This window comes from Lampris incognitus, chromosome 2, assembly GCF_029633865.1.
Source record: "Lampris incognitus isolate fLamInc1 chromosome 2, fLamInc1.hap2, whole genome shotgun sequence".
Taxonomy (NCBI): domain Eukaryota; kingdom Metazoa; phylum Chordata; class Actinopteri; order Lampriformes; family Lampridae; genus Lampris; species Lampris incognitus.
The window spans coordinates 128,233,577-128,305,665 of NC_079212.1; the positions used below are offsets into that span (position 1 = coordinate 128,233,577).

The 72,089-nt window shown below is 44.0% G+C and overlaps 1 protein-coding gene, 1 long non-coding RNA gene and 2 other non-coding genes across 4 annotated transcripts; 2 read left to right on the top strand and 2 right to left on the bottom strand.

The window, feature by feature from the left end:
* Positions 1 to 18,671: 18,671 nt before the first annotated feature.
* LOC130107325 (inter-alpha-trypsin inhibitor heavy chain H3-like) lies at positions 18,672 to 46,240 on the bottom strand. The gene is made up of 19 exons (XM_056273861.1): positions 46,146 to 46,240; positions 45,603 to 45,707; positions 45,355 to 45,517; positions 44,958 to 45,068; positions 44,608 to 44,736; positions 44,159 to 44,275; positions 43,896 to 44,064; positions 39,184 to 39,309; positions 36,045 to 36,226; positions 35,675 to 35,860; positions 34,267 to 34,406; positions 33,684 to 33,875; positions 20,869 to 20,892; positions 20,521 to 20,546; positions 20,335 to 20,448; positions 20,021 to 20,222; positions 19,397 to 19,578; positions 19,041 to 19,152; positions 18,672 to 18,957 (listed from the first exon to the last, which is right to left on the bottom strand). The coding sequence occupies exons 1-19, from the start codon at positions 46,238 to 46,240 to the stop codon at positions 18,819 to 18,821; spliced, it is 2,514 nt and encodes an 837-aa protein (XP_056129836.1). The 3' UTR covers positions 18,672 to 18,818.
* On the top strand, positions 33,055 to 33,127 carry trnar-acg (transfer RNA arginine (anticodon ACG)). The gene has a single exon. It is a non-coding gene; the product is annotated as a tRNA-Arg (tRNA).
* A 7,518-nt stretch (positions 46,241 to 53,758) lies between the features above and the next one.
* LOC130107042 (uncharacterized) lies at positions 53,759 to 54,852 on the top strand. Its single transcript, XR_008809794.1, has 3 exons — positions 53,759 to 53,801; positions 54,281 to 54,374; positions 54,821 to 54,852. It is a non-coding gene; the product is annotated as an uncharacterized LOC130107042 (long non-coding RNA).
* Positions 54,853 to 69,411: 14,559 nt separating this feature from the next.
* Positions 69,412 to 69,483, bottom strand: trnae-cuc (transfer RNA glutamic acid (anticodon CUC)). Its single transcript has one exon. It is a non-coding gene; the product is annotated as a tRNA-Glu (tRNA).
* Between the last annotated feature and the right edge of the window lie 2,606 nt (positions 69,484 to 72,089).

Here is a 72,089-nt window from a genome sequence, read left to right on the forward strand (position 1 = left end):
AGTTCCTCTGTGGTAAAAGAGCACTCTGGAAGTTGACCTGATGGCGCTGCTGCAGAAATATTAACATCCTGCATGTGTGAAGGGTCTGCTTAGCTGTTTTCTGTGACTACAGCCTAATGGAGTACAGTGGGTTCTCTGAAAACGTTGCAGACAATCTAAGCCTCTCACATCTGGTGTTAATCAGCAAAGGTTATACGCGCGCGCGCGCGCACACACACATACACACATACACACACATACATACACACACACACACACTAAAAAAGATCCCCTCAAATAAGTCTCTCTCAACTCCTGAACTTCCGACATGACTGGGGTCAACGCACTTGCCCTGGATCTATTAGTGCACACACCAATACCACGGAATAAGTACTATGGGCCATTACAGTACAACCAGTTCTCTCTCTCTCTCTCTCTCTCTCTCTCTCTCTCTCTCTCTCTCTCTCTCTCTCTCTCTCTCTCTCTCTCTCTCTCTCTCTCTCTCTCTCTCTCTCTCTCTCTCTCTCTCTCTCTCTCTCTCTCTCTCTCTCTCTCTCTCTCTCTCTCTCTCTCTCTCTCTCTCTCTCTCTCTCTCTCTCTCTCTCTCTCTCTCACACACACACACACACACACACACACATGCAAACCATGGTTTGAGGTCATTGCATTGGGACAAGTAAACAAACAAAATCACTCACATGTAAAAAAAGAAGCCATGCTCATATATATTTTGGCAAATAGCACAGAGCAGGACAGATAAATAAAATTTGTTTTATGGATGGTACTTTTATGGGAAACATCCATCGTTAAATGACAAGAAATACCATGTCAGTCTTTCTCCCACAAACAAAGTGACTGGAGCACAACCTTCGTGTTCTAGTAGTTCAATGGGTAAACCCACGAACATTTCCAAGAGTAGGGGTTAGAGGTTTAATTTCCATTGGCTATACATGCTAAAACTGTATGTAGTCACGGTATGGCCTAGCACTTTGGATAAAAGCGTTCAACAGATGGTATATGTTAAATGGGGTATGCATCAGCAGAAGGTGTCAAAAGTGTGGCTTTCAGACGATGGTGCGGAAAAATTCTGTGGTACATTTCCAACAATTCTGTCTGGTAATCATCTAGATACTTATGCTTTTAGTTATGCCTTTAAAGATGTGACATCAATCTGGTTAAGCCAAATGGCATTGGCCTATTTTAATGCATGGGGTGTCTGGGAGTGTGTCCACATAGTCTTCCACAGTATTAAGAAACACCCAAAGGCAAGTGAGGTTCATACAATAAGCATTTTTACAAAATAAGATGGGCCATGTTAATTCCACATCTGCTATTAAGAACATAATATTATGCTGTTTTCTTTAAAGTTACAATCCTGAAGATTTACATGTAAACAAATACCCTATTTTATACTTTCTGTAGCTAATCCACATAAAATATAGACAAGTCATGAGCGCTTTTTGAAAATTATAATTTTAATGGTTATTGTTAGGTAGGCTTTTCCCATGAAAATGATTTGGCACATAGCATTTTACATCTTTACCATAGTAACAAAAAGCAAACGAGGAAGGCAGCTCCAAACCAGAATGAAATTCCTATAAAAGACCTCTACCAACAGATACTACAATATCAATGGCTGAAATCCAGGTTCAATATTGGGATTTTTTTGCCCAAGGGAAGGTGCACAGTAAAAGCAAAGCTGACTCATCTGCACAGCACTTTGAGAAGGGATGGAAAACCTAACGTAAGATTCCATGCTCTGGAGTGGTTTCATACATCCCAGCCCACCCATCCTGCATCTCCTGCTGGTTTTCCTGATGCCTCAGCTGCCCCTCCAGTGCCAAGCCCCACCACTGCAGCCCCTGTTGTCCCTGCTCCTGCGTCGACTGTTCCTGCATCTGCTGCTCCAGCTGCGTCTACAGCCAGCCCATATACAACCAGATCCCAGCATCCCCAGTCCAGCAGATCCTACAGCTCCCACAATCCACCTGATTCATCTCAGTCAGACCCAACCTCCCATCAACCATTGTCCATGGGAGCTCCATTATAGGGGATATTAGCATAAGCGAGGGCCACACCTATTGTTTTCCTGAAGCCTGCGTGTCAGACATCATGGAAAGCTTCCCACAGCACTACAACACCACCCAGAGTGCACCAGGATCATTGTGCACGTTGGGTCAAATGACACCAGGAAACAGCAGTCTGAGAGGTTAAAGGAGGGTTTTAGACATCTCCTGGCTATATCGCTGTTCACAGGTAAAAGGATCCTGATTTCTGGTCCAATTCCAACTCTTGGACTTGGCTATGCTGTTTCACCAGGCTTCTCGCCCTCCACAACTGACTCAAGACAGAGTGCACAACCCTTGGTATCCACTTCACTGACAATTTCAACCTCTTCTGGAATCATAGTGAATACTATAGACAAGATAGGCTCCATCCCAACCACACTGGTATACATTTTCTCTCTGCTAACATGGACTTTGCCATCCTACACACTGTCATAGCTGACTGAGAAAGTCCATATCCTGACAAGGTATTCACATCAAACTTGCCAATAGAACAAAGTCAATTAAATCAGTTACCTTGTGTGCTTACTACAGTCTGTTATGATCACTACAAGAGGCCTGGACTACTTAACAAATATTCCTTAAACTCTGCCAGTCGGGCTGTTTGTTTTCAGTCTAATTTCATCCCAGTTAACATTTGCAACAGGGAACATGTGAGATCCACTAACCATCAGTTAAACTGTACTAATCGTGGTATAACTGTAAGTAATCTTATTCCCATCCCATTAAATGTTCCACGTCCTGCACTAAGAAAGACTGGATGGGAAAAAATGGATACGGTACTTCTTAATGTTTGATCACTAAGCAACAAGACTTTTGATATTAACGAACTCATATCTGAACATAAACTTGACTGCATGTTTATGACAAAAACCTGGTTAAATACCGATGGACCGGCTGTTCTTATTGAGACGTCCCCTCCATGCTATAGTTTAGAGCATTCTACAAGGCATGGTTAAAAAGGCAGTGGGACTGCCTCTATATTTGCTGACGCTCTAAACTGTAGAAATATCCTTATTGGTGATTTTTGCTCCTTTTAACATCATGCTATACTGTTAAAAACCCAACCCCCTGTGCTTGTTATAGCAATATATAGACCTCCCCCAAACAGTGTCCTATCTTTTTAGAGGACTTCACTGAAATGTTACTTATTGTCAGTACCAAGCATGACAACGTTATGGTCATAGGTGATGTTAACCTACATGTGGATAATGCAGCCGACTCTCAAGCTGCTGAGCTCTTAAATGTGTTGAGCTATATGGATATTATTCAACACATTAATGGGCCAACTCACAACCATGGTCACCCATTGGGTCTAATTATCACTCATGGTCAAAGGATTGATGTATGCTCTGTAAATGACTTGGCAATCTCAGACCACTACTGTTTTTGTTTTTTGTCCCTGTCCATTTTTATCATCATCTAGCTTTGTTACTGAGCGGTTTGTTAGGAAATGGTATTTTACCTCTGAAGTGGCATACATTTTCATAAATCATATTAATAACATAACCCCACGGATTCTTCCTTCCTCTTATGATGATGATTTATTTCAAACATGTAAATAAGCAGGATATAACATAGATAAGTGATTGCCAGTGATCTGAAATGATCAACAAATCCAAACATCAAACTACGCGAACAAATCTCCGTATGCATCAGATTATTTGTTACATGTTCGAAAAGGAGGCGGAGGAAGTATACACTTATTTTTTCCTACCCCTTCTCACCTACTCTTAAGTTAATTCAGCTACTATACATTTCAAACTCAGTTCCCACTGTACTGTATAGTTCAAATTCAATACAAGTTGTGCTGCACAATACAAATGCAACTACTCTGAACAATAAGAGATAAGGGAACAAAAAAATATCAAAAACACGATTTAGTCAACAATTTTAATAATAAGCTGAAGACTACCCTTGAAGCTATAGCACCAGCCAAACTCAAGAAGATTAAATCTAAACAGAAACCGCCATGGAGAACTGGGGATACTATTAACTTGAAGAAAAGCTGTAGAAAAATTGAGCGTCAATGGAGGAAAACTGAGCTGCAATTCCATTATGACATCTTTCAGGAACACCTCACTATCTTCAACAAAGCAATTAGAAATGCAATACAAGCTCATTTCTCAAAGCGGATTTCTAAAAAGCATAACAATCCCAGAATGCTTTTCTCAAATATTGACAGCCTCATAAATCCAGCTCCAAAAAGCCACTCTTTCATCATCACAACATCAAAATGCTAAGAATTTGCAGCATTTCTCAGAGACAAGATAATAACAATCAGGTTGAATCTAAACCCCGTTATACACAATGTGCATGAGCTCCTGTCTTTGGACACTTTCTCTCTACCTAAGACTGCTATGAATGATTTTGCTGCTGTTGAAGAAATGTTCAGGATCAAAGTAATGCAACTAAAACCTTCCACCTGCTCACTTGACCCTATCCCCACTACCTTTTTTAAGACTACGTTTAATTGTCTAGACTCTAGAAGTGCTAGTGATTATAAATCACTCCATGCTGACTGGTATTTTCCCCCTGGGACTGAAAACTGCTACTGTGAAACCTCACTTAAAGAAAAGTAACCTGGATCCTTTAGTGCTAAACAATTTCAGGCCAATTTCAAACAAAAAATTTTTTGTTGAGAAATTAGTATTTAAACAGCTAAATGATTACCTAAATTTCAGCTGCATATTTGAGACGTTTCAATGTGGCTTTCGTCCTTACCACAGCACTGAGAGTGCTAGTTAAGGTTGTAAATGACCTGAGAATGGATGACAAGAAACTCTCAATATTAGTACTTTTAGAATTAAGCACTGCTTTTGTTACAGTCGATCATGACATCCTTATTAACAGACTACAGAAGTGTGCTGGATTCTCTGGTTCAGTTTTAGATTAGTGTAGGGCTTATCCGTCTAGCAGCAGAGACTATTTTGTCTCCCTTGGCGATCACACTAACACTGGCATAACATGTGGGGTTCCTCAATGCTCAATTTTGGGGCCTGTGTTGTTCATTCTCTATATGCTGCCACTGGGAAATATCAGAGAACACAGGATTCATTTTCATAGCTATTCCGATGATACACAACTGTACATCTCTTTATCAGCCACTGACATCAGCCCTGTTGATAAACTGGCTCAATGTATTGATCGTATCAACTTGTGGATGTCACATAATTTCTTGCAGTTGAACAAAGATATGACTGAGGTTTTATTTACCAGGGAAAAGGTCCAGAGAGAGATACTGTGCACTTACTTAAAATCCCTGGCAGAAGATGCCAAGCCCCTAGCAAAGAAATCTTGGTGTGCTTCTAAACCCTGATTTGTATTTTGAATGTCACATCCGTAATCTCACTAAAACTGCCTTTTATCACCTTAGAAATATAGCTTAAGTGCAACCATTTCTATCCCAGGCAGATACTGAGAGACTTATGCATGCTTTTATCACTAGCAGGCTTGATTACTGCAATGCTCTCCTTTCTGGTCTACCTAAGAGAGCTATAAATAAGCTACAGATCATTCAGAATGCAGCAGCACATGTGCTGACCAAGACCAAAAAGGACAGCATACATCGCACCTATCCTAAAGTCCCTTCATTGGTTGCCTGTCAGTTTTACAATAGATTTTAAGATCCTTTTATCGATCTTCAAATCGCTCAATGGACTAGCACCTAAATACTTGTCAGACATGCTTTTAATTTATGTTCCGTCCAAATCACTGTCCTTTAAGTAAATCCCAGAAAGTTGAATAAGTTCATCTGGACACAAAGTTAAGCAGGAAAAACGTTTCATCACATGTCTACGTGACTTTGTCAGTCTCAGCTGATGGTAGGTATGCCCAAAATTATAGACAGCCGAGTTGGATAGTGACCAAATTCGGCACAGTTGCGTCACAACCAAATCCAGCGATTGGTTTCATATGCAAATTGCCATGACCATTAAGTAGAGTTAAAATGGCCACGTGAACTATTCATAGAGGATTGGGGAACAGTTGCAATCACAGCATTGTAAGATGGTGACAGATGTACTCTTAGCCCCCCCCCCCCCCCAGTTCAGGGATGGTCCTCTCTGTAACACCCATCCCATGTAGCTATAGAAAAATCTGCTATGTTTAGTAGTACTGTGGCCTGGGTACGGTTTCAAACTAAACGACGCTATTACCTGTATGCTTTTAAACTAGTTTAATGCTACTTTATTTTACACTAAAATAACTGGCGGTGCCTCCAAATAAATTTTGGATATATAATAAAGATATGTCACTTAGATGTTGGTTTTGTCTCTTGTCCTCATTTTTATCTATCCATTTAACAGTTATTAAACATGAATTACCTATGAGCTATTTCACAACAAGGTTTCTTTAAATGTAATACAAAATTATGGTGAGCTATTTATTTATATAAAACAGAATTTCTCAAAATCACATCATGAATAAAGACGAATAGGACTAAATCCAAATATCAAATAACATCAGTCATAGCCCCCCCCCCCCCCACACACACACACACACTGCAACCTACGGTAAACCCATTTGTAAACCAAACCCCCGTTGCAGGCCTGGGAGCATAGAGGCCTAGAAACTGTAGTGGCCGCTTCACTTGGTCACACAAGCAAAATTAAAAAAAACACGTGCTTAGTACTCACAGATCCCGGGAAAATTTAGAGGGGGAAAGACGAGGGGAAACTAGGTGATGGGCGCAGAAGAAACTGCAGCGAAGAAACTGCAGCGACAGTCAAATAACATTCCAACAGAAAACAGTTCTCCAAAGTGGTCCAACAGAGCTGTCCTCTCTTACAGTCACAAATCATCCGTCTCCTGAATCAAATAAATCAGCTAAGCAACAAGTCCATACACTATTTTGTGGTGAGAAGGCAAAAGCTTGTCTTAACCAATTCTTCATAGCTGAGCTAACTCCTATTATGCTAAAGCTAACGACTACTCGCAATTAGCAACACGATCCAAGCTAACGGCTATTATGCTAATGTTAACGGCTACTCGCCATTAGCAACACAATTCGTTTTTGCACTGTAACATGTAGTCACAGTATGACAAGCAATACACAATCTCATATTTACCTCTTGCAGATGACAAAAATCCGAACCCTTTGGATAACTGTTCGTCAACCACTAAGTTAAGAACACATTTCGCTCTCGAACAATCTGCACTGCTCACTCGACGGTGACCATTCGCTTCCTGCCGTTCTCCAACGCACAAGACCTAACAGCTTACAGCCAAGCCCCACCCCTCTACCTGAGGATGGAATTTGGGTTGGCTATCGTTTTAGAACAGTGGTACTCACTAATTTTCTCAGGAGAGCCACTTATGAGTAAGACTGTTCCTCAAAGAGCCACAGAGATTGCAGATATAACTCGGGTGTTTTTTTAAAAAATTTTTTATTGTTATCATCACTCTCAAGATATTTACCATCTTTTGTGTATTGTAGCGAATTTGGGGGGGGGGGGCAACCACAAGAACTACCGCGCCCGGGAAACGAACCCGTATCGCCCGCACCGCAGGAGACATCGCTAACCTCTCGACTAAAGGGTCAGACCCGTCAACCAGCGGGTCTACTTATCCATGCACGTTACACTATTCAAACATTATGAACTTCATTTTTAAAACTATTTATATTGTAGCGAATTCAGGGGGGTAGCCCGGGAACCGTCGCCGCCGGGACGCCAACCCGTGCCTTGCACACCGCAAGCGACAACGTTAACTAGTCGACTAAAGGGTCCGACCTATTAGCCAAGGCCCAACGTGTAATGTCCGTAGACGCCTCGTCTTACTGACATAAGAATAATTCAAGAATGAGCCGACTTCGTAGGTTCTTAACTGTGTAGCTTTTACTGGCGTTCATCCAACATACAACCTTCATAACATGAGTGTCTCACTTCCTGTATACGTCACACGCACTGCACGTACACCCGTGAGTAGGTCAAGTTAAACATGTGACAGGACCTTCAAAATAATAACGTCTTTCATTCATTACATCTCCCCCTCTAAGATGATTTTGTATATCACCCCCCTTTTCACAAAAAAAATAAAAAATCCCCCACAGTACACAAATCCATACGCCTCACAAATCCAGCCGAATTGCTGGCTTGCTCACCTTGCCAGAGCGAGTAACATATGGTGTGGAAGTTGGCATTTCTGCTGCTCGGGACTCATCCGTGTTTCCATTCTCCCCTGGAGTGACATGGTCAGGATCCCTGCTGACAAAGGTGAGTGTTTTGGGTGTGGCCAACAGGTGGCGCCTGTTCCTTCTGTAATGTTCACCTTGAGCTGTCTCTACTATGTAGGATCTGGGAGTGGAGCTCTGACTATGAACAACTGCTGGCATTGTCCATGTTTTCTGTTTGAACTTGCATTTCGCTTGGTTCAGTTTGAGACCTGCTGTTTCAATGACCCCCAGCACCTCTGCTAGGCGCTGGTCATGGATTTCCTCAGTCTCTCCATGTATAAGGATGTCATCCATGTACACCTCTGTGCCCTCGAGCCCGGTCAGAGTTTCCGCCATCTTTCTCTGGAAAATCTCTGGAGCACTCGTTATACCAAATGGAAGGCGGCAGAAAGCATACCTCCCAAATGGGGTGATGAAAGTGGTGAGCCCCCTGCTGTCTTCATGCAAGGGGATCTGGTAAAACCCACTTGCTGCATCCAACGTTGTGAAGAACTTTGACCCTGCGAGCCTTGGCATTATTTCCTCCATAGTGGGCAGCACGTATTTCTCACGTTTCACCGCTCGATTCAGCCTCCTGAGGTCAGCGCAGCAGCGAACCTCTTTCTTGTTCGGTTTCAGCACCGGCACCATAGCGGCGCACCATTCTGTGGGCTGAGTCACTTTTTCAATAATGCCCTCATTTTCCATGCGCTGCAGTTCTTTCTTAACCAGTGGTACAAGTGGCAGCGGTATCCGTCTGGCTGTATGCACTGCGTATGGCTGGGCACCCTCCACCAGAGCTATTTTCACTGGGTCTGTTTTCAGCAGTCCACTTGAACCGAAAACTCCACTGACCTCATTCATCCGCTTCACTAGACCCATCTCCACTGCCTCTGGACGACTCAGCAGACAGCTGCCTCTCCCCTTGATCACATACACTGGAAAGGAGTATTGTTTCTCCTTGTAGTTGGTTGTGCCTTGAAACTGTCCTATGCAGCTGATGTTTCCACCTGGGCTTATGAAGCATGTGTCAGGAGGTCCCAGTTTTATGTTTGGCTTCAGCTTTTTAAATGTCCCTTGGTTGATAACAGTAGCGTCAGCCCCCGTGTCAATTTTAAAGGTTATTGGTACATCACTTATTGTTAAACTAACAGTCCAATCTTCCTCACTGCTCTCTTTGCCAACTTCTCCCAGAAAGTACAGCTGTTTAACCTCTTCAGTGACTTCTCTCACCGCTTTAGAGTGACATACACGCTCCCAATGTCCCTTTTTATGACACTTGTTGCACTTACTGTTCATTGCAGGACACTTCCGCTCATCGGTGTGCTGCGTCTTGCCGCACCTCCCGCATTCATCTACTTTGTTGGTTGCAGGACTGCTGCCACCATGACGCTGTCCGCCCTTTTTCTTTTGGCGTCCGTCCCGCCGTCGGACAACATGACGTTAGCCAGCTGGGCCTCTGGTTGGTTAGCTTGGAGGCTGAGCTGCTTTGTTATTGCCTCCGCCTGGCGCACTTGTTCAATGACTTTCACCAGAGTAAGGTCCGCTGTGAGCTGGAACTGACGGGAGAGCACTTTGTCTTGTATGCCCACTACCAGACTGTAATATATTCGCTATATTATCTGGATGTATCCTATACTGCTAATATATCCATAACAGTGATTTGAGCCGAAGACCAATTCCCAACGTATTGTCCTCTTTATTGTAGCTCTCCGACTGTTGCAGCAGTCAACATCCGGGGTATATGAGAGCCTAGCTTAACCACCACTAGGTAGCGCTGTTGGTCTACTACACTCCTCCCCCTTAAACTATGAAGTTCCCCTAATAAAATATTATCACTCTAAAACATGCTGATATGGCAAATTACTTTCAGCATCTTTTACTTGGTCATTACTGGTTACACAACCCACTTCGACCCACATTTGCCCATTTACATATCAGTCTCAGGAACTCTTTTTCACATTTTTTTCTGAACAGGAGTTGAACAATTTAGTCTCTCAGGAACTCTTTTATTCAGGAACTCGACTGATCTTACAAAGACAGTCGTTTTGGAGGTGCCCTCTCTCTCTCTGAGGGTATCGGCGCTCAACCACCTCAGGGGAAGTGGATGCTCGGTGAGGAGGCGACACGGCCTTGCCCACCGAACCTCGTAAGGGTGTTGCAAGCTTCTCCGGAGCCTGCATCCTTGGAACGGGTGTATCTTCAGGTGAGTACGGGCTAGCACCTATGGCTCCAGGTGTGCCTTTCCCCCCCAAATCCGCAACTGCAGGGTAGGTGTTGCTGATACCCATCTGGTCATCCTGAAACTGAAATGCCTCAGGAGGACTGGAGGGTCGGTCGAACAGCAGATGGTCAATGTGGACTGAACGTCGGTTCACTCCATTCCACACCAGGTAGGTGACTGGTCTGAGTCTCTTTTCCACTGTCCCTTTCGTCCACCTCTCCTTTCCTCCACGGAAGTTTCGGATCAGTACTGAGTCCCCCTCTGACAGATGTCTCAGCTTCGAGGCGGGTTGGTCATGATAGTCCTTCTGCTTTTGTTGTTTGTCCCCCACCACTCGAGCGAGGTCTGGCTTCAGCAGGCTGAACCTGGTCCTAGGCTGACGTTTGAGGAACAGTTCTGCTGGTGTGCAACCTGTAACGCTGTGTGGTGTGGTCCTGTATGACAACAGGAAGTTGGCGAGCCTGTGTTTTACTGTAATAGTGACGTTTTGTTTCTTCCTATCGAGCAGCTGTTTCAGAAGTGAAGCTTTCACCGTCTGGACTGCTCTCTCTGCGGCACCATTAGAAGCAGGATGGTAAGCTGGCACCAAGGTCTGCTTAATGCCGTTGCTTTTCAGGAATGTTTTGTACTCCAGCGAGGTGAATTGTGGACCGTTGTCCGAGACGATCTCCTCAGGAAGACCGTAGGATGAAAAAAATCGTTTTGGCGACGGTAGTTGTTGCCATGGGGATCACCTCAAGCCATTTTGAATGACTGTCTACTAACACTAGGAAGTGTTGCTGATCCTTCTCTGCAAAGTCAATATGTAGCCTCTGCCACACTCTCGTAGGCCACTGCCAGCAGTGTAGTGGTGCTACTGCTGGTAGTTTCCTCACACTCTGACAAGCATCACATTGCTGCACTGCACGTTCGATATCACTGTCTAACTGAGGCCACCATAAATAGCCCCTCGCCAAACTTTTCATCCTGCACCCTCCGGGGTGCCCTTGGTGTAGGTCGTACAGTAGTCGTTCTCTGTGTGCTGGTGGGATGATAATTCGAATTCCCCACAGAATGCATCCTTGTTCCACAGACAGTTCATTCCTTCGGTTGAAGTACGGTTTCAGTGTGTCATCGTTGATGTAACTCGGCCATCCAGACCGGGTCAGTTCCAGTACCTTGCATAGGACTGGGTCCTTGAGAGTGCTCTGTGCAATCTCTGTAGCCTGCACGGGTAGCTCATCTACTAATGAGAAATAAAAAATGCTTTTCTCCTCCGCTGTTTTGTCCTTTTCTTTCCCCGGCAGTCTAGATAACGCATCCGCATTTGCATTGTCCGCTGACGTTCTGTACTCTATACTGTAATCATAAGCCATAAGCCTCAGTGCCCATCTCTGCATACGCAAAGCGGCTAGTGTAGGGATTTCTGACTTGGGTCCTAAGATGGCAAGGAGGGGTTTGTGGTCAGTTATTAAACTGAATTTGCGGCCATAGAGATATTTATGAAATTTGGTCACGCCAAATATTATGGCCAACGCCTCCTTCTCTATCTGACTATATTTACTCTCTGCCTCTGTCAACGTACGTGACGCAAAGGCGATTGGTTTCTCGTCCCCATTTTCCATTATGTGTGACATTACCGCACCTATCCCATAAGGGGATGCGTCACAAGCTAATCTCAGTGGTTTCTGCGTGTCGTAGTGTACTACTACTGAGCTTTTCACTAACTGTTCTTTGGCAGCCTTGAATGCTGCTGCACTCTCTGGTGTCCATTTCCATTCGACTTCCTTCTTCAGGAGTTGGTGTAGTGGCTGCAATATGGTCGACAGATCTTTCATGAAACGGCCATAATAGTTTAACAGTCCTAGGAATGACCGTAGCTCTGTGACGTTTGTGGGCTGGGGTGCATTTACGATGGCGGCAACCTTTGTCTCAGTGGGGTGAAGTCCCTCTTTATCTATCAGATGCCCCAGGTACTCTACTTTCTCCTGCATGAAGTCACATTTTGCTCTTTTCACTCTTACCCCGTAGCTCTCCAGTCGGCTCAAAACCTCATCTAGGTTCCTCAGGTGCTCCTCTCTTGTTCTGCCTGTGACTAGTATGTCATCGAGGAAGCAGGTCACATGCTCTAAGCCTTGTAGTATCTGGTCCATCACATTCTGGAACATAGAAGGTGCACTCGACACTCCATATGAAAGTCTGTGATAAACATACAGTCCTTTGTGGGTATTTATTGTTAAATACTTCTCTGAGTCCTTCTCTAACTCAAGCTGTTGGTAGGCATATGAGAGATCTAATTTGCTAAAGAGAGTGCCCCCGGCCAGTGTGGCGAAGAGATCCTCGGCATTCGGTAGTGGATAGGTCTCCTCTTCCACACTCTGATTAACCGTGACTTTATAGTCTCCACAGATACGAATTGACTTGTCTGATTTGGGTACAACTACTATCGGGGCAGCCCACTGACTATGGTCTATCTTTGAGATAATACCAGCTTTTTCCAGCCTATCTAGCTCTTTTTCAACTGTGTCTTTTAGTGCGTATGGCACTGGTCTTGCCTTTCTGAAGACATGTTTTGTATCTGGCTTCACTTTGATATTTGCCTTAAATTCACGAATAGTGCCAGGCTCCTCAGCAAATACTGCTTTGTGTCTCTGTAACACTGCCTCTACATCTGTGTTATCACTGCCCCCTGCTGGTGTAACTGAGAATATGCTTGCCCAGTCTAGTTTAAAATTGGCCAGCCAGTTACGGCCAAAGAGGGCTGGTCTGTCACCTTTCACAATCACAAGAGGTAAATCTCCACTCTGGTTGTCATATTTCGCATTGACAGTCACTTGGCCCATCAAGGGAATGTTCTCACCGGAAAAGGTTGACAGACGCACTTTACTTTCTTTCAGTGGCAGGTGTGAGAGATGTTCCTTGTACACTATCTCAGATACCAGGGTTACGGCAGCTGCTGTGTCAAGCTGCATATCTACAGGGTTTCCTTCTAACTTAATACTGACCTTAATGTCCTTTTTTCCATTACCAACTGTATTCGTGGAGTACACTGTATTCATCGGATACGCACCAAACAGTTCATCCTCATTTCCATCTCCTCTCTCACTTGGACTGTGGTCTTCAGCCACATACTGTGTATGTCCCTGTCTATTTTTAGTTTTACACATTCTTGCTATGTGCCCTACCTTGGAACACTTGTGGCATGTCTCGGTTTTATACCTACATACTTGAGCTGCATGGTTGTTACCTCCACATCGGTAACAGGGTTGGTGCGTTTCTGTTCTCTGTGGTCTAGAGTTGTCATTGGTAGGTTGCTTGCTTTTCCACTCGCTGGTGGACGACTTGCTTCTCCACACACCCTTGCTTGTTCTCTTCTTGTCTATCTTATTCACAGTTGCAGCTCCGCTTGGTTTGCTGGCAAATTCCAGCGTATTCTTTGACGCCATTTCCATAGATAAGGCCAGCTCACATGCTTTTGCAAAAGTCAGATTGTGTTCTGCGAGCAACTTTCTCTGAATAGCCTCCACCTTTAAACCACTAACAAATCGGTCTCTCAGTGCTTCATTTAAATGCTGACCGAATTCACAATGTGTGGACAAGTGCTTTAAAGCAACCACATAATCACACACTGACTCATTTTCTAGTTGGTTTCTTTTCTGAAATCTAAAACGTTCAGCTATGATTAGTGGCTTGGGTTTATAATGGGATGCTAGTTTCCCGCTCAGTACTGCATACGTGAGGCTACTCGGTTTTTCTGGTATGCAGAGGTTCTTTAGTAGGCCATAGGCTTCTGCGCCTATCACAGACAGGAAAACATTGGCTTTCTTACCGTCCTCCACTTCATTAACGATCATCCATTGCTCCAATCTTTCAAGGTACGACTCGAAGTCCTCTTTACCTTCCTTGTATTCAGCAATATTGCCGATGAAATGCGCCATGCTTGTGCTTGGCTTGGCTAGCTAGTCTTTTCTTGCTAGCTGGCTGGAAGCTAGCTTGTGGCGTCACGTTGCTTCGTCCGCTTTTATTAACTACCGGGATTACCTTCTCACATTAAAGGTATCCCATCCGTCGTCGCCACTGTAATATATTCGCTATATTATCTGGATGTATCCTATACTGCTAATATATCCATAACAGTGATTTGAGCCGAAGACCAATTCCCAACGTCTTGTCCTCTTTATTGTAGCTCTCCGACTGTCGCAGCAGTCAACATCCGGGGTATATGAGAGCCTAGCTTAACCACCACTAGATAGCGCTGTTGGTCTACTACACAGACGATCTCTGATATGTTCATCCCTCTTGTCCCCAAACTCACAGTGTTCAGACAGCTCATACAATGTCCGGATGTACATCTCCGCTGTCTCTCCTGGCTGCTGGCTACGTTGATAGAAGCACGCCCTCTCATGTATGATGTTACGGGGGGAATAAAGTAGTCGTCGAACTTTTTCAGTACGATATCATAGTCCACTTTATCATCCTCCGCCGCGAAGTCAAACGAGCTGAATATCTTTTCAACCTCGCCTCCCATTGCATAAATCAGCGAACTCACTTGAATCTCCCCGTCGTCTTTATCCAGCTGTGTCGCGAGCCTGAAGCGCGAAAACCGTTGTTTCCACTCCGGCCATTCAACGGGGCAGTCAAACTTGAATTCACTCGGCGGATTAAACTTCGGCATGACCGCTCGTGTTCAGATACACAGACTATTCTGACACCATGTAATGTCCGTAGACGCCTTGTCTTACTGACATAAGAATAATTCAAGAATGAGCCGACTTCGTAGGTTCTTAACTGTGTAGCTTTTACTAGCGTTCATCCAACATACAACCTTCATAACATGAGTGTCTAACTTCCTGTATACGTCACACGCACTGCACATACACCCGTGAGTAGGTCAAGTTAAACACGTGACACAACGTGTCTACTTATTCATGTACATTACACTACCCCCCTCCTTCGGGAAGCGCATCCACGCGCTTAAGCATATCAGCTCCTTCACGCCTCTGGGTGCATACGCTTCCGATGGCCTTACGGTCTCACCATCCCACTTCTGACACCGATGTAGCGAATTCAGGGGGGCAGCCCGGGAACCGTCGCCGCCGGGACGCGAACCCGTGTCTCTCACACCGCAAGCGACAACGTTAACCAGTCGACTAAAGAATCTAACCCATTAGCCAAGGGCCAACGTGTCTACTTATTCGTGTACGTTACAATATCCTAAATGAATTTCAACTAAATGTCTATGAATGTTAGGTGTGTAACTGAATTTTAGCCAGGGCTACAACTCTTTACATAGATGGCTTCTTTGACTCCCCGTTCAAACCAGCGTTCCTTCCTATCAAGGATGTGTACATCCTCATCCTTGAACGAATGGCAGCTGGCCTGTCGATGGGTGTAGACCACAGACTCCTGTCCTGACGAGGTAGCTCTTGAAAGGTTGCCCTATGAAACTGGTTGCTGGTTTCGGTTGTGGCGCAGCTGTGCCAGTGTCGGTAGTTATGCAACTGTGCTATCCATAAGGTTGAGGATACCTGCAGTCAGCTGAAACTGAGGACGTCTCTTAGATGAGTGATTAACGTTTCTCCCACTAAACTTTGTGTCCAGATGGTCTTTTAGTTGTTCTCTGGGTGAGGGCAAAAAAAACTATGGGGAGGCAGCATTTAGTGTTTATAGTCCTCGTCTCTGGAACAGCCTGCCAGAGGAGCTGAGGACATCACAATCTGTAAACACCTTTAAAAGAAATCTTAAGAAAAACCTTTTTAGCTTTTAGCTTAGCATTCTCTCAATCCATTTTATTTTAATATACTGTGGTGCTTGAAAGTTTGTGAACCCTTTAGAATTTTCTAGATTTCTGCATAAATATGACCTAAAACATCATCAGATTTTCACACAAGTCCTAAAAGTAGATAAAGAGAACCCAATTAAACAGATGAGACAAAAATATTATTCTGGATCATTTATTTATTGAGGAAAATTATCGAATATTACATATCTGTGAGTGGCAAAAGTATCTGAACCTTTGCTTTCAGTATCTGGTGTGACCCTCCCCCCCAGTAATAACTGCAACGAAACGTTTCTGGTAATCAGTCCTGCACATCGGCTTTGAGGATATTTTTTTTATCATCACTCTCAATATATTTACCATCTTTGTGTATGTTTAAAAAAATATATAGTACCATGCTTTCCATCCTTACATCTCTTTTTATTCTAATAATAAATCTGTCCATTTTGAGAGGGGTGGAGGTCGAGACAATATTTGATATAACCATACAATACATGATATAACCGTGCCTTTCTGACTAGACGAAGCTAGTCTAGCTTCGTCTAGTCAGAAAGGCACGAACTGAGGAAGCCTCATGGATGAGAGGCGAAACGTCTTCACGGATATATACCAAGTCCAGTTGCACTTGATTCAACTCCTTTGGATAACCATGACCTGGATGAATGAGAACATTCACAGACAATAAGGTTCTTATGCTGGAATGCAGTGTTTCCCTTTCTCCAAACATAACACTTCTCATTTAAACCAAAAAGTTCTATTTTGATCTCATCCATCCACAAAACGTTTTTCCAATAGCCTTCTGGCTTGTGCACGTGATCTTTAGCAAACTGCAGATGGGCAGCAATGGTCTTTTTGCTTTTTTTCTGCTGAGGTCCTCAGAAATCTCCTTTATTCTTGCCATGATACACTTCCACAAATATGTGTAAAGATCGGACTTTGATAGATTCCTGTGCTTTAAATAAAACAGGGCACCCACTCACACCTGATTGTCATCCCATTGGTTGAAAACACCTGACTCTAATTTCACTTTCAAATTAACTGCTAATCCTAGGTTCACATACTTTTGCCACTCACAGATATGTAATGTTGGATCATTTCCCTCAATAAATAAATAACCAAGTATAATATATTTGTCTCATTTGTTTAATTTGGGTTCTGTTTATCTACTTTTAGGACCTGTGTGAAAATCTGATGATGTTTTATGTCATATTTATGCAGAAATCTAGAAAATTCTAACGGGTTCACAAACTTTCAAGCACCACTGTACCCTCCGGGTGCTCATGTTTCCTCCCACAATCCAAAGACATGCAGGTCAGGTGAATCGGCCATACTAAATTGTCCCTAGGTGTGAATGTGTGTGTGTGTGTGTGTGTGTGTGTGTGTGTGTGTGTGTGTGTGTGTGTGTGTGTGTGTGTGTGTGTGTGTGTCAGTCAGCCGGCCCTGTGATGGCCTGGCGGCCTGTCCAGGGTGTCTCCCCGCCTGTCACCCAATGACTGCTGAGATAGGCTCCGTGACCCCGAGAGCAGGATAAGCGGTTTGGATAATGGATGGATGGATATATTATAGTCATTTTAATAAAAAACTACAGGCAGAACTTTCATTCATCCAACCTGTAATTGAAAATGAATACCCTCTTCTACTGTGCTACACTGGTCTCTCTGGTCTACCATGTCTTTTATTTCCTATATTGTAATTTCCTTATATTATCATTTATTTTCACTGTATGCCTGTATTTTATTGTTTTGTTGTATTTTCACTGCGTTGTTAAACACCTTGTATTGCAAATTTGCAAGAAAAGTGCATATAGATTAAGTTTGATTGGTTGACTAACCGACTGATTGATTGATCTACTGTCGATTGACCGACTGACTGGTCGATTGATCGATTGATTGATTGATACTACTTGCATGGATGAGTTGGCAGCTTGAAATACAAAGAACCCTTATGTAAAGTTTCAGGCACAATTTTTGAGAAATCTGTTAGTATTTTTGCATAGCTGGTCTACTGCCACTGGAAGGCGCCATGCAGTCTACTGGAAGTGATATGTGAAGTCTCACAGTCTTCAGTGCTAAAGGGGAAAAACATGTAAGCTAAAGTCAACTTCTGCAGCCAAGATGGCAGAAAGTAACTCAGAATCCAGTGAGTATGAATTAGACAAACACTGTCCTATAGTGCAGGAAAGTGGTGTGGAAAAAACAACAAAAAACAGCATTTGAAGTAACGGTCTATGATTGCGTTGCATCAAGTCTTATTTGCCCACGTGATATCAGACCGTTTGCGCAAGTCAGCCGGGGGATTCCTCTGAGTGGTTAAATACCTTTTAATGGTGACATTCATGAAATCGTTGATAACAAGGGATTTCTACTTAAGAAATGATTTTGGGAGATGGATATCTTAGTTGTGTTAGCTCTTTATTTCCACTTATTCACATGAATCATTAGTTTATATCATAAACTATCTTCCCAACTATAGTTTTTTCTGTGTGCTTACTTTTCCTTTAAACCCCGCTGCAATTATCTCATATCAGCAGGGGTGTCAGCAAGTAAAACAAAAATGGCAATCTTCAGGATTGGAAATTTAAGTTCTGTGACCAAAGGGCAGTTCAACCGAGACTGCCTGTTTGCCTGATGAGTGTGCTCAGATAGCCTTAAAGAGGCCTGACACAATGTAGTCTGAGGCACTTCCATCTATGAGGCCTGTGCCATTACTGTAAATGAACCAGCAGGGAACCTTTTCTCCATTCTTCACATCCCTCCTGAAGTCTCTCTGCCAGTGTCTGTGGAAGAGAGAGGTGGAGGGTGAGGAATGTGTGTGAGAGTGGTGTCTGACTATATCGGCTAGCGTATCAGCCATAAGTACCTGGTCACACTGAGCTCCCGCCCTTTGACAAACATGGTGGCGTCCAGTGTCTCAGGGCCCTCTCCTGAACGCAGGTTTCCCACCTCAAAGTCAACTCCATGGTAAAACTGACCTGGATTAAGAAAACAAATTAATATCACACATGCACATAACCCCCCCACTCCTCCCCAAAAAACGGGAGTGGTTCAATCGGCCGCCGATGACCATGAAGAGAATTTTCTTGAAAATCCTCTTATTTCTCTCAAAAAAAAAATGTATGAAAGCAATTCAAAGCATTATAGCAGTCATCATACAAGAAAATGTCACTCCCTTCCACAGGATGGTTTAATCCTGCCCCCTGGTGTAGACAGCTGTACCTAGCAGTCCATGAACCGCAGGCGACATCAAGTGGCTGTCCAGCGTGTAAAAACCCAGGTAGTCCTGCTGGTAGTGCTGGTTCTTCCACACCTTCGTGTGAAGAACCAGCATAAATTTGAATTTGAAGGAGCCCTTCAGAGTCACTGTCAGGCTGCAGTTCTTTGTCAATGCAAGGTCCATCCTAGAGGAGAGAAAAAAGGTGTGACATAATAGATTATATGTTTATTATCAGTAGTAGTAGTAGGAGAATAGTTGTAGTGGTAATAAATCGTAGTAGTACTAGAAGTAATAGTAAAAGAAATAGCAGCAGCAGTAGTAGTTTTATTAGTTACTGTTGTTTTCCTTAAATTCAACAAAGAAACAACGTGTAGACATTCAGCCCACAGAGATGAATGGAAAACCCATCCTCTTAAAGACCGCCATGTGCATCTTTGTGGTTGATTCTACCTCTGGTGCATCAAATATGGAGCGATACCTTATATCACATGCTTTATCTAATCTGATTTATCAAAAGTAGTTATAAAGTATTACTTTTTCTTCATTTGCTGCGACGCGTTAGCTTACCCAACTTATTACATACGTATCACGTCTTACTTAGCTAATTAAAAAGCAGAGTGGCTCACTTGGGCCCTTTGTGGGAGGCTATATCAGACCACATCAGTCTCATCGATTCACCATCTTGGGACACAGATATGTCCTGAGTGGTCACCTGTAGTCTCACCCCCAGAGTCTGGTGGACGATGCCGAAACGACCAAAGTAGGTGCTGACTTTACCGTCAGGGACAACTTTCTTTTTTCCTACAGTCTGACCATTGACCAAAATGCCTATGAAGCAATGAGAGGTTTGAGACCACCGATGATGTTCAAATTCCATAATCTAAAATTTCAGTTCTATGGAGAAGTTGAACAGGTGACAGATTTGGCACCACGGGCTGACCTAAGTTTGGGTCTCTGACCAGGTTGAAGATGGTCCCTGGTGTGTCGTCGATGTTAAAGCACAGTGCGTCCTCTCTCTCTGGCAGCTCAATCACGAAATGAGGATCTCCATCCACTGCACAGAAGTTATCAGAGTAATGTGATGAATATCTGACAAAAACTCAATTGACAAGTTCTTAAATTTAACAAAAAAAAGTGTAATGGTGTGCAAGGCTGACCAAAGGTACATGCATCTTCCTTTAGAGGTATATTGGCCTGCATGGCAGGAGGGATTACATCAACCAGTTAGCCTTTGACCATGTTGGGATCCCCTTAACCATTTCCGAACAAATCGTTTTTAATCCGAACCCGTGACGTCCTTATTGGAATAGGGGAACACCTCCAAATCAATAAGGGAACAGACAAAGGGAAGCGAGCATTTACATAACGTTGTCCATCATTGTTATTGGTTCCTCCATCATCAATCAAACATCTTGTGGTACAAGACTTCCGGAAAAAGGAAAAAGGATTTGATTTAGGAGATGCCCCATCTCACGGTCTCACGCATAAATTACGAAATCTCACGCATTCATCGACATCTCACGCATTCCATCCAGAACTCGTTAACTGCATACATAGCAAGGGAAAAGCTCTATAAACATTTTAACGAAATAGCCTATACTTTAGTTTATTACTTTGTTTGATTTGATTTGTTAGTGTCAGAAATACACGAACAAGGTAAAATCTAATTGGTTGAGCATTGCTACATCTAATTGGTTGAGCGTTACTTTAGCCGATCAGACACGTTCCTCGATTTTGCACCTCAACGGCGGGCTTAGGCTACGACTTGTGCCACTTGATGCTTGCGACAGCTAGCAAAAATGTCGAAACTAAAGTTAAGCGGTGCGTACACATATAAAACCAAATTCAACAGTGAATGGATAAATTCATCTCCTGAAGTTAGTGGATGACATGCATATATGGATATGCATGTCATCCATTAACTTGATGGGTTAGTGATTGTTGCGTTGCTAAGGGACCACTTGCAGACACACGTCTGTCAGCATACGCTTCTTTACTTCAACAACACGTCACACTCCTTCTCCCCTCTTACAGTCACTTACATCCTATCTTGTCCTCTAGCTCCCCCTACTGTCCTCCAACTGCATCAACTCAAGACATCACAGTGATCCACTAACTAATATGGATGCATTAATCGAGACAAACTGAACGTCTACGAATTTTTCTGTGACATTTGCAAAAGATCTCTAAGGTGTGCTCACCAAGGACGGACAGATGTTGAACGTCACATCAATGGCGAGGAGCACAGAAAGAAGAAACAAGCCATGGTGGGTATGGCTTCGTTGCAAACCTTCTTTTTAGCAAACGCTTCACCATTGCAAGAGGAGATTACCAAGGCCGAGGTTTTATTTTCTAATTTTCTCGAGGAACACAATTTGCCAATCGCCACAACAAACCACGTCGGGCCTTTAGTCAGAGCTGCCTTTCCAGACAGGGAAATCGCTAAAGGTTATGCCTCCGCTGCGACGAAGACATCTTGTATAATTAATGATGCACTAGCACCACATTTCCTTGCACCTATTGCATCAGTGAAAGAAGGTCCATATTCAATGGGCATGGATGGGAGCAACGACTCTGGTCTCAAGAAAAAGAAAAAATGAACCCAGGTGTCGTTGCCGATCACGTCATGACGTCTGACACACCAGTGACTGTACGGCTCTTTGACTTAAAGCGTCACGCTCGAGTCTCGCACGAGTTTTTGAACATGTGCTCTACATATTTTGGAGATGCTGAGACGCTTTACTCGAAAGTCAACAATGTAATGACAGAACATAGCATCCCCTGGACGTATAATTGCGTTTCTTTTGTAATGGACAAGGCATCGGTCAACATGGGGTACCGAAATTCAGTGAAAACCAGGCTTCTGCGGGACAATCCACACATCTATGTCATAGGATGCCCTTGTCATATCATCCATAACGCAGGGGGTAGTGGGTTTACTAAGTGCATAGCGTTTGATGTTAAAGATTTAGCTTTTGATCTGTTCTGTTACTTTGACAAGCCAACTAAGAGGAAGAAAGAGTTAGTCGCTACTGCGATGTTGTGATGTTGAATACAGAGCCGTTCTCAAACACGTCTCAACTCGCTGGCTGAGATGGCAAACTGCGAAAGGGTCCCGAGGCAGTTTCCTGCCCCGAAAAAAGGCTCTATGCATGGCCCAGTGCAAAACCCACGATTCAAGAGACTAACGATTTCCAAACTCATATGTCTGAAGTGTATCTAGCAGGCTGTATTGCAGTTTTTTCAGTGTGAGGACCCCTGCATTCATGTCATGCATAGTCAGATGGACAATATGCTCAAAAAATTGATGCAGAAATGTATTGATCCTGTAGAATTACAGAAACATCACAATAGAATGCACGTCGACTGTAGTAAGGTCAAGCCAAACAAGCAGATATTCACTGGCTTTACAAATAAGTGCAAGCTGCCAAATCTGATTGAAAATGGTGACGTCGGTGACGCAGATGTCAGTAAGTTCTGCAGTGCCGTGATCTCGTTCTACGTGGCAACTGTGGAACATCTCAAGGCAAACGTTCCGCTAGGTGATGAGCTGTTGTCACACGCTCGATTCATTGGCTTGGATCACGTGGTTTTGAGAGCGCGCAGTTCATCGCACACAAATTCAAGAAATTCACACAAATTCACCAGATGTGGTGCAGAGCAAAGTGGTGGGACTGGGAGACAGCCACTTTATTGGCTGCCATTATAATATGGGTCTGTTTTCAAAAAATGATCGATAATCTTTGAATCATATTTTTGACCAGTTCTTCTTAGCTCATTCTAATAGCCTTTTACTCCCAGTGAGTCCAAATAGCCTGAGTGGTCATTCATCATCTAAGGTTGGTCCAGCTTTCTTCTGACATGGCTCTGGAAAAACCTGTGCACAATATTAGACAGCCAGCACAGATTTCTTTTAAATACACACCTTTGAGGCTTATTTGTACCTTTTTGTGGGTTATTTAAAACTGAAAAGCAGTGCTGATTTCGTTTCAGTTATCTATGTGTCCTTTTGGTACTTGTATTCTTTTTTCTTTAGTGATAATGCTTAATCTTTAATTGCTGACATTTTTACATTTATGCAGTAAATCAGTTTGTTTTGTTTGGTAAGTTTTAATAATGCAAGCATATCACCGTTTTCTTCTTATTCAATAATACTCTTGTATTTTAAATTAAGCAAAAACCTGAAAACTTGAAAAAGGAGAGTATGCAATGCCTTAGGTATACTATGAAGAGAGCATACCATCTGAAAGCCCATGGGAAATAGGATGGAAACCAGAGGAACCTGTGATCAAAAGAGTGACATAAAACAAGCTTTAGAATATAATGAATTGAAAAAAATCATGAACATGATCTCAAACCAGTGAGTCAGATAATGTCATACCAGTGGGGCGAGAGTAACTCATTGATTTGCGTCTCTCTGCTTTCTGCCATTGGCCTGTCAAAAACACAATGGGTGAAATAGAAACACACACATTAAAACACTACTACTACTACTACTAGTACTAGTACTATTTTCAGCTGTTCCCGTTAGGGGTCGCCACAGTGTTTCCATTTCTTCCTGTCCTCTGCGTCTTCCTCTGTTACGCCTGCCACCTGCATGTCCTCCCTCACCACATCCATAAACCTCCTCTTTGGCCTTCCTCTTGTCCTCTTGCCTGGCAGCTCCATATTCAGCATCCTTCTCCCAATATACCCAGCATCTCTCCTCCACACATGTCCAAACCATCTCAGTCTCGCCTCTCTTGCTTTGTCTCCAAACCATCCAACCTGAGCTGTTGCTCTAATATACTCATTGCTAATCCTGTCCTTCTTCGTCACTCCCAGTGAAAATCTTAGCATCTTTAACTCTGCCACCTCCAGCTCTGCCTCCTGTCTTTTCACCTGTGCCACTGTCTCCAAACCATACAACATAGCTGTTCTCACTACCATCTTGTAAACCTTCCCTTTAACTCTTGCTGGTACCCTTCTGTCACAAATCACCCCTGACACTCTTCTCCACCCACTCCACCCTGCCTGAACTCTCTTCTTCACCTCTTTCCTGCACTCCCCGTTACTTTGGACAGTTGACCCCAAGTATTTAAACTCATCCACCTTCATCACCTCTACTCTTTGCATCCTCACCACTCAGCTGTCCTCCCTCTTGTTCACACATATGTATTCCGTCTTGCACATTAAAACAACAATTAAGAAAATTAAAAAACAATAGCAATCGAAATATGGACACATCTCTATTGATAAATGTAAACAATGATATACAGATGGGTAACAAAGGAAAAACCAACAAGGTTGTCTTATGAATGAATGAATGAATGAATGAATGAATGCCTTTATTTGTCATTGCACAGCTGTACAACAAAATTAAGTGCAACTCCCCAGTGGCACAAACAATATTAAAATTTAAAAAAATATATAAAAATAGACAAAATACAAATAGACACACATTTGCAGCACAATCAACATATAGATAATATATGCATATGTGTAAAAACAAGTGTAATATCTATTACACTAGCTAGTCAATGTATTGCACTATTTATTGCACATGACAAAATGTACAGGTGTTATCGCACAGTTTCAGGATATTATTGCAAGCTTAGAGTTGGTTAACAGAGTTCAGTACTTTAATGGCACTTGGGTAGAAACTGTTCAAAAGTCTGGAAGTATGGGTCTTGAAAGACCTATAGCCCCCCCCAGAGGGCTGCAGAGTGAAAAGGTTGTTACCTGGGTGAGATGAGTCCTTGATTATGTTTGTGGTCCAATGCAGACAGCAGGATCTGTATATGTTCTCAAGTGAAGGTAGCTGTGTGCCAATGGTTTTCTGTGCTGACTTGATCACTCTCTGCAGAGCTTTCTCATCAGCCACAGTGCAACTGGCATATACCACACTAAGATGCCATAAGTGAGTATGCTTTCTATGGAGCAGTAATAGAAGGACACCAGTGGCAGCTGGGACAAATAAGCTCTCCTCAGTGTCCTCAGAATGTAAAGCCGCTTCTGTGTCTTCTTCACTAGGGAAGTTGTATTGACAGTCCATGTGAGGTCCTGGGAGATGTGTGTGCAGGGGAATTTGAAGCTGGTCACCCTCTCCACCATGTCTCCTCCAATGTATAAGGGAGCAGGTTCCTCTTCCTGTTTCCTAAAGTTGATGATGATTTCCATTGTTTTGGAGGTGTTGAGTGCCAAGTTGTTACTGGAACACCATAGTGACAGTTTGTGGACCTCATCCCTGTAGGCAGACTCATTGCCATTCAGTATTCGTCTCACCAAAGTAATGTCATCTGCAAATTTTATTATGGCATTTGTACTGTGGGTTGGTGTGCAGTCATGTGTGTAAAGTGAATAGAGAAGAGGACTCAGCACGCAGCCCTGTGGAGCTCCAGTGCTGAGTGTCAGGATCGATGAGTGGTGTGTCCCCAGCCTGACAGTCTGTGGATGATTTGTTAAAAGTATTTTATCCATCTGCATGTGGATTGGCTGACACCCAGCTTGAGCAGCTTGATCACCATTCTGCTGGGGATTATTGTGTTGAATGCAGAGCTAAAGTCTATGAACAACATCCTCACAAATGTTCCCGGGTGCTCCAGATGTGTCAATACAGTATGAAGAGCTGTGTTAATGGCATCCTCTGTTGACCTGTTGGCTCTGTAGGCAAATTGGTGTTGGTCCAGAGTGGGTGGGAGTGCAGATTTAATTTGTTTTAGGACCAGCCTCTCAAAACACTTCATTACAGTGGAAATGAGTGCCACAGGTCTGCAGTCATTAAGGCTGTTGATAGATGTTTTCCTAGGGACAGGCACAATAGTGCCAGACTTAAAGCATTTGGGGACAGTACATAATGACAAGGAGAGGTTAAAGATGTTGCTGAAAACCTCTGCCAGCTGATCCGCACAGTATCTGAGTTCCCTCCCTGGAAGGCCATCTGGGTTGGCGGCCTTCCTGGGATTGACACTGCGGAGTACTCTCCTGATATCATTGTGCTCATATGAAGTCTCAGGCAGTTTTTGGTTGGTGTCAGTGCAGTCTCAGTCTCTGCCTCATACATCTCATTCACCACAAAAAGGGCGAAGAAGTGGTTGAGTTCCTCGGCTAGTGAGTCGCTGCTGCCGACGCTGGTTGGATCTTTGCTGCCTTTGTAGTTTGTGTTGTATTGAATGCTTTGCCATACATGCTGGGGTTCCCCCTTGCTGAAGTGTCCCTCAATTTTCTGCCTGTAAGCTGCTTTTGCCTCCTTGATGGCTCTCTTCAGGTTGGACCTGGCAATGCTGTATAGTTCAGCATTGCCATAGGCAGACCTGTAGGCTGTGTTTGCGGTCCCTCAGCAGCAGCTAAACATCCCTTGTCATCCATGGTTTATTGTTTGGAAAGCATCTGATATATTTTTCAACAGTCACAGTATCAATACAGTTTTGTATGTAAAACAGGACAGTGGATGTATAGTCTTCTATGTCTTGTGCAAATAAATCCCAGTGAGTATGCTCAAAGCAGTCCTGAAGCTGAGTGGAAGCCCCCTCAGGCCAAGTGTTTATGGTTCTCACAGAAGGCCTTTTTTTGCTGATGAGAGGTCTGTATGCTGGAGTGAGAACGTTTAGTAAGGTGATCAGTAAATTAGTAAGGTGTTGGTCCACCACAAGCCTCCAGAGCAGCTTCAATGCTTCTTGTCATAGATTCTGCAAGTCTCTGAACTCTACTGGAGGGATGGACACCATTCTTCCAAAAGATATTACCCTCATTTGGTGTTTTGATGGTGGTGGTGGAGAGCGCCAACACGTCGGTCCAAAATCTCCCATAGGTGTTCAATTGGGTTAAGATCTGGTGACTGTGAAAGCCATAGCATATGATTTACATCATTTTCACCATCATTGAACCATTCAGTGACTCCTGGTGCCCCGTGGTCGTGGGCATTGTCACATTGTCATCCTGGAAGAGACTGCTCCCATCAGGATAGAAATGTTTCATCATAGGATAAAGGTGATCATGCAGAATAACTTTGTATTGATTTGCAGTGACCCTTCCCTCTAAGGGGACAAATGGGCCCAAACCATGCCATGAAAATGTTTCCACGGCATGACAGAGCCCCTGGACCCCCTCACTGTAGGGGTCAACATTTAGGTTTTTCATTTGTCACCTGTCTGCCCAAATGTAGGCAAATTTTGGTTGTGGTTGTTAAGTCCATAACTTTACCAATCACTTTAGTAGATAACCAGCCGGTGCTCTGTCCATATTTTCCATCCTAAAAAATGATTTTTGGCTGCTGCTGAAAATTAAATGTAACCATTGAAAAAACAAAACATTAAACTTAATTTCTTTTTCTACAAACATATCATATGATATTGCAACATTAAGTTACATTGTACTGCTGTGAGAGTAACTCCAGCACTACTACTGCTGCTGCTACTACTACCACCACCACCACTTCTGCTACTACTACTGCTACTACTGCCGCTGCTACTACTACTACTACTACTACTAGTACTGTTACTGCTTCTACTACTACCACAACTACCGCAACTACTACTGCTGCTACCACTGCCACTACTACTACTACTACTACTGCTACTACTACCCCTACTACTTCTGCTACTACTACTAGCTTTATAAGTACTTGTGGAAAGTCCGTTTTTATTTCAGGTCTATTCTGACACTGGCCTGTGGAGCAGGACATTTCAGCAGAATCCTCAGCCTGCACATGTGACTCATCTCCTCCTGCAGAGCTCACAATACTGGTTTTATTGACAGTTTTATTCTGTGTTGGGATCGTCTCTCCTTCAGAACTGACTGAGTCCACCCAAACAGGCTGGGTAGCCGGATTCTAGCAGCCAACCTGCAGCACACCGTACAGTCTTCTCCACATGACTGACTGTTTACATCCCATGCTTTCCCCCCTCCCTGAGCCTCCCCTTCCACCTGTGGTTGTACCCCAAGTTACAGTTACACTCACTAGGTCCCTCTGCTTGCTTCATCTGTCATTGACCCTTTCACCAGGAGTTTTCCCCATACAGACTATTATTAGGCACCATGCCTCTTATCCACACCACATATCTAATAGTGGAAACAACAACAACCGAATATCGGGAGCAAATACCTGCAATTCACATCCTATTTGCTGTAATCCCGTTGGTTTTTACTCTGCTTTGGCACCAAATAATGTTGACCTCTTGAATGTGAGATCTATTGGTAATAAGTCCTTTACATTAATAATTTTATTGTTTCTAATAATCTGGACTTTTTATGATTACTGCGACATGGCTGTCCCCAAGGGACAATGCTCCCCTGATTGAGGCTGGGCCCCTGATTTTGCATATTTTCATATTCCCAGGCCCTCTGGAAGAGGAGATAACCTAGCTGTTTTTTATATGTTACGTCTTAAGTGCCATCCTGTTATTCTTGGTAATTTTATTTCCTTTGAGGTTTTATGTTTTTTAATCCCTGGCCCTAACCCTTTACTCTGCATCTTAATTTATAGGCCCCCTAATTCAGTTAGTTTTATTTCTGAGTTTTCTGATCTATCTATTGTCATGGCAAAAGATGACAGGATGCTTATTCTTGGTGGTTTTAATATTCATGTGTTGTCCTTCCCATTCCCTCACTCCACATTTTTAGATTTTATAGACTCTTTTAACCTCATTCAATCTGTTAAAGGGGCCACACGTTCCAAAGGTCAAATTTTAGACCTTGTAATCTCATCTGGTTTGTCTTTCGATTGTCTTAATCTGGTGGATATGCTTCTAACTGACCATAAAACTGTTGTTTCCAAAGTTCCACTACAGCTCGCTATTCCTAGTCACTATCAAAAAACATGCTCTTGCATTCTTAATGCTGGCTATGCAGTTAAATTCTGTGATGCTTTCAATTCATCATCCTTTAATCCCTCTATATCCCCTCTCAATCCAGATGCACTGTTAAATTCATTCAATGATTAGTGCCTACCCATCCTTGACCAAACTGCAACGTTTAAAACTAGGAAACAAAAATCAAGTAACCTGCCCAGGCTGAACAATCACACTCGTGCCCTTAGAAGACTCTGTAGAAAATCAGAACGACAATGGAATGTCAACAAGTCCGAATTATTTACTTACCCCCCCCTTTTTTTCTCCCCACTTATACCTGGCCAACACCCTCTGCCCATCCGGGGAGGGCTGCAGACTACCCGATATCTCCTCTGATACATGTGGCGTCGCCAGCTGCTTCTTTTCACACGACAGTGAGGAGCTGCACCTGGAGGACGTAGCACGTGGAAGGATCACGCTATTCCCCCCAGTTTTCCCTCCCCCGTGAACATGCTCCCCGGCCTACCAGAGGAGGCACTAGTGCAGTGACCAGGACACGTACCCACATCCGGCTTCCCTCCCGCAGACACAGCCAGTTGTGTCTGTAGAGACTTCCGAACAAGTCGGAAGTAACACGGGGATTCGAACCGAAGATCCCTGTGTTGGTAGGCAACGGAACAGACCGCTACGCTACCCGGACGCCCGCAAGAAGTCCGAATTAGCACATAACACCCATAGAAACAAAATGTTAATTTACCAGAAGGCATAAGGATGCGAGATCAGCATATTTCTCTGAACTAATATCAATAAATAACCACAATCCTAAAATTCTCTTTAGGAAATCGATCCTATTATTAATGGTCCCTCCACTTCTTTTTTTTGAACGTGATGTTGAGCTGTTCGAAAAATTTCTCACTCATTTTGTAAATAAAGTGGAGAATATAAGGTCCCAAATTCAGCCTGGCCCTTGCATTCGTCCCATTACCCATAATAATTCTGCCTCTTTTACCCAGTTTCAACCGATTACATTTACAGTGTTGGAGAGTACAGTCTCCAGTATGAACTCATCCTCCTGCATCTTAGACATCATTCCCACTAAGCTGCTCAAGGAGGTATTTTCAACTGTTAGCCCCATTATTCTGCAAATTCTTAATAATTCTCTGGCCTCTGGTTCCTTTCCAGACAGTTTTAAGCATGCCATTGTTCACCCATTGCTACAGAAACCTAATTTAGATCCCCTGTCCTTAAGTAACTACAGACCAATCGCCAAATTGTTTTTAAAAAAAAATGTCATCTAAGGTTCTGGAGAAAGTAATTTCCTCTCAGCTGATTTCTTTTATGAAAACTAATAGCGTTTTTAATAGTTTCCAGTCTGGTTTTAGGGCACTTCATAGTACCAAGAGCGCTCTAGTTAAGGTCACTAATAACCTACTGCTGACTGCAGACGAAGGTGAGTGCTCGATTTTAGTTCTTCTAGACTTAAGTGCTGCCTTTGACACAGTCAATCATAGCATCCTCTTACATCACTTAGAGACTTGGGCTGGCATTAAGGGCTCGGCTCTTAGTTTATTATGCTCTTATCTCTTCAACAGAACTTTTTCTGTTGTTCTGGGTAACTCTCCTTCCTTGATGGCTCAGCTGAGTTGTGGTGTCCCTCACGGCTCAGTTCTTGGCCCTCTTCTGTTTTTTATATACATGCTGACCCTTGGCCAGGTCATTCAAAATGATGACGTGTTTTACAATTTTATGCCGTGTGTGCAGCATGCAGTCTTTCTTCCTCCCAGGTCTCCATGGTGATGGTGGTCAGCACCTGGACACTGCTTGGCATCCCCCTTATCATTTTCTCTTTATATATCTTATAAATCTATATAATTATGTTATCATGTTTCAATGTTATATCCTTCCCTCACTCAGATATGTGACTGTTTTTTTGTTTTGTTTTTTTGTGTATCTACATTGTGATGCTTACATAAAAATAAATAAATAAAGTTCTGTGTAGAGTTTGCATGTTCTCCCCGTGTCTGCGTAGGTTTCCTGCGGGTGCTCCGGTTTCCTCCCACAGTCTAAAGACATGTAGGTCAGGTGAATCGGCCGTACTAAATTGTCTCTAGGTATGAATGTGTGTGTGTGTGTGTGTGTGTGTGTGTGTGTGTGTGTGTGTGTGTGTGTGTGTGTGTGTGTGTGTGTGTGTGTGTGTGTGTGTGTGTGTGTGTGTGTGTGTGTGTTGGCCCTGTGATGGTCTGGCAGCCTGTCCAGGGTTTCTCCCCACCTGCTGCCCTGTGACTGCTGGGATAGGCTCCAGCATCCCCTGAGAGCAGGATAAGCGGTGTGGATAATGGAAGGAATGGATGTGATGCTGGTCACGTGGCTTGGGTCCTGGGCTGTTCCGGTGGCATCTGGACATTGCTTGGCATCCTCCTCATCATATTCGTCATATATTTTATAATTCCATTACAATTCTGTATCCTCTATCAATGTTGTATTTTGTAAATTAAAGACAACATCCATTGTATGTTGTCCGTCTTGGGAGAGAAATCACTCCTCTGTTGCTCTCCCTGGGGTTTCTTCCTATTTTTTCTCCCTATTAAAGGTTTTTATTTTTTTATTTTTTAAGGAGTTGCTCCTTATCCAATTCAAGGGTCTAAGGAGAGGCTGTTTGTTGTGTTGCTATAAAGCCCCCTGAGGCAAATTTGTAATTTGTGATATTGGGCTACACAAATAAAATTGAATTGATCTGACTTGACTTGACTATGTTGACGACACTCAGTTATACATGCTACTAAAACCCACAGATCCTAGCTCCCTAGCAAATCGCACAACTTGCCTCTCTGATATTAAATCTTCGACGTCCAAAAATAATCTTAAATTTAATGATGATACACCTGAGGGCATTCTGTTTGGTCCGCCGAATTCCATCAGCCCTTTTGGTATTAATCTCAGTGGTCTGTCAGGTAGTCTTAACCAGGCTGCTAGGAATCATGGGGTAACATTCAATGCTAACCTCAGTTTTGAGAATCAAATCAAACATGTTCTTCAGTCATACTTTCTCCAGCTCAAGCTAATCTCCAAAATTAGGTCATTTTTTTTATCAATTGCCGATCTGAAACAAGTTTTACATGCTTTTATCTATTCTCGGCTTGACTATTGAAATGCACTTTACTCGGGTATCAGCAAGGGCTCCCTCCACCATCTGCAGCTGGTACAAAGCACCACTTTATGGCTCATTACAGGGACAAAGAGGCATGACCATATCATTCCTGTGCTTGCTTCCCTACACTGGCTCCCTTTTATTTTTCGAATTGATTTTAAAATTTTATTGCTCATTTTAAGACCTTAAATGGTCTTGCGCCTACATACATTTCTGATTTATTGACCTGGTATACCCCTTCTCGACCATTAAGATCCACAGATGGAGCCCTGCTGGTTATTCCCAGGTCTCAGTTTGTCAGAAAGGGTGAGCGGGCTTTTGCTGTTAGAGCCCCCACACTGTGGCAATCTCGTCCTATCGAACTAAGACAAATCAAGTCTCTAGCTTCTTTTAAATCTTGTCTTAAAACTTTTCTTTTTGTGAAAGCTTTAACAAATGTTTGATATTTGTTTTTATTTATTCATACTGTTTTTATTTTTATTTTAACTTATTTGGTCTTACTCTTATTTTTGCCTTGTTTGGTTTTATTTCTTTGTAAAGCACTTTGTAACATTGTTTTAGAAAATTGCTATATAAATAAAATTATTATTATTATTATAATTACTACTATTATTCCATCCCCCGTGCCCTGCACTGAATGGGAGGGGGGAGCATAGGCCCTTTAGGGGCCCCTGAGGGAAGTAGTTAGGGATGTGGAGGTGGCCTTTATGCTCGACTCTTGCCTTTTGTGAAAAGTTGTGTCATAGGGCCAGTGGCGCAATGGATAACGCGTCTGACTACGGATCAGAAGATTCTAGGTTCAACTCCTGGCTGGCTCGCTGATCTTTTTCTCTCCCTCCCAAGGAAAGGGATTTATTAACACGAACACCTGTCTGCTACAGTGCAACCATGTTCAGTTAAAATCCTCATCCAGTAGCGAAGGACGTAGATCTTTATCTTACTATCTTATTTATTTATACTGTTTTTATTTTTACTCTTACTTATTTGGTCTTACTCTTATTTTTGCCTTGTCTGATTTTATTTCTTTGTAAAGCACGTCGTAAAATTGTTTTAGAAAAGCGCTAGATAAATAAAAGGCATTATTAATATTATTACCACTGCTACTACTACCACCACCACAACCACGACTACTACTGCTACTAATACAACTACTACTACAACCACAACACCTACTACTACTACTACTTCTACTGCTGCTACTACTATCACCACCACCACCACCACCACTACTGCTACTATAACTACCACTGCTACTACTACTACTACTACTACTACTACTACTACTACTGCTACTACTACTACTACTACTACTACTACTACTACTACTACGCCAACTGTAAATGCTGGGGCAAAGCGTTGAACATTGTGGGTAACATAGGATTTTCTCCTCGTTGACCTCTCCTACCCTCAGTCAGCTTGTCAGCAATGAGGGGGCTACCCGGACCCTCCTCAGTTTCAGGTTTGGTGACCACCATGGAGGTGAGAGGGGTGACAAAGTTGTACTGCAGGGACATAGCCAAGGCCTTGGCAGTGGCATTACTCTTCTCTTGCTCAGTTCCAGTCTCACTAGGAGAAAAACAGATGGTTATGGCTGATGTAAATTATGAATTATTTAGCTTAATACATATGCACTTAAGTTCATCTCCACTTGCTCACATCTTGAAAAGTGTAAAAGGGGTGTAGATGAAGAGGACAGTGACGGGGTTTGTGTGTGTGTGTGTGTGTGTGTGTGTGTGTGTGTGTGTGTGTGTGTAGGGTGGGGTAGGGTATGAAGGCAGCAGTGACGTATCAGAACACCATGCCCCAGCTTCTCACAAGACTACCCAGAAAGTTTAGACTACCTACCAACTTATCATATTATCAAGTCTTTTCCATTAGGTGTTGCAAGATTTTTGAAAAGGGGAACTACAACCAGACAGACATAGATAAGATAATAGCTAGAGGCCATTCCACAAACCTCTTCTCCAGTAGCTGTTGGATGGTGAGGTAGGCCCACAGACGTTCTGTGAAATTCCCAAATATATACTCCTGCTCTGGGTAGATCACACCCCAGTCCACAGCACTGGTCTGGCCACGCACCTGGAAGTCCTCCTCAGGCTAGAGGAAAGAAGAGGGGACAATGAAACAGGAAATTAAGGGAGATAAAATGAAAGGAGAGGAAATGAAAAGAGAGGGGAGGAGAGGAAAGAAAAAAGCATGCCAAGGAAATCCTAGATTCCTAAATCCTACATCAAGACACAGAAGAGAGTGTAGAAAGGTGTATGACAGGGGATATACAGAAAATCAAAAAATATTTTCAAACACTGATGACAATTTTGACTGCAAATGGAATTTAAACAAGAGGGACCCGTCAACAAAATTCAATCTTAATTTCTGACAGAATCAAAGTCTGACCTAACCAAATATCCCAAAAAACAAATTTTAACTGTATAACCAACAGCTTTAAATAATTGTTACTAAATTATGTTCAGATGCATTGATTGATGGTAATGGGATGACCTGAGAGCCCAGGGTTCTTAACAATCAAAACGCTAACAACATATTTTTGGGGGGGTGTCCGGGTGGCGTAGCGGTCTATTCCATTGCCTACCAACACGGGGATCGCTGGTTCAAATCCCTGGGTTACTCCAGCTTGGTCAGGCGTCCATACAGACACAATTGGCTGTGTCTGCAGGGGACAATGTGCAGTAGAGGGGGTGGAGCAGCGAGTGGGATGGCTCAGAAGAGTGGGGTAATTGACCAGATTCAAAAATACTTGGGGTCAACTGTTCCAAGTAATGGGGAGTGCGGAAGAGAGGTAAAGAAGAGAATGCAGGCAGGGTGGAGTGGGTGGAGAAGAGTGTCAGCAGTGATTTGTAACAGAAGGGTACCATCAAGAGTTGTTAAAAGGAAGGTTTATAAGTTGGTAGTGAGACCAGCCATGTTGTATGGTTTGTAGGCAGTGGTACTGATGAAAAGACTGGAGGTGGAGCTGGAAGTGGCAGAGTTGAAGATGCTAAGATTTTCACTGGGAGTGATGAAGAAGGACAGGATTAGGAATGATTATATTAGATGGACAGCCCAAGTTTGACGGTTTGGAGACAAAGCAAGAGAGGCAAGATTGAGATGGCTTGGACATGTGTGGAGGAGAGATGCTGGGTGTATTGGGAGAAGGCTGCTGAATATGGAGCTGTCAGGGAAGAGAAAAAGAGGAAGACCACAGAACAAGTTTATGGAGGTGGTGAGGGAGGAGGACATGCAGGTTGCTGGTGTGACAGAGGAAGATGCAGAGGACAGGAAGAGATGGAAACAGATGATCTGCTGTGACGACCCCCTAATGGGAGCCGCTGAAAGTAGCAGTAGTAGTAGTAGATTCCCTTTCTCACCCCATTGCCGAACACTTCCACCAGGAAGTTGTCTATGTCATTTTCAGTCACCCGACCGGCCACCACAATCTCTGAGCCGTTAAACAGCTCACTGAAATGGTTGGTTGTCAAGAAGCCCACTGTGTTATCAGGGTAACGCAGGTCCACCTCTGTGAGCAGAGGGCTGGCCACCTCCTTGTAGAAACCCTGGGTCATTCAGGAATACATAGACACACGCTTACAAAGGAAATAAAAAAAGACATTTAATCCTCTGATTTAATCTAAACTACAAACATATCCCCTTGTGTCTGCTGATAATGGTGTTTGGTGTTATTGCATCAATATCCATTCATTCAATAATCATCGTTTCATTGTGGTTCCATCATCACACCTGGAGTTGTAGCGTTGCATCTGAGGCCTCATAGATCCTTCTGGCTAAGCCCTTGTTCTGTTTGGCCATCACATCCAGGAAAGAGTAATCCACATCCTTTCCAAAGCCCAGACAAAAGAGAGACATCTTCCCGCTGACAGCACGGCGCACATTCTCTTGGATCTTTAGAAGATGGGTCACACCTGTTCAAACCCAGACATGCACACAGACATGCATCCACATGGTAACATGTCCCTAGAGCAGGGGTGCCCACAATTTTTTGACTCGTGAGCTACTTTTAAAATGACCAGGTCAAAATGATCTACTCATTTTAAAAAGAATAATAAAAATACTCAATACATGTTTTACATATATATGAACATTTATATGCAGTGTGTGTATTTATATACATGTTGTGTTACATATACAGTATTGCAATGGATTTGCATTTATATTGAACCTTACACAGGCAATAATCATACCAAGCATTTGCTACTACACTATGTTGAAATTGCATCACTGCATGAACCTTTACAGCTGTGGTAAATAGATTTTTGATCTCTACCTCTCTACTCTGAGGATGACCTGCACTGGAGGGAGTCAGACAGGGTTGCATAGTTCGGACGGTAGCTGCTGGTAGCCAGCCTCAAGCAGGCCTCCAAATGATCATCTGTCATGGTGGAACGGTATTTGGACTTGATAATCTTCATGTGTGAAAAGGCTGACTCACACAAATAAGTAGAGCCGAATAATGCCGTCAAGGAGGTTGCGCATTTCCTCATGTTTGGGTACTTGTCCTCTGTAAGTAAGTTCCAAAACTCTCCATGCGCCCTGGACTTAAGCTGAATGTCAGCCTGTACTGTCAGCATCCCATCCTCCACTGCAGACGAGTTCAGGTGAAACAGTGTTGCCATTTTTGAGGCGAGGGAATCCACCTCTGTATCTTCCCCAAATGGGTAGCACATAAATGTAGCGATTGACTCAAGCAAAGCAAAGTCTTGATACCGTTTGTCAAAGTTTGACCGGACATTTTCAATCTGCTCTGTGTAGCGTGCACTGTCAAGTTGTGCACACGCCCTCCCTTGCTTCTCCAGCTCTGCTGCGAGGTTTCGCAAGTTTCCCAAATCACGGCGCTGCAACTTTGAGGACAGAAGTTGCATTTTCCGTTTGAAAGCGTTAACTGAGCTGATCATGTTTACCACGCTGTTGTCTTTTCCTTGCAGCTCTAAATTAAGCTCGTTCAACATGTTGGTTAAATCAGTTAAAAACGCCAAGTCTAGCAGCCACTGATTGTCATTAAGTTGCTTGTGTTCCGCATGTTTAGTGATAAGGAGAAACTCCTTAATCTCCGGACAGAGCTCTCGAAATCTCTGCAAGAATCTCCCTCTACTAAGCCTTCTCACGTCAGTGTGTAGCAAGAGGTCAGAGTAGTTACAGTCGGCCTCTTCCAAATGTGTACAAAACAACCGTCTTTGAAGAGACCTCACTCGAATAGAACAGGCGGGTTTGGTTGCCACATCCATGATCTCTTTCATGTTTAGCATTTTTGCGCATAATGCTTGTTGGTGTATTATGCAATGGTAATTAAGGAAGTCAGGGAAAGCATCGTCCTCCCTGCGCTTGGCAATAAATCCATTGGAGCGGCCCACCACAGCAGGCGCACCGTCCATGGTGATTGACACCAGTTTACACACTGGGAGCTAGATTTTATCCACAAAGTTTTTGAAGATCTGAAAAATGTCCTCTCCCCGCGTGTGTTCCTTCATGGGTAGTATTGTTAACAGCTCCTCTTTTGCAGAATGAAAATGCACAATTGGGCCGTATCACTTATGTCCATAGACTCGTCCAATTGTAGCGAGAAACACTCGCAGTCCACGATGTCCCTCCAAAGCTGCTGTGTCAAATCATCGCCCATCACTTCACAGCGCCTTGTGATGGAATCTCTTGATAACTGGAGAGCTTTGATTGAAGATATTATTTCTGATTTGTTTTTAAAGTAACAAAACAACGAATCTGCTGCCTCAAGGAAGGCCTCTTTCATCATCTCTCCATCTTGGAAGGCTTTCTTATGCTTAATGATGGAGTGACTCACCTGTAAAGATGCTTCGGTGGCTGCCTTTGTCTTTGAATTCGGCTGCGTGAAAAGTGACTGCTGGGCGATTAACTGCGATTTTAGTTCCCTCACCTTTCTCTTTCTCAGCTCGCTTTTCAGAGGGAAGTCATTGTCATAGTTTTTATGAACAGTTCGAAAGTGCCTCTCCACATTTCCTTTCTTTGGGATAGCAATGCTAGACTGACAGATGAGACAAACGCATTTGGAATAAGACATGGTGAAAAAAAAGTCCTCCTCCCATTCCACATGGAAATGGTACGTTTTTTGTTTCTTGCTAGGTCCGGCTCCCCCACTCATTTTTGTTTTGTTTCACTTTTTAGTAGAGTTTTTTTTTAGAGAGTTGAACTAGCTAGCTCGATGCAGTTCTGCGCTAGCTCACGTTGTGGGCATGTGAACTTCAAGGTACGTTCGAGAAGGGCTCTGGTTGTTATGGTAACCTAATGTAACAAAGTTTTAGATTCCGCTCTAGAATCTTTGGTTTTAGGCAACAGCAGACTGGCCGTCCTTTACGTAAATCAAAAGGCAAATGCCAAATGGAGGACAGATGATAGGCTAATTAATGTCTTGAAAAAAAAACGTTTTTTTGGAATGTCATGGAGATCTACCAGCACTGCCTTCGCGATCTACTGGTCGATCGCGATCGACGTAGTGGGCACCCATGCCCTAGAGTAACACAAACGTCTGATGATTAACGAGAAGCTTTTTCGCTGCCATCAGATTCTTTGTGCATATCCATCATTCATTTTCCAAGCGAGTATCAGTATTCTGTAACACTCTGAACCTATTGTAACTGCAAAGTTTAAAAGAATGAAAACCTCAAATTGTGTATCAAAGCAACAACCTGTTGTACACTAATGACAGTGTGCAACAGATCAATAAATGGACGGATGGCAAAGTTTTGCACAATGTACAGTACAGTGGAAAGGTCTGGCAGCCTCTCGGAGAGAAAAAAAATCTTGCATACTGGGATTTTTATGGGTCAAGCAACGCTTGTGTTTATTTTAGTCTGTGATTCTTTCATAAAGGGCAGTTAAATTTTAAACTCACCTTCATTTGGCATCCCATCGGTCAATAAGATAATCATATCCACGCTTCTCGTAGGGAGCTTGTTGTCTTTCCTGTCTGTCACCAGCATTTTCACTGCTCTCAACACTGCAGCATTAAGATTAGTGGCTGAAACATAAATTTGCTACTATAAGTACAAATAATACATAGCAGTACTTAGAGGAAAGAATATATCAAAATTAAACATGCTCGGATAGACACTGCTCACCTGGAAAGAATAGGTTCGATTTCTGAAGTTTGTCAGATTTTATTTAAAAGTTATTTTGCAATGAGAAAGTAAATTTTCAGATTTTATGTGTTGTTTAACCACTGCCTCAAGTTTTTGTGCTCAAGTCTTGCATCTTAAGTCTTATCATTTTGATGTCTGTTTTAATGGCCAACAGGTGATATGACTTTTATCAAATGTTTTATTCATCTCATGCTAGTGCAAGAAAGTTAGTGTCAGACTGACATCTGCTGCTTTCAGCCACAATAATGCTCATCACTCATGCCCTTTTTGTCCTTTTTTCTTTTCTAATAAAGGTTCAATCCATCCATCCATTATCCAAACCAATGATTCCAATTCAGCCATCCATCCTTCCATCCATTATCCAAGCCACTTATCTTACTACGGGTCACGGGATGCTGGAGCCTATCCCAGCAGTCATTGGGCAGCAGGTGGGAAGACATCCTGGACAGGCCACCAGTCCATCACAGGGCCGACACATTCACACCTAGGGACAATTTAGTATGGCCGATTCACCTGACCTACATGTCTTTGGAATGTGGAAGGAAACCGGAGCAAACCCACACAGACACAGGGGAGAACATGCAAACTCCACACAGAGGACGACCTTTGATGACCCCTGAGGTTGGACAACCCCAGGGTTCGAACCCAGGACCTTCTTGCTGTGAGGTGACCACGCTACCATGCCACTACCACTGCGCCACCATGCCACCTAATTCAGTCAGGAATGTCTTATTGTGGAATATTAATGTTTGGATTGTAATTTTTTGAACTTCAGAATGAACCATTTGATTCATTCTGTGATTACCACCATTTTTGCTTGGTGGAGCCGAAGATCAAGGTGGCAACCCTCCAGTTACCAGACGACCCACTCTTCCTCTGAGCCATTGCTGCCCCAAGAAAGACTAGAGAGACACCTTTCCTCTACGGGAAAAGGCATCACGGGTTGCATGCATTTTATTTTTCTGTCTCCAAACAAAATGTGTGGATATTGTGCGACCAATCTGGTCCCTGTTTCAACTCACTGATGGGTGACCCATAGTTTGCAAACCGCTGATTTAGACTGTAGCTAAGCTGAAATGCTAATAAGGAAGCCCTTGCCTTTCATTGCCATCGCAACAGGGAGTAGGCCTGTGCTTGGGAGCGTCAATTTAATGTTGTGGATTTTATTATCATGAGATGTAATACAAATACAGCGTGGGAAACAGGGCAAAGAAAAGAGGGAACAAGTAGGAGGAAGAAAAAAATCAACAGCAACCCTCATCAACACACCTGTGAAGGAAACAGTGGAAAAGAAGATACAAGTCTCAAAAGGAAAAGGCAACTTGACTTTAAATCTACTACAGATGGAGGAAAAGAGGCAAAACATTGGGAAAAGGGGGGGCTAAACAAACTCTTAGGAGACAGGTGAAGATGAAACCCTCTGCAGCATATGCACAGAAAGATATTCAATGCCGGGGGGGAAGATTGGCTGAAATGAAATGTACTACATATGAGAAGTGGTCACACAAGATGGGTACATCAGAAGACCCATACACAGTGTCTGCCACAATTGTGAGTCAAATTGAAACTCTACAGCCCTGGTATTTAATAATAATAATAATAATAATAAACTTTATTTGTATAGCACCAGGACAGAGTAAGGAAGACGAGGAGACTTGGTGGTGGAATAAGGAAGTACAGCAAATTATACAGAGGAAGAGGTTGGCAAAGAAGAAGTGGGATAGTCAGAGAGATGAAGAAAGTAGACAAGAATACAAGGAGACGCAGCGTAAAGCAAAGAGAGAGGTGGCAAAGGTAAAGGAAAAGGCGTATGGTGAGTTGTATGACAGGTTAGACACTAAGGAAGGAGAAAAGGACTTGTACCGATTGGCTAGACAGAGGGACCGAGCTGGGAAGGATGTGCAGCAAGTTAGGGCGATCAAGGATAAAGATGGAAATGTGCTGACAAGTGAGGAGAGTGTGCTGAGAAGGTGGAAGGAGTACTTTGAGGAGCTGATGTATGAAGAAAACAAGCGAGAAAGAAGGTTGGATGATGTAGGGATAGTGAATCAGGAAGTGCAGTGGATTAGCAAGGAGGAAGTGAGGGCAGCTATGAAGAGGATGAAGTGTGGGAAGGCAGTTGGTCCTGATGACATACCTGTGGAGGCATGGAGATGTTTAGGAGAGATGGAGGGGAGTTTTTAACTAGATTGTTTAACACAATCTTGGAAAGTGAGAGGATGCCTGAGGAGTGGAGAAGAAGCATACTGGTACCGATTTTCAAGAACAAGGGTGATGTGCAGAACTGCAGCAACTACAGAGGTATAAAGTTGATCAGCCACAGCATGAAGATATGGGAAAGAGTAATACAAGCTAGGTTAAGAGGAGAGGTGATGATCAGCGAGGAGCAGTGTGGTTTCATGCCATGAAAGAGCACCACAGATGCAATGTTTGCTTTGAGAATGTTGATTGAGAAGTATAGAGAAGGCCAGAAGGAGTTACATTGTGTCTTTGTAGATTTAGAGAAAGCATACGACAGGGTGCCGAGAGAGGAGGTGTGGTATTGTATGAGGAAGTCGGGAGTTGCAGAGAAGTATGTAGGAGTGGTGCAGGATATGTATGAGGGAAGTGTGACAATGGTGAAGTGTGCGGTTGGAATGACAGATGGGTTCAAGGTGGAGGTGGGATTACATCAAGGATCTACTCTGAGCCCTTTCTTGTTTGCAATGGTGATGGACAGGTTGACGGAAAAGATCAGGCAGGAGTCTCTGTGGACTATGATGTTCGCGGATAACATTGTGATCTGTAGTGAGAGTAGGGTGCAGGTTGAGGAGAGCCTGGAGAAGTGGAGGTATGCACTGGCGAGAAGAGGAACGAAAGTCAGTAGGAGCAAGACGGAATACCTATGCATGAATGTGTGAAGTGAGAGGGAGGACAATGGAATGGTGGGGATGCAAGGAGTGGAGGTGATGAAGGCATATGAGTTTAAATACTTGGGGTCAACTGTCCAAAGTAACAGGGAGTGCAGAAGAGAGGTGAAGAAGAGAGTGCAGGCAGGGTGGAGTGGGTGGAGAAGAGTGTCAGGAGTGATTTGCGACAGAAGGGTACCAGCAAGGGAAGGTTTACAAGATGGTTGTGAGACCAGCTATGTTATATTGTTTGGAGACAGTGGCACTGACAAAAAGACAGGAGGCAGAGCTGGAGGTGGCAGAGTTGAAGATGCTAAGATTTTCACTGGGAGTGACAAAGAAGGACAGGATTAGGAACAATTATGTTAGAGGGACCGCTCAAGTTTGATGGTTTGGAGACAAGCAAGAGAGGCAAGATTGAGATGGCTTGGACATGTGTGGAGGAGAGATGCTGGGTATATTGAGGGAAGGATGCTGAATATGGAGCTGCCAGGGAAGAGGAAAAGAGGAAGGCCGAAGAGGTTTATGGATGTGGTGAGGGAAGACATGCAGGTGGCTGGTGTGACAGAGGAAGAAGCAAAAGACAGGAAGAAATAGAAACGGATGATCCGCTGTGGCAACCCCTAACAGGAGCAGCCAAAAGCAGTAGTAGTAGTAGATTTGTATAGCACCTTTCATACATAAAATGCAGCTCAAAGTGCTTTACATTAAAAACAGGGGAAACAATAAAACTCAACAACAATACGGATAAAATCTTTTGCACTGATCTTCATGAAGACTCCTTTAACAAGTACATCAGAGGAGGATGACTGCCATAAATGCAAAGACGAGGCCGCAGGATTCTCGGTTATATGGGTATGCCCATTCCTGGTATAAATAGTTGTTCTTGGGCGTCCGGGTAGCGTGGCAGTCTATTCTGTTGCCTACCAACACAGGGATCTTTGGTTCAAATCCACGTGTTACCTCTGGCTTGGTCGGGCATCTCTACAGACACAAATGGCTGTGTCTGTGGGAGGGAAGCCGGATGTGGGTATGTGTCCTGATCGCTGCACTAGCGCCTCCTCTGGTTGGTCAGGGTGCCTGTTCAGGGGAGAGGGGGAACTGGGGGGAATAGCGTGATCCTCCCATGCGCTACGTCCCCCTGGTGAAACTCCTCACTGTCAGGTGAAAAGAAGCAACTGGCGACTCCACATGTATTGGAGGAGGCATGTGTGTGGTAGTCTGCAGCTCTCCCCGGATCGGCAGAGGGGTTGGAGCCGTGATCGGGACAGCTCAGAAAGTGGGGTGATTGGCCGGATACAATTTGGGAGAAAAGGGGGGAAAATAAAAAAAACAAAGTTTTTCTTTTCTCATTTTCCAGCCAAATTCCTCACCAATAAGGAAGGATATTAGCAAGAACATTGCCCTTGTTTTCAAAATAATTATCACTGTGTGAAAATGAACCAACTGAAAAATGTATCAGTGTATCAAAATCACAAATTGTTTGAACCTAGAAAACAGACTATTAGGTGTGAAAGCAACCAGCTCACAAAGTAGCCATGGATACAAATTTGGATGACACCTCAAGAGATATTTACCTCCATTCGCATGTATCCTTTTGACATACTTCATGGCTTTGGCAACATTGCCTTTACTCGCCTTGGTAAGCGAATCCTTCCAGGTCATAGTGTAACCACTGAACTGAATGAGAGCAAAGTAGTCTGCCTCATGGAGGTCTTGGAGGATGGCAAGCATTGCCTCTTGGGTCTACAAATGGTCACAAGGTTGCAGATTAAAACGTATTGACAGTATATGGACCAATGTGATGCACAGCACAAGCATTATCTATGGACTCTCTCACCTGGCTAATCTTTGTTCCAGCCATAGAGCCGCTTTTGTCAATTATGAACACCACATTCTTTGGGACAGGGGGTAAGTCAGGAGGAGCAAAGAAGTGTACAAAGTACCCATTCACAATCTAATGGAAGAAATTCAGAATATTTGATTACATCAGTGATCATGTCTCTATGGCACAGGGATGAAGCTAAACTCCAGTCAGCTAGATTAAGCACTGGTTAAATTGACAAATTTGCTAATGGGCAGTGGAAAAAAGAATAACTCCTACCTTTCCACATTTATGCCATGCTAAATATTAACAAGGATTGCCTTTGACAGAGCGGCAAAAGTGACAATGACCAAGTCCATTAATTACCAGGTGTATTAGTCAGTGGAATCAGGGAAGGAAGGGTTGATGAGAAATGGTTCTTTTTAAGAAATGCTTGGGTCTTTTATTTTACTATGACAGCTGACCTGAATGTCACCTAGGCTCTTTGCTCGATTCACATCATACTTGATGATGAAATCTCCATCAATAAGCGTGGTATCACATCCAAGACATTTCCTCTGCTGGTCCAGCATTGGTGAGAAGGAGATCTGTGCCTGTGAAAAAAAAAGTATTACATATAGTTATTGATCCGTGTATTGCAAAACAGAGACACAATGATTTTGCTTTGTTGGTGTGTGCGTGTGTGTGTGTGGGGGGGGAGAGGGACACATTCTTTGATACTTAAATTAGAAAGACCATGTGAGTAAAAATATATGAAGTATGAAAGTATATTAAGGTAGGAATCATTCATCTGAGGAGGCTTTTAATCTTGTACCTTTGTGTGAGTTACAGTTTTCTTCACCAGGGGGAGTAGCTCATTGGATAGGAAAGTTCCATGGGCATCTACAAATACAATGCCTTGGGGCTCATAGATATTAGCCTCTATCTGTACACACACACACACACACACACACACACACACACACACACACACACACACACACACACACACACACACACACACACACACACACACACAGAATTATTTAGATGTAGAAATGTGTAATTTGAGTGATGCACTGTTCTGTCCATTTTGACACAAGTCCTTCACACTTTAAACAAAACTTTGTAGAGGCCAGCAGTTCTTATAGTTCCTCATGTTTAGCATTGTTATTGTAGTATCGCCATCATAGTTTAATTCGAGAAGACACCAAAAGATTTTTTCCCCCAACCTGGAAGTTCTGAACCAGCTGTTTGGGTGTAACCCGGGTCAGAATCGTATACTGGCCAAGTTTTCTCTGAAGGAGCTCTTCATAGGTCAGAATAAATGTCACACTGCTATTGGCTGCAATGTTCACCGACACTGAAAACTTCTCCATTTTTCTTCCAGAGGCTCTGAAATTATATGCAAAATTGATTTTTATATAGCAGTACTCCATGGCAAAGTCTGTCAGTTGAAACTCTTTTCAGCCATACTTACTTGACCAATCCAGCTGTCTTTCCTGATAAGACAGCCTTCTCATACTGTTTCTTGGCTTGCTGTTTCTCCTTCACCTCCCCAACATAGATCTCCTTATCAATCTCCCTATGAGGCAAAAGAACATTTGATAAAAAAGAGAGGGAAGACTTATTTCTTGCCAAAGGTAGTTTCTTTTTTTGTTTTTTAAATATTTGTGACCCCCCCCCCATTTTCCTCCCCAATTGCACATGGCCAACTATCCTACTCCTCTGAGCCATCCCGGTCGCTGCTCCACCCCCTCTGCTGATCCGGGGAGGGCTGCAGACTACCACATGCCTCCTCTGATACATGTGGAGTCACCAGCCACCTCCTTTCACCTGACAGTGAGGAGTTTCGCCAGGGGGACATAGCACGTGGGAAGATCTCGCCATTCCCCCCAGTTCCTGCTCCCCATGTACAGGCGCCCCGACCGAATAGTGCAGCAACCTGGACACATACCCACATCTGGCTTCCCACCCGCAGACATGGCCAAGCCAGAGAAAAGGGTACTGTTTCTTGACTGACATGCTGAAGTTGGTGATGAAGGCCGTCTTGGGCAGCTCCACTTCGAAGAAGATTTCCTGAGAGGAGTTTGCCTTGTTCAGAGCACTGGAGGTCATGACAGTGTGAGCAAAACGAGAGGCCACCGTACAGTGTACTGTAATACTGTACACTTCCACTCTCTGGGAGGATGGAGAGATGGGAGTATAGAGAGAAAAGAAGATAGAATATATTCGATGATTCTGTGAAAATTTTCAGGAAATAACTGTAAAGACAAGAATGTTTCTTACTTCTGCATTTGATATACTTCTTTTCTGTGGGGGGAAAAAAGAATAAATTGTACTGCCAATATGAAACTTGACATTTGATCAGAACCTTGACCTTTAAAGTCTGAAAATAATCTGTCAGTGTGAACATAAATGATAACATAAGTGGCTCAGTACCCTATAGTGGCAAGTTATTTCGTTTGTACATAACCAATAGTTTCACTTCAGTACCTTCACTGGTCTGGTATTCATAGGACCCTTGGTGTCCTGAAACACAACAGAGTAATACTGGTTATTAAAGTTGCAATCCTTCAGATTGTTCTTCATAACTTTTTGATATGTAGGATACATATGACCACTCAAAATTGCTGAGATTCATTTTAAATGAAAGTGGCTGTGCTGTTGTTACTAGGCACATTTCCCATCGAATAAAAAAGGTGAACCTGGGTTTTAGCTATTGATGTTGCAGTATCTGCTGGCAGCCCCAATATACAGTGCTATGAAGAAAAAATATTTGCCCTCCCTACCATGTCCTCTATTTTTGCTGCCACAGCATCTCGATTGGGTTCAAGTCAGGACTTTGACTAGCCCACTCCAAAACCTTAATTTTGTTTCTTTTGAGCCATTCTGAGGTGGACTTATGCTTGTGAAATGTATCATTGTCCTGCTGCATAATCTAGATCACTGACTGATAACCAGACATTCTCCTTTCAGAATGTTTTGGTAGAGAGCAGAATTCATGGTTCCTTGAATGATGGCAAGTCTTCCAGGCCCTGAGGCACAAAGCATCCCCACACCATCATACTACCACCACCGTGTTTGACCGTTGGTACGATGTTCTTTTTGTGAAATGCTGTGTGCTTTTACACCAGACATAACAGGACCAGTGTCTTTCAAAAAGTTCCACTTTTGCCTTGTCTGCCCTCGGAAAATTATTCCAAAAGGCTTGGGGGTCATCAACGTGCTTTTTTTGCAAATGTGAGATGAGCTCTAATGTTTCACTTAGTTAGTGGTGGTCTGTGCGTTGCAGCTCTCTCATGAATCCCATTTTTGCCCAGTATCTTTCTTATTTGTCTTAGCTGAGGCTAGAGAGGCCTGCAGTTCTTTAGATGTTGTCCAGGGTTTTTTGGGACTTCCTGTATGAGTGATTGCTGCAGCCTTTGAGGAATTTTGGTAGGCCAACCACTGCTGGGTGAGTCACCACAGTTCCATGTTTTTCTCTATTTGGAGACAATGGCTCTCACTGTGGTTGACTGGAGTCCCAGAGCCTTAGAAATGGCTTTGTTACCCTTTCCAGACTGAAGAATCTTGACAACTTTTTTTCTCATCTCTTCTGGAATTTCTTTTGATGGCGGCATAGTGTGCTGCTTGTAGCCCACTTCACATTGACATGTTTAGATTCAACAGGGCTGGCAGTAATCAAGCCTGAGTGTGTCTGCTCTAATTGAATTCAATTATCAATTAAATTATTTGATGAATTAATGTATTTACTCATTTATCCATCCATTATCCAAACAGCTTATCCTGCTCTCAGGGTCGCGGGGATGCTGGAGCCAGTCCCAGCAGTGAGCCAGTCCCAGCAGTTTACTCATTTATCTATTTCTGAATTTATTTGAACAATTTTAAAATGTATTCATTACTTTATTTAGTCCCCAATAAGTCAGATTTGGTCCTCCATACCCCCATTCTCCCATTCCCAGCCAGCATCGCACCAGCTGCTATCCCACGATGCCACTAGCCACAGTAATTTGTACTCCTTGGGAAATGAATGGAGGCAAAACGGTTGCTCAGTGAATCACTTGCAAGTGTGGCTTTGCTGTTAGTGCAGTTGCCATGAGAAGTATACATCCATCCATCCATCCATTATCCAAGCTGCTTATCCTGCTCTCTGGGCTTCAGGGATGCTGGAGCCTATCTCAGCAGTCATTGGGTGACAGGCGGGGAGACACCCTGGAAAGGCCGCCAGGCCATCACAGGGCTGAAAGACACACACAGACACATTCACACCTAGGGACAATTTAGTATGGCCAATTAGCCTGACCTACATGTCTTTGGACTGTGGGAAGAAACTAGAGCACCTGGAGGAAACCCACGCAGACATGGGGAGAACATGCAAACTCCACACAGAGGACGACCCAGGACGACCCCCAAGATTGGACTACCCTGGGGCCTGAACCCAGGACCTTCTTGCTGTGAGGCGACCATGCTAACCACTGTGCCACTGTGCACATATTGCCTTAGATCATTGCTGATCGTTAAGGTGACAGTTTGGATTTACTAACATTAGATGGTGTGAGTTACCATGTTCAGAAAACGATTTCAGTAGACTATTTAAGTGAAATAAGATATCATTTACATGAATGTCCACTATGTTTGTTCAGCTGAAACCAGGCGCGGAAACCATAGACAGACGAGTGGCACGTTCGTCCAATCAGATTGTTGTACGTTGTATGTACCCTCCTGCCACCAGCACAGATGACCTTGGAGGCAAGGTTTTTCAAAGAAATCCAGATGGACAAACCTGCTCTGTCTGTTGAAGATGGCATCATCCTGGAGATAATGGAGAGAGAAGTCTACATTGATGAAGTAAATCACTGGGTAGCACCCTTGCCATTCCGCTCACCACATAGCTCTCTTCTGAACAACAGAGACCAAGCTTTGAAACGTCTCGCAACTCTGCAGCGTACACTCCAGAAAAAAAAAAACAGAACAGTGGCATCATGTTAGCACAGATCATGGGACCAGCACGGATCATGGGACCAGGTTCATTTCAGCAGCTCACCTACGACACACCAGCTGGCTCTCCGTTCCAGAGATCTTGATACAGGCTGATTCGGAGGAATACAAAGAGACTGAATCTTTTGAGCTCATGAAGCCATCATGGGATGAAGAGATCCATCCACAAGTGTCTACCGTTGTCACAAAGGCTACAGAACAGTTGTTTGGGTCACATAGATTTGAACGCTTCTCAAGCTGGAAGTCCCTCGTGAGAGGTATGGCAACACTTACACAGAAAACTGCACAGGCTGGCACTGCTGCAACGATCTGCACACTACAGAGCTCTCACAATCAAAGAGGCTTCATTCGGTGTGCACAGCATGAAGTTTATAAAGAAGCGCTCAAGAGTCTCACAAAAGAGGAAGAGCTCTCCCATTAAAGCCATCTTAAGAAACTTGATCCCTTCATTGATGAGGAAGGGTTGATAAGAGTTGGAGGTTGCTTGCAGTCAGCTGATCTGTCAGAACTGGAAAAGCACCCCCTGATTTGTTAATTGTTTGTCCTTTTTTGTTTTGTTCTCTGTTTTTATGTTTTAAGTGGTGTCGTTTTTAGGGAATTTTTTGGGTGTGTATTTTTTTATCTTCTCTGTTGCGCTGTTGTGGGCTGGGAGAAATGGCATTTCGGTTTTTTTTATGTGTGCAGGTACATAATGAAAATGATAATAAACTAAATCTTGAAATCTTGAATCTTGATAATCCCAGTCACCATGTAGCCGCTCTACTAGTCAGACAATACCATAACCAAGTAGCTCACCAATGCTGTCAGTTCACTGAAGGTGCATTGCACACAGCAGGACTTTGTGTCATTGGAGGCAAGATGCTCGTTTCCAGTGTAATCTATAAATGTGTCACTTGCAGGAAATTGAGAGGACGGCTAGAGGAACACAAAATGGCCAATTTACCCGCAGACAGAGTCACTGTGGATCCACCATTCACTCGTGTGGTCTAGATGTTTTGGGGCCATGGGGTATCACATCCCTCCTCACTAGAGGGAAGAGTGCTGGTGGCGGGCTGTGATATTTACTGGCCTGAGCACTTGAGCAGTTCATCTGGAGTTCATCGAGTCAATGTCGACTTCCAGCTTTGTAAATGCCTTGCGTCGATTCCTGTCAATTAGAGAACCAGTCAAGCACCTCCGGTCAGACCAAGGCATGAACTTCGTTGGATCCTGCAAAGAACTGAAAATCAGTGTTGATGATCCAGAGATCAAAGGAGACTTGGACCACGGCTGCACTTGGACATTCAATGCACCTCATTCACCTCACATGGGAGGAGTGTGGGAAAGAATGATTGATGTTGTTTGATGCATTCTGGATAGCCGGCTGCTAAAAACTTCAACCACTCGCCTCACACATGAGGTATTGACCACTCTTATGGCCGAAGTCATGGCCATAATTAACACCAGACCTTTAGTTCCTGTTTTGACCGACCCTGAAATGCCTGAGGTTCTGAGGTCTGATTGCCTGAAGTCTGAGTCATGCCTGAGGTCTGATTCAGAAAGCCAGAGCTGCGTCAGCACCACTTGGGAACTTCGAGCTCAAAGACCTAAGTCAGTGGAGACAGGTCCAAAGTCTCATAGACTGTTTCTGGAAGAAATGGAGGCTGGAGTATTTTGTGACGTTGCAGACAAGGAGGAAGTGGAAAGGAAAGAGACCCAACATTCAAGTAGATTATGTCGTCTTACTTAAGGACAGTCAAGTGAGGTGTCATGAGTCGCCTGTCGGACTTACAGCCTTGGATTTATGTCTGTAAGTACAGATGTAAAATATTGTTAGGATGAGTGTTTTCATGGGGAAATTGTTCTGTGGAAGGAAAACGATGTTTAGTTGTCAGATGAATGTAGGCTTCACACGCTGGTCATTTGTTTCCCTTTTCAGCTTATTGCTATGGCGGTCTATGCTAGGCTAATGGCTGTACAGTTTGTGTGCTAGCCTGAGTTATTTACCATGTTTATTGAGTTCACGCTCACCCACGGAGTACCGCTGTTCGGTCAGGTTGAGGGCAAAGGGAGGCGAAGGCGATGGGCTTCTCCACAACGTTCTGGGTTTGAGACAGCACAGCCCCTATCGCTGTGGCTGACGCGTCACAGGTCACAAAGGTGGAGCTGGAGATGTCGAAGTGAGCCAACACTGGTGATGAAGTCAGTTGAGTCTTGAGATCACGCACAGCGTCACTGCATGCCTTTGACCACACCCATGGCTCGTCCTTACGCAGCAGCTGGCGCAGGGGGGCTGTGGTCGCAGAATACTGGGGAAGAAACCTCAGGTAGTAACTTGTCATACCCAGGAAGGAGGCGACCTGGGCGGCTGAGCTGGGCTCAGGGATGGCCTGAATGGCGTCCACATTGGATTGTAGTGGAGTTACACCGCTCGCTGACAGCCGGAACCCCACGAACTCGATGGCTGGCACAGAGAGGACACATTTCTCAGCATTGAGAGTTAGCTTGTGCTTAGACAGGGCTGCGAAGACCATGTTGAGGCGCTTGTCGTGGATTTCACTGGTGGGCCCGTGTACCACTATATCGTCCAGATAAATGGCCACGCCCAGGATGCCAGCCAGCACAGAGACCATGATTTTCTGGAAGCAGCTAGGGGCGGAGCTGAGACCAAAAGGCATCCTGGTGTAGCGAAACACTCCTGCATGTGTCACAAAGGCTGTGAGGTTTCGGCTGCTGGGGTGGAGGGGCACCTGTAAGTACCCCTGTCTGAGGTCGAGCTTGGAGAACACCTCAGAGCCATAGAACTGAGCAGTGAGTTCTTCTGAGGTGGGCAGTGGATACTTATCAGGGACCACTGCCTTATTTACTGCACGTAGATCGACGCAGACACACAGGCCCCCCGACTTCTTCTTAGCCACCACGAGGTTTGAGACCCAAGGTGACGCGTCCACCGGTTCAATGATGCCAGCTTCCAGCAGTTGTTGCAGCTCGGCAGAGACCCCATCACGGAGAGCCAATGGGATGCGGCACAGTGGTTGGATGACAGATTTCACAGCAGGGTTGAGGAGGTTGATGGGCGAAGGCCGAGAGGCAGCCCAGCCCCATAAACAGCGATGGCCACTTCTGCTGCCAAGGCGTGGCAACAGTCAGGATTGCTGCCCCCCTTGTGTCTAAGAGGGAGAACCCCAGAGCGGAGAACAGGTCCAGGCCTATCAGGTTGGCCCCACGGTGTGCCACATGAAAAACTGCATTGGGCACCAGCTTGGTTCCATAGCGGACAGTCACTTGGAGAGAGCCAACCAGATCGATTTTGGAGTCACCATACCCACAGAGGACAGCTGAGGGTGCGGACAGTGGCAGTGAACCGAAAAATTGACTGTAGGTATCAACATTGAGGAGAGACACACCTGCACCGGTGTCCAACAGCAGGGCGATGCACACATCATTAATGTTGACTGTGCATGATTTGAATGACACTGGCCCAGAGCTCACCTTGTGAATGATGGCGGTTGAAGACTGGGGTGTGTGGCCCCCTGACCCAGCCAGGGAAGACCGACAGACGTTGGCAAAGTGATTTTGCTTACCGCAGCTACGGCATGTCTGGCAACGGGCAGGGCAGTTCTGAGCCCTTGAAACATGAGACCGAGATCCACAGTTACCACAGGACTGTTGAGGGCGGGGCCGAGAACGCTGTCGTTGCAGTTGCAAGACGTCCTCAGTGGAGTCGGCGCCCGCCTCGCTCTGGCTGGGTTGCGTCCCGAGGGGCAGCCGTGAGTAGAGGGAGGAGTCGTTGGCAGCTTGACTGGAGGTGGCCACTTGCTGTGTATTCAGCATAGCAGCACACTCAGCTGCTCTCTCAACCTGTAATGCGATGGTAATTGCTCTGGACAGCAGCAGATCGTCTTTTTCCAGCAGGAGAGTCTCACGCACCTTTGCGTTGTTGGTGTGTTCGATAAGCTGGTCGCGAACCATCTCGTCCTGAAGCGTGCAAAGCTTGCATGAGCTAGCTAGCCCTCGCAAATTAGCTACATACTGCTGCACAGACTCACCGGGCAGTTGGTGTCGCTGACGGACTATAAATCGCCGAAGGAGGGCACTTTGTGGAGCAGCGAAATGGGTGCTCATAAGTCCCACAGCTTCGCCAAAGTTTGTGACGTTCCCCAGAGTCCCGAGCACACGATGGCTCTCTGCTCCCAAGCAGTGTAGCAACAGAGCCGTCTTCCTAGCCTGGCTCACGTCGTCGAGCCCTGAGGCGATGATGTAATTTTCAAAACTATGTAGCCAGCGAGTCCATGGCACCGGAGGCTCGCCAGGTAATGCCAGGAAGGGGGCAGGTGGTGGGAGAGAGATATCAGCCATCCTCGTCGCCAATATTGTATTTAGAAATCACGTCAGGACACAGCGCTGTCGCTCGACACAACCTCTACGTCTCATTCTTTATTTAGACTAACACAGCATCACAGGCAGACCCGATCAAACAACCCAGAGCCCGCAGGCATCACCAATCGATCCCAGCACAATAGAACAGCACCAAATCAAATGCAGCACTGCCGATGTGTGCAGACGTAACACCATATCCCAAGATTCTTTGCGCGCCGCTGCTCCGCCCGTTCTCCCCAAAAACAACAACAACAAAAAATAATAATGGACGGCGGACGAATCTCTATTCAAAGCACCGAACAAGATTTCCCTCATAAATGTAAGTATTGGGTTTTTACTCATTTGAACATCTAACGCCAGATATGTTAAAGTTCAGGGGACCTTAAAACCTCAAAATTTCCTTTAAAATACGTGACGTTAGTATTTCTTACATGTAGCCACCTAGCATGCTAGCCAACGGGTTCTGCTAGCCGTTGGCCGTTGGCTCGATGTGAGGAGCTCAGTTTCAGCCTTTGAACTAAAGCCTTGTAAAGCTTCACGTTCAAATGTTAGACTTTAAGAGTTTGACTCATGTCTAAGATAACCATGACATTTTATAGATTATTTATACTTCATATTATGTACATAAATGCACCAAGACGAACACATTTTAGATTAAGTTGCGAGTCCTGCTTTATTTCCAGACTGTAAAACCGTTAAGTCTAGTAAAACGTTTGAATTATTGTTAATTTAGTATATAAGAACCTTTTTGCCCGTTGACATAACACAAAACATGCTTTACATTTCATTTTGTTTAAGGGAGCAAGGAACAAACTGAAAAGTTCATCCGACTCCGTGGAGAAAACGAGCAACTTTTTACTGGAGCCAGAAATTCGGCCAATGTTGGATGGAGGTAAGGCCTCCACAACAGTGCTTTACAAAGAAATAAAACCAGACAAAGCAAAAATAAGAATAAGACCAAATATGAAAATGAAAACGGTATAAATAAATAAAAACAAATTTTAAACATTTGTAAAAGCTTTCACAAAAAAAGTTTTAAGATGAGATTTAAAAGAAGCTAGAGACTTGGTTTGTCTTAGTTCAATAGTTTCTTAGTGTTGTACTGTTGGGATTTTAGTTTATATTGTTCCTAGCAGTATAGCTGCTATGGTTCAATTTTGCCAGTATACCTATTTTAAGTACTGGTATTTATAAATGCTACTTATTTTTTGGAATGTTTATTATGTGATCTAAAAGGAAATGGGTTCTGGCACTGTGTGTGTGTGTGTGTGTGTGTGTGTGTGTGTGTGTGTGTGTGTGTGTGTGTGTGTGTGTGTGTGTGTGTGTGTGTGTGGCCAGCCGTCCCCTCTCCGCTATCTCCCAGAGCCTGCAGCCCCAAAGCCTATGGAGGAACAGAAAGAGTAGCTCCCCTCTAAGCCAGGTACAACTCCCACTTTCTTTATTTGAGGCCCCTACACGATGTTGGCTGTCTCAGACAAGTTTTGAAGTCGCGGACAAAATCATATGTTGTGAGCGATGGTCAGCCGATGGTCTCTGATCATTCAGTGTGAAGGGGGTTGGGGGGGGCGTTGAGGGAAAAAACACGGTCATCAATTCAAGTGCATATTTTTCTGCGAGGCCATATTGAATGCCCTCGGGCCACCTCTTTCCGGTGGGCGGAGCTGGATGTCCACGGGCCAGTGTAAATGGCTGCACATTTGCATAATGTGACAGTAATGCCTCTTCAAATCGGGGAGGGAGTTAACCAAGAGGGATGTATTAAGAGTTTGCTTTTTTTCTGTCATACAGTGTAGGAGCCTTTACTCCCTCGTTTATAACTACATGGTATTTCCTCTTCCACTATATCTTCTTACTGGACGATACCTATACAATTATAAGAACGGCTGCATTATATATAGAATTTGCTAATAAGTATTCCCGGACCGGGAATCGAACCCGGGCCGCGGCGGTGAGATCGCCGAATCCTAACCATTAGACCACCAGGGAGCTGTTTACAATGAAGCTGCCACTCCTACATCACTGGAATCTCTGGCATGTGTGGCGACAGGAATGACCGACTTCGATATTAGTGTCTAAGAAAAAAAAACAGCTGTCTCTACACTAGAGTGTCCTCTCTATCTGTCTTCCCACCTATCGGTCTCTTGTCTACCGTTGTTTGTGTTGATGTGTCTGTCAAGTCACTGGTTCTTTCTGCCTGTGCATGGGTCATGTGTAATACCAGGTGTCACTGGGGGCAGACGGCTCCACTATGAGTCGCAGTCTGCAGTGCCGAAAGAAGAGCAAGAGGAAGTGGAAGAGGCTGTGGTTCAAGAATCTCAGCATGAAAGGCATCCGGGTAGCGTAGCTGTCTATTCCGTTGCCTAATAACACGGGATTCCCGGGTCGAATCCCCGTGTAACGTCGGGCGTCCTCACAGACACAATTGGCTCTGTCTGCGGGTGGGAAGTCGGATGTGGGTATTTGTCCTGGTTGCTGCACTTGCGCCTCCTCTGGTCGGTCGGGACGCTCCCCGGATCGGCAGAGAGTGGGTGGAGCAGCGACCGGGACAGCTCGGGGTAATTGGCCAGATACAGTTGGGGAGAAAAAGGGGGGAAATTGAGGAAAAAAAAGAATCTCAGCACGAGGAACACGGTCACGCTATGTGACCCACATGATTCGCTGCAGACACCTTATGTGGAACCGCTCCAGCAACCTTAGGGGGCGGCTGTATGTGACCCAGGCTTCACAGCTCTATAGGAGAGTTGTGAAGCAGACGGCTTTGTAAATGGCAATTTCGGTGTGCAGGTGGAGGTGTTTGTTTTGGGAGACTTCACGTCGGAGTTTGCCGAAGGCTACAGAGGCTTGTTTGATTCTATTGTGACTTTTCTGATCAGTGCTGCAGCCTTCAGAAAGAATGCTGCCCAGGTATCTATCTATCTATCTATCTATCTATCTATCTATCTATCTATCTATCTATCTATCTCTCTCTCTCTCTCTCTCTCTCTCTCTCTCTCTCTCTCTCTCTCTCTCTCTCTCTCTCTCTCTCTCTCTCTCTCTCTCTCTCTCTCTCTCTCTCTCTCTCTCTCTCTCTCTCTCTCACTCTCTCTCTCAAATTCAAATTTGCTTTTATTAGCATGACAAATATGCAAAGCTCTCTCTCCCTCTCTCTCTCGCTTTCTCTCTCTCTGAGCGGAAGTGCGAGTGAGCGTGCTGAGCAGACGTTTGACAGTTAGTCCATGGGCCAGACGATATTTCGGTACACTCAAGGTGGCAAAACTTACTTATAATTTTTGAAAGGATCCATGTCTGTAGATGATATTTTGGTATGATAACCATTCCTGAGTGGCAGCTGTATCACAGTTATCAGCTCATGAAGTTAACCACCCCCTAAAGTAAATTGCATTTTAGACGCTGGTGCATATCCTGGTTTAGCCTCATGGTCAGGACATTTTTCAATGTTCTATAATATTGTCTTTGGTATCATTTTAAAGGGGACCTTCTTAGCTTTCATTCAAGCCCTGTTGTGGATATTTCTCACAAATATAGAGGTCACTTGAGCTCTTCAACCCGTCAATAACACACATCTTTCTGCAATTTTCGCCTAAACTATATACTTTCTTTTAGCCCTGTGGCATCTAGGAATATCAGGGACACAAAAAACAAAAACTGAAATACTCAAAGGACTGTAAAGATTCAGAAAATGTATAATATACCCATACTATTTAATTGTGTGAGGTGATTGTGAGCCTTAAATGAGAACTAGACCAAAGCCAGTTAGGTCACAAACTGGTCTCTATACATTTGTTTAAATACACAATCAAAATACATGATAAAAAGGAATACCATAGTGAGGTAATGAACTATTTTAATATTTTAAACAACATTGACATTTACATATACTTAGTTTATGATACATGTAATCCCATATCATTAGTGGGTATATGTAATGGTAATGGGTAGGGTAATGGGTATATGTGAATATGGTTACATTATTGTTATCAAGCTCTGGGTAACCAAGTCCAGAATCAACATCCTGTGCATCAATAGACTACTACCACAGTAATACCATCAGAATCATCACACTGTCATTCATCAAACTGCTCGTTTCTCTCATCATCTGACTCCCCAAGTTCAAAGCCCAGTTCTGGACCATCCTGCTGTTTTTGGTTACTGCAGGTCTGTAACCTGCACATGTCTGTGCATGGAAGTCCATTTGACAGGCACATGCAGCTTGGCATTTTGCATGAATGCACACACTTGCATGTTAGCATTTCCAAGACCACATCTGGTGCAGGTGGGGAGCGCATCCAGTAAATGGCCAGCTTGCCTTCATCGTCTGTCCATCCATACTCAGTAGGGCTTGGCACCACAGGGTTAGCCTGCAGACAGCACTTCCATATTGCTGCCTGATAGTTGGCTCGTTGAACATGCATAAAGAGACAGTCTCTACATGGTGGCAGCTGGCTGGACTCAACCTCTCCCCTTTTGGTGCAGAAGAGCTGGTAACGCAGTTTGTTCATCTCAGCAGTGCTGCTATTAGCAACATACATCCGACAGGTGAACTGCTCAATTTTCTGGAACAGCTCATCACTCACATCCCATGTCTGTCCCAGTTGACTAAAAGTCTCTTGGCAGGAAGTGTGCTTTCTCACTATCTTCAGGGCATTCATCTTCCCTCGACCAGCGAATGCACTGACAGTGTCGCAGCCTGTGAAGGCATGTAAGCCAATTAGGCTGTCACAGATGCTGTCTCCAAGTGAACTTGCCAGTTTGGTGATGTCGACAAACCGTGTGCGGTTCTGAGTCCCACACTTCTGGTAGATGGGACAGGTGATGTCCTTCTGGAAGCCAAGACAAAGCACCATGACATCAGTGTCCTCAGCTGTGATGATAACTGACTTTGAGCCCGCATTTGCTGCATGCAATGCATGCAGGAGCAGACGGGTGTCAGCTTCTTCATGTGTGGAGTGCAGTTCTGCTGCTTCCTCACACCCATCTTCTGTCAACTTGTAGCTGGTTTCCTCACAGGTCATGTACAACACCTTGCCATGCAGCATAGCTCTGTATCGTGGGAGTTTCCACTCTTCCACCAGAAACTTGATGAGACTGGTCTTGTTGGAGGAACTGCACAGAAATTTTCTCCACTGCTGGACGTGGTGTCCCCCTGCAAGATTCTTGTACTGGAGAGTGATGTCTCCACCCCGGTTCAGTCGTTCAGCATCTTTGATCGAAGTCTGGTGATAGACATCAAAAACAACATCAATCCTCCCACTCTGTGCTCCCTCATGGAGGACCTGGGTCAAGGCTGACTCTGCCCCCTGTGCAAAGGTTTTGTTGTTGCCATTCATTTTTTGGACCAGGCTCATCCCATCAATGATGGAAGTAGATGGGATTGGGATGTCTTCTGCAGGAGATACATTCTTTTCAAGCTCTCTGGCAAGTGCAGCCTTGTTTGTTTTTCGTAAGGACCCATCAGCATTTGCCAGTGCCCATGGTAGTGGGCCCAATGGGTAGGCAAGGACATCCTTCAGATTCACCTTCCTGCTTTCAGCCACCAGGATCATGTGACTGAAAAGGTTTCTATCTGCCTTCAGAACCACACCCTGTGCTTTCTTTCCATGAGCTTGTTTTGTGCTGACATTGGAGAATGTTTTCAGACTTTGCTTGGTCATCTTGTCGTGGAATTTCACAGGTGGTGGGTCTGCATCTAACCTTGTTTGCTGGAATGCTTGGTAGGCCTCTTCTCCTTTCTCAAGAGCTCTCAAGAGATCTATGGTCACATCAGGTGGAGCCATGTTGCCAGTGGAGAGGCTAACCAAATCAATCTCATCAGGGGACATAGGATTGAGCCAGTTATTCTCCATAAGGTCCATGAGAGACTGGACATCTGCTTCATCTCTCTTGATCCTTGGACTCTGTAGATCTGGATGAGACCATTTGCACCTGCCTTGACCTGTCAGGTCTCTCAGCTGTCTGAGGTACATGCTTCTATACTCAGCTGTGAGATAATATTTGGTCACAGCTCCTGGCTTCAAGCTGAATCCCTTTGTCCCTCCAGCTGTTTGGGTGTCTTTGTTCACCGTTTCTTCTATAGCTTGGTCAACAGGGATTCGGCCAAAGGGATTGGTGGAGCCCAGTTGGACTGAGAAGCCTCCTTCCATGAATTCTGTGTACACATCTGGGTGTGTGATGGGCAGCTCAGACATCTGGGCGTAGTAGTAGGGGAGGTAGCGTGCATAATTCATTCTGTCATAAGCAAAGCACCATGGGATCATTGCTCGAATGCTAGCCAAGTGTAGCATCCAGTCTCCCTCTCTGGATGCTCGGATGAGCCCCAACAAGATTTCAACCATGTCCAAATAGGACATCCAGAAGTTTGAGAGGCTGCCGTTTCCACCTCTAAGGAACTCACGGTAGACTTCAAATAGATCCATGATGCGTGTACAAGAGCTGTTCTCGTGGACCTCCTTCAAAGCATGTTGTGAGACTTCTTTCCCAAGGCTGTCAATGGTCTTCAGTGTCTCATTCAGGTGAACCATGTCATTCCTGTGAGTTTCTTCCAACCAGGACAGGAAACCATTCAAGGTCAGTCGCATGAGAGCCTCATACAGGAGCTTGTGTAGTCGCACTGCCCTGTTGTACTTGCGGCCATCCATAACACCAGCAATTGAGCCTTCTGCAATCATGCCAGACTCCATGCAGAGGTCTTTGAGTCCAGCATCTTGGAAACGCTTTCCTATTATTGCCAGCAGTGTGCAGATGGTGTGGAATACCCCAAGCCTAACGATGATATCATGGAACTTGTCATGGTGTTTCCATGTGATCTCGACAGCCTTCGCATACAGGGCTTGGTCAAAGACACAGACAATCTTCCTCAGGCCTAAGCACTGTATGATGCTCAGTGACTGGTTAAGCACCTCGTTGACAGTAGACATTTGTGTCGCTGGAGCATTGATGGTAGGCAGATAGCCTATATTGTCGGGGATGACCGTCATCTCTCCTCAAGTCAGGATGTTGAAGCCTGTCCAGCTGCTGACTGACTGTTCTTCTTGTTGTGACATGCGTGCTAGGACCCAAAGAAGGTTTTTCTCTCTGGCAAGCTTAGTATTGGCTGCAGTATCGGCATCTGACTTTTTGCTTTGTGGTGGCCCTACCCGTTGTCCAGCATTGTAAGTTGGTAACATTGGTGGGGGTCCATCAATGCTTCTCTTCTTTGTTTTGGGAACAGTGGGCATGGGTTGGACAGGAAGTGGGTTGACTGGCTTTGCTTGCACAGCAATCCCATTGACTCTGTGAGATGTTCCCTCACCACTGACAGTTTCTTCAAGACGGTCGATATTGTCCCAGGCTAAAGTTGTGAATATGCCAGGATGGATGTTAGCTGGAAGGGCAATGCCACTCCCTGATGATGAGAGTTTCTGGAGACACAGGGCAGTGTTGATCTCTTCCATCTGTGAATAGGACACACTGTGACCAAGTCGGTTGAGGATGTTTATCAACTCTACATTTCCTGTCAACGATTTGACACTGAATGGCAGAACAATGTGCTTGGAAGGCTTGGTATTTCCACATGTCACTGCATATACTATGTCATGGCCAAATGACTGCAGAAGGCACTGCACTCTCTGGGATGCATGATCAGGATCATTTGAGCCTGTGAGTAGAGAGTACAGGAAGATAATGAGCGACTCTGGAATGGTAGGACATTCTGCTTCTGGTTTGACTTCAGGCGGCCAGGTTTGAGGAACATCTTGACTTTTAATGTCTGCTCTCAATTTGATGGCTGCTTTGGCTATAACATCTTGTGCACTGACACTTTTCAGGGTCTGCAGCTCCCTTTTGAGAGACTGATTTTCTTTGGCAAGTTCCCTCATGGACAAGTTATCGGGATAGAGGAGGAATTTTCCTTTCTCATCAGGGAATATCTGCAAGGCTCCAGCAAACTCACTCTCCAGGTTTCACCTTATGTGCTTCTTGGTTGATTCCTTGACTTGGGCAATGCCTTGGGAGTTCATTGAAGCTACCAGTCTAGAAGAGAGATCGGTCATTGTCATCACTTGAGGATTGCCAAAAAGCTCCATCCTGATGAAGAGGAACAGCTCATTGTATGCCTTATTCACAGCAGCTTCATACTGGGCTGCAGCATCATCATCTTCATTGCTGGCAACCTCTCCTTTGGAAACCTCTTCTTTGGTGTAAAGTCTATAGCATGACCTGTGGTAGTGCCCTTCAGCTGCTACAAGGTCTCTACTCACAATGGCAAGGATTCTGCTGTCCCTTTTCTTTGTGGCTGCACTCCTGATCTTTGCATCAGCTCGCAGTTCTCGACACTGCACCAGTACTTCTCTCGTATTCTGTCTCTTGGAATATTTGCTGTTTTTCTGACAAAATATGCACTCTGCATCATAAGTCCTAGATGTACTTGGAGCATGTCGAGCTACTCTCTTAGATTGTTTCTCTTCAGCAGAGACACAACTTTTCTTTTCTTTTGCAAGGAGGCCATCAAGAATCTTCTTCATAGTGAAGATACTGCGACACTTTCTGTGGTAGTAGATTGCTGGAATCTGTCCCTCAGGAATGTCTTTTGCCAGTTTCAAAACTGGTGCATGATTTCGTATCTGAGCTGCCCTGAGCAGAGTTCTCCATGAGTCGACACTTTGTAGTGAAACATGCTTATCTGTATCATCAGAACAGTGGATAATGCACTCCACCCGTGGGCGCTTTGGTATTGGGTAAAAACTTGCTTGTTCACCAGTGGCCATATTCAATCAGTTTTCACCTGCCACATACAAACAAATACATGTAACTTAGGTGTATGAACACTACTAAAACAAAGTTTACTTTGCTTCACCAGCGTCATATTACCATTATTTATCTTACATAGCCACAAATAGATACATTACCTAGTTGCTATGCAACAGCTGTATTTTGTCCACATGAGGCCGCTAAAATCAACACAAGATGAAAGTTCCTCGTAGCCACTTTAACTAATCATATTAACATATACATTAAAAGAACATGCTAACATTATGGGAAATTAGCTTACAATCTTCTCCAGAGTGAGACAAGAAGATAGATACCAGTTTCCTCTATATGTGTTTAGTAGAAAGCTATCTGGCTGCACGTTAGCCTAGCTTAGCACAATGAATGGAAGTACACAGTACTGGTTATCCTTGGTTGTTGGCCAACTAAGAACTGTCCCAGAGTTTAAGCTAGGCTAATCAGTACCAGGGGTGTTGAAATGCTATATTTGTAAAAATCTGGGCAAATACACAATCGTGAGAGGCACAGAAACAGGTTTCCTGAAAGAAAAATGAAATAGCTGCTCATTTGGAAAGGTTATCATGTATTATTTTACTTCTGTTAGTGTACCAAATAAAATGGCACCAGTGAAGTTGTGTCACCTTGGGTGATATCGATAACTGGTCTGACCCATGGACTAACTGGCTTTGGTCTAGTTAGTTTCTTAGTAATAATGCCCTTCTAATTTAAGGTTCACAATCACCTCACACAATTAAATAGTATGGGTATATTATACATTTCCTGAATCTTTACAGTCCTGTGAGTATTCCAGTTTTTGTGTTTTGTGTCCCTGATATTCCTAGATGCCACAGGGCTAAAAGAAAGTATATAGTTTAGGCGAACATTGCAGAAAGATGTGTGTTATTGACGGGTTGAAGAGCTCAAGTGACCTCTATATTTGTGAGAAATATCCACAACAGGGCTTGAATGAAAGCTAAGAAGGTCCCCTTTAAAATGATACCAAAGACAATATTATAGAACATTGAAAAATGTCCTGACCATGAGGCTAAACCAGGATATGCACCAGCGTCTAAAATGCAATTTACTTTAGGGGGTGGTTAACTTCATGAGCTGATAACTGTGATACAGCTGCCACTCAGGAATGGTTATCATACCAAAATATCATCTACAGACATGGATCCTTTCAAAAATTATAAGTAAGTTTTGCCACCTTGAGTGTACCGAAATAGGAAATTTTGGGCTCTGGCCCATGGACTAAGTGGTTGTGAGCTGTTTTGCTATCTTTATTTTTCCTTGTAAATATTTTGCATAGCGTGTTTTGTATGGTTACTGGTTTGGTGCGTGTATATAAGGAGGTTTTAAGGGGTTTGCGTGTTTGCGGTCGATCGTCGTGCCAAACGCTGGTGTGGAGTTTGCCAGACTCACCAGAGAACATGGCTGTAAAGTGTCGCCTGGTTTCCCGTGTTGGGTGGAGGACTTGTGCTCTGGCAGTCGGAGAGGTTGTGGGTCACAGCAGCGTTAAATCTGCTGCCAGGACGAACGGCGCTGTGGTGATTTCTGTCGACGCTGTAGCCAAAGCACACCAAGTGGCTGTTGTTAAGGAGAGTTTGGTGTCGGTGTCACCGCTCACCACGCCGTCGACAAGAGTCACAATTTCAAACATCCCGCCGTTCGTCTCCGATGAGTTTGACAAGAGAGCTGTCGAGGTATGGGAAAGTTGTTTCTGGCTGCAAATCGCCGCTGGTTCGACATGTAGTTTCACACAGAAGACCGGTTCAAATGATCCTGAATAAAAAAGACGGAGACTTGGATGTAGCTTTTAGGGTGAAGGGGGATGATTTTGATTATGTGATTTTTGTAAACTCTGGGACCTTGAAGTGTTTTGGCTGTGGAGGAGAGGGTCGTTTGGGTCGGGCATGTCCTGAGAAACACTCTGATGACAAAACGCAGAGTGAAGAAGCGAGAGGACACAAACAGAGGGAAACCAGGCAGACAGTGAAGAGACAACAGAAGAGGGACAGAGTAAAACCAGGCAAAGCAGCGAAGAGACAACAGAAGAGGGACAGAGTAAAACCTGGCAGAACAGCGAAGAGACAACAGAAGAGAGACAGAGTAAAACCAGGCAGAGCAGCGAAGAGACAACAGAAGAGGGAGAGAGTAAAACCAGGCAGAGCAGTGACGAGACAACAGAAGAGAGACAGAGTCCAGATTACACTGAGAAAACTGAACCAACCCAAACAGAGTGAAAAGTCTAAAAAGAAAAACATAGTAAATGGTGAAAAAGAAACACAACATGAACAGGCATCAAACACTACAGGTAGAGCTGCAGAAGGCGCAGTGTTGAGCAGCGATAAGGATTTGATGGGGGAAGAAAAAGTCTGTAAAATTCCTGTACTAAAGAGAAAGTAGTCTGCTAAAACGAGTGGCTCTCAAGCCAAAAAAGGAGCAATAACAAGGGAGAGAAGCAGGCAGTACGAGGAACAACTGTCCGAGGTTGAGTTGAGTATGGAGGAAGAGGAGGAGGAAGGGGACTGTGGTATAGACAGCCAGGTACCTGTATTAAAGAAAAAGCAGCAAGAGGTACAAATATCTGAAGATGAGTTTAAGGAGGAGGATGGTGGCGTAAACAGCCAGACTCACACTTCCTCCCAGTTGTCAGGGGCAGCAAAGCATGAGTACTATGATGCATGCAAATTCTTGCAACAAACAACAAATTTGAGAAATGTCAAAATTGAGGACTTTTTTTTGCAGGTAAAGAATTGTTTATGTACTCTGTTAAATCTCAGATGAGAAAAAAAAAGAAGAATGGGGCTAAACTGAAAAAGAGATGTACAGGTTAAGGAAAATGGCTCTGAAAATCAAACAAGAATTACAGCATGAAGAGTCAGAAGCAGTGTAAGACAAATCATTTCCCGTTCTGGTTAATGTTGTTCTTTTATCATGTGTTTCTTCTCACATCAGTCTTGATGGCCAACTTTACACTTAATCTAAATGGAGCAAGAGACATGAGAAAGAGAGCATGTCTTTTTGAATTTGTAAAACTAAAGCTTGTTGACGTCATGTTTGTCCATGAAACACATAGTGATATCATGAATGAAACTGACTGGAAGAAGGAGTGGGATGGTGACGTTGTCTTAAGTCATTTGAGTAGATCTAGTGGAGGAGTGGTGCTCCTCTTTTCTAAAAACTTTTTACCACAATCTTATGTGGTAGAGGAAATAGTGATAGGTAGATTGATGGTAGTTAGAGCCAAATATGAGTCTTTTACTTTGGTATTTGTAAATGTATATGCTTCAAATGCAGGGCCTGACAGAGTTCAGTTTTTAACTGACCTCAGTGTGGTTTTAAATCAGTGTGGACCTGAAGAGTTTTTATCTCTGGGAGGGGATTTTAACTGCACAGAAAATGATAATATGGACAGAAATCATATTGAACCTCATGCTGCCTCCAAATGTGCAGTCAAGCAGTTGTTAGTAACTCATAGTTTGGTTGATGTGTGGAGAGAGATGCATGAGGATGTTAGGCAGTGCACCTGGGTTCATAGTAGAGAAACATATTTTACTATGGCACGATTAGATCGTTTCTATTCTTTCAGGCATAATTTTAGTATTTTTAAAGAATGCAGGATCATGCCCGTAGGTTTTTCAGATCACTCAATGGTGACGTGCAATGTTTTTATTGCAAAAGTAAAACAAAAGTCTGCTTATTGGCATTTTAACACTGCTCTGTTACTAGATGCACATTTTAAAGAAACTTTTTTTTGTGGAATATTTTCAAAACTAGGAAAAGGCAGTTTACGTCATTGAAACAATGGTGGGATTATGGGAAAGTGTAGATTAAGCAGGTTTGTCAACAGTACACTCTCCATGTCTCTCGTGACATTACCAAATCTATGAAGGATCTAGAGATTGATATAGTGGAGCTGCAGAATTCTGCAGGGTCCAAAGGAAACCGAGGTTGTGTTGAAGACCTTAAGTCCAAAAAAATCCTTGCTGGCTGACTTGCTGGGCGTTAAGACACAGGGGGGCATTGGTCCGGTCTCGCTTTCAGAGTGCCGCCCTGATGGACTCACTTTCAAAGTTTTTCTTCAGCCTAGAAAAAAAGAAGAATGGACAAAGCAGGTTCATTCACACTCTAAAATCAACGACAGGACACCTGCTGACTACGGCCAGTGAGATCCAGAAGAGGGCTGTGGATTTTTACTCTCTTCTGTACAGCAGTGAGTACACCGAGAATGAAGGGGCATTTTATTCCTTCTGCAATGGGCTGGCCAGAATCTCAGAGGAGACTAACAAGGATTTGGAGGGTCCTGTGACTACAGAGGATCTGTCTACAGCGCTGCAGAGCATGCAGGGGGGAAGGCCCCTGGGATTGATGGACTCCTGCCGGAGTTCTACAAAGCTTTTTGGACTGAACTGTGTGACGACATCATTGAGGTCTTCACTGAATGTTTTAATGACTAATTTTTGCCCCAGAGCTGCAGGAGAGCTGTTCTGACATTGTTGCCAAAAAAGGTGACCTACAAGATATAAAGAACTGGCATCTGGTCTCTCTTCTGTGTGCAGATTACAAGCTGCTTTCCAGAGTCCTATCCAACAGACTGAAGAAGGTGATAGATCAGGTCATCCATCAGACCCAAACCTACTGTGTGCCCAACAGGTCCATTGTTGACAATGTGTCACTAATTTGGGATGTTTTGGAAGTCTCTGGTCCATTGGGCTTTGACGCTGGTCTGGTTTCATTGGATGAGGAAAAGGCTTTTGACCGGGTTGAGCACCAACTCCTTTGGAAAGTGTTGTAAAGGTTTGGCTTCAGCCCTGGACTTATTGCCAAGATTGAGGTTTTGTACAAAGATATTGAGAGCGTACCAAAAATGAATGGTGTTTTGTGTAAACCTTTCAAAGCATATGGAGGTATAAGACAAGGCTGCTCAATGTCAGGCATGCTCTATACGCTTTCAATTAAACTCTTATTACACAATTTTCCCTCTTATATTGGTGGTCTGTGTTTGCCTGATTTTGGCACAAAATTTGTTTTGTCTGCATATGCAGACGATATAGTTATCATTATAAAAAGTCAAGATGATGTTAATTTGATTGAGAAAATTGTGAAAAATTTTGGGAATCTTTCAGCCGCTAAAGTAAACTGGGCAAAAAGTGAAGCCTTAGCAGTCAGAAAGTGGTCTGCAGGTCTCCCTCAGCTGCCAGGAGGGCTAAATTGGAAGGGGGGGTTCAAGTACCTAGGAGTGTTTCTAGGTGATGACTAGACTGTTTGGAAAAACTGGGAAGGGTTGGTGGAAAAGGTGGAGGGGAGATTACAAAAGTGGAGATGGCTGTTACCACAAATGTCTTACAGAGGAAGGGTTTAAATAGTTAATAATTTGACAGCCTCCACCCTCTGGCACAAGCTAACCTGTTTGAAGCCCCCTGCCGGATTGTTAAAAAAAGTACAGTCTATTCTTGTGAACTTTTTTGGGGATAAACTGCACTGGGTACCACAGAATATACTATACCTACCAAAAGAGATGAGAGGGCAGGGTTTGGTGCATCTAGAGAGCAGAGTAGCAGCCTTTAGACTACAATTCATACAGCGTTACCTCACAGGGATTGATGATGAGCTGTGGAGACCTCTCATGAGCATTATTTTAAAGAAGGTACACGGATTGGGTTTAGACGCCCATCTGTTTTTAAAAGACTGTTTTTAAGAGCGTGCATGACCTGCCACCTTTTTATCAAGTATTGTTTAAAGCTTGAACTCTATTTAAGTGGTGCAGACTGGAGCCTACAGCATCTCTGTTTTGGCTCCTGGAAGAACCTCTAATCCATGGGGCCAGGCTGGACATTCAGGATGACAGCAAAACAGGTCTTAACCGGAGGCTATGCTCAGCTGGAGTTGTTAAGTTGAAGCACATTGTGGATGCTGCAGGTCCAAAGCTTCTTGACACGGAGGCAATGGCTTCACTGCTGGGCTTGAGGTCAAGCAGACCCACTAGAGACATTCTTAATGCATGGCTTAAAAGACTCACCAAGGAGGAACTGGACATGCTGCATTACAATGCCATTGGGACCGAGACTGCTGATAATGGAGATCCTTTCCCTGAGTTGGGCCTCCAAATGGACCAGACTGGACTAACAGGACCTTTGCTGGTCCCAAATTTGGCTACTAAAATGGACCTTTACATGTTAGATGGCAAGGTCTTGTACAAATGTTGTGTTGTAGCCATGAATAAGAAAATACTAAATGAGAGAAAGGACACTGTATGGAGAACAAAGCTAAAAGTGGCAGATGATTGTAAGCCAGTGTGGAGGGTGCTGTATAAAGCCCCGCTGAACAAAAGGTCAGGTGACTTGCAGTGGAGGATCCTATAGGGAGCGCTGGCAGTTAACAGTTTAATTTCTAAGATAAATCCAACTACTTCTGTTAAGTGTCCTTTCTGCCAGTCACCAGAGACAATTTTTCATTGTTTCGTGGAATGTGAAAGACTTAAGGTGCTTTTTGAAACTTTACAAATCATATTCTCACACTGTAGTGAAAAATTGAATGAAACTGTTTTTATCTTTGGTGCTGGGTACAAGAGAAAGGATGCGGAAAAGTGGCAACTTTTAAATTTTGTAGTGGGGCAAGCTAAGTTTTCGATTTATAGAAGTAGGAAAAGTCTAATTAATAATGGTTCGGAGGAAGATTTACTTCCTTTGTTCATTGCAAGGGTGAAGGCGAGAGTCCGAGTGGATTTCAATTTCTTTACCCTAATGAACAACTTAGATGAATTTATTTTGCGGTGGTGTTTCACTAAAGCCGTTTGCTCAGTCAATGAGGGGCAGTTGGTATTTTATTCTGTTTTTGCATAGTTGTTTTTTTTTACCCTTTGGGAGCATGTGACTTGAACCACTGATCTAAAAAAAAGAAAAAGAAAAAAAGACCTTTTGGATGTCAAAATGTAAAGGAGTTACTTATGTTGATGTTGTGAAATGGATGTCTTTGTGAGTTTTTGTTTTATGTAAAGTAAAGAGTTGTTTAAAATTTTAAAAATGATCTCTCTCTCTCACACACACACACACAAATGTGTGTTGTATAGTGGGAGAGGAAAATTGTCTTTCCTCTTCCACTATATCTTGTTACTGGACGATGCCTATGCAATTATAAGAACGGCTGCATTATACAGAATTTTCTAATAAGCTATATAAGCTTTCCCTGACCGGGAATCGAACCCGGGCCGCGGCGGTGAGAGCGCCGAATCCTAACCACTAGACCACCAGGGGGCTGTTTGCAATGAAGCTGCCACTCCTCCATCAGTGGAATGTCTGGCATGTGTGGCAACAGGAACGGCCGATTTCGATCTTAGTGTCTAAGAAGAAAAAAAACAGCTGTTATGAACAAAACAGCTGTCTCCACACTGGAGTGTCCTCTCTATCTGTCTTCCCACCTATCGGTCTCTTGTCTACCGTTATTTGTGTTGATGTGTCTGTCACGTCACTGGTTCTTCTGCCTGTGCATGGGTCATGTGCAGGGGTTAAAGTGGGATTTGGTAAGTGGGGGATCTCTGTATTAGAGAGGTGGGCAAAAGTGCGGGAGCGATAGCATTGTTAGCTAATAATAGCTACCGGTAGCTAACGTTTGCTAGCTAGTTAGTTATTTGAATGAAAATATTGCATGGCCAGAGCTAAGGTTGGACAAACATAACTAGCTAGCTACCGGTAACGTTACCGGACGCTACCGATAGTTAGCTTGCCTAGCAGCATTCAAACAACTAGCCAGCAACGTCAGCAACTAGCTAGCAACGTTACCGGGTGGAAGATAGCTAGTTAGCTAGCTAGCTAACTTTACGTTCGCTAACGTTAACTAACGTTAGTTGCTTGAATGAAAACCACAGCAGAGCTAGACAAAACTATTGGAAATACTATTGGAAATACACTGAAGATACTCACTCTTTGTGCCCCCCAATCCAAGATAATAGTGCAGGTAGCAGGTTGACGCTCTCTCGAGTCTTGTCTGCCTGGTGCGGTGAACTGACCCTGACCCGTGAGTGTGAAGCCAGTCTCTTTTGATGTCAAGTCTGGTGAAGCCAGACAGCAGGCAGGTGCGGGTCACGTGAGGACGCGATATCATTCAAACTTTTAGAAAAAGTAAAGTAGTATAAAAATAGAAGAACGACTTTATTTGCGATTTATTTTGTAATGCTTGTGAATTGGCTGCATCATGTTTTTTGTTTTGAATTTTACTGGGACAAAAGGTTGAAATTACTCCTGTCTACAGAGTGCCGGATCTCAGCTCCGGTTGACTTGGGGGAGGAGGGGAAGTGCCGGTGTCGGGATCCGGGTAGCTCCGGCCCACTTTAATCACTGGTCATGTGTAATACCAGGTTTCACTGGGGGCAGAGGGCTCCACTATGAGTGGCAGTTTGCAGCGCCGAAAGAAGAGCAAGAGGAAGTGGAAGAAGAGGCTGTGGCTCCTTCTCAAAGACACGGTGCTCTACCTTTCACATCCCGTGAGATGAGGGGCACAGAGTCTCCCACACCAGCCCCAAAATACACACTGTCACTCAGGCTTATCACAGGGAGGCACTCACACACACTGGCATATACTCAAACAACCTCTGTGTTTTTCGTCTCTCCCTTCAGTCTGGCAATGTGCTGTGGAATGAAAATCTCTTTCACTGTTTAAATTACAGTTTCATAGTTCATATTACAACTGTTCATATTACAGCCCTGTTCATCCCAACAGGGTGGATTCATGCTGTTCTGACTCCAGGGCACTGTCTGGCTTTTGGAGGGAATTTCCTACACTGTCTCAACATTGACATGCAGCTACGGTCAGTCCTCTATAGCCCTTTTCTCTCCAGTCACATCTAATTTCAGATCATCTTTGGCTACATCTCCTCAGACATGATTTTCTAAATTGTGACACTTGTGGTCTGCCATATTAATTATTTAGATATGTAGATATCTAGGTAGTTTTGGCGACAGGCATGGGCACAAGTCCATGAATACTGGGATGGCATCCAGCTCTTTACCTGTGCCCCCATCCATAGGGTTAGTGGTTGTGTCAGGGAGGGCATCCAATGTAAAATTTTGCCACATCATTATGTGGATTGACAAGACCATACCAGATCAGTTGAGGCCCACTACCAGATCGGTTGAGGCCCCGGGTTAACAACAACTGCCATTGGTGCTGTGCCCTCACAGGGTACCGATGGAAACTATAAAATCTGCTGTGGTGACCCCTGAGAAACAGGGAGCAAGCTGAAAGAAGAAGTTAATATTACAACTCTTTCTTTGGGCAAGACACTAATTACTAACCTGTTCTGGGGAAATCTCTCTTTCTTTCTCTCTCTCTCTCTCTCTCTCTCTCTCTCTCTCCTCCTCTCTCTCTCTCTCTCTCTCTCTCTCCTCTCTCTCTCTCTCTCTCTCTCTCTCTCTCTCTCTCACACACACACACACACACGCTTGATTGCTGATAGTCCATTGAGTCCAATGATGACATCCCCTCCTCATTAATGGTGCATTCTTTGACGACTGTAGAGTCCAATTCTTGATCCACAAGTTTTATTGCACGTTGGGCATATGAAGTCTGAGTTAGTGGGGGCAGGCATGGTTGTTTGTCTCCTTAGTTTTTTCTGTTGTTTTTTTCACATTCCTCTCAATTTCCTGCTGTTTTATACCTCTGTGGCAGATCTCCCGCCAATTAGAACGGTTGATGGCAACTTGCTCCAGTCTCAAGGGGTCGATACAACACTTCTTTAGTGATGTTTTTAGCTGGTATTTGTATCGCTTCTTCTGACCACCTGCGGACCGGCGGCCCAGATGAAGCTGTCCATACAGGACTTGACGTGGCGGGCATTCTTGAGGCATCCTGTTGACATGCCCAA

Excerpts from the sequence above, each read along its gene's own strand:
- LOC130107325 (XM_056273861.1), bottom strand. The coding sequence starts at position 46,240 with ATGACCTCCAGTGCTCTGAACAAGGCAAACTCCTCTCAGGAAATCTTC. Across the intron at positions 20,449-20,520 it reads ACACCATTACACTTTTTTTT|TGGATGGAGATCCTCATTTC; the intron begins GTTAAATTTAAG and ends ACTTCTGTGCAG. Across the intron at positions 18,958-19,040 it reads CGGGAGCTCAGTGTGACCAG|ACACTGGCAGAGAGACTTCA; the intron begins GTACTTATGGCT and ends TCTCTTCCACAG.